The 70993-nt window shown below is 38.1% G+C and overlaps 6 protein-coding genes and 1 non-coding gene across 7 annotated transcripts; 4 read left to right on the top strand and 3 right to left on the bottom strand.

Moving 5' to 3' along the window:
• Positions 1–20937: 20937 nt before the first annotated feature.
• Positions 20938–21498, top strand: LOC131008403 (glutathione S-transferase T3-like). Its single transcript, XM_057935285.1, has one exon. The coding sequence runs from the start codon at positions 20938–20940 to the stop codon at positions 21496–21498; it is 561 nt and encodes a 186-aa protein (XP_057791268.1).
• A 14912-nt stretch (positions 21499–36410) lies between these two features.
• LOC131012263 (protein trichome birefringence-like 41) lies at positions 36411–38074 on the bottom strand. Its single transcript, XM_057940171.1, has 5 exons — positions 37719–38074; positions 37404–37578; positions 37157–37335; positions 36926–37084; positions 36411–36776 (listed from the first exon to the last, which is right to left on the bottom strand). The coding sequence occupies exons 1-5, from the start codon at positions 37970–37972 to the stop codon at positions 36473–36475; spliced, it is 1071 nt and encodes a 356-aa protein (XP_057796154.1). The 5' UTR covers positions 37973–38074; the 3' UTR covers positions 36411–36472.
• Positions 38075–44103: 6029 nt separating this feature from the next.
• Positions 44104–44210, top strand: LOC131013812 (small nucleolar RNA R71). Its single transcript, XR_009097891.1, has one exon. It is a non-coding gene; the product is annotated as a small nucleolar RNA R71 (small nucleolar RNA).
• A 4484-nt stretch (positions 44211–48694) lies between these two features.
• LOC131008402 (uncharacterized) lies at positions 48695–50168 on the bottom strand. The gene is made up of 4 exons (XM_057935284.1): positions 49713–50168; positions 49430–49552; positions 49086–49279; positions 48695–48962 (listed from the first exon to the last, which is right to left on the bottom strand). Exons 1-4 carry the CDS (start codon positions 50166–50168, stop codon positions 48695–48697), a joined length of 1041 nt encoding a protein of 346 aa, XP_057791267.1.
• Positions 50169–56766: 6598 nt separating this feature from the next.
• On the top strand, positions 56767–60930 carry LOC131012262 (glutamyl-tRNA(Gln) amidotransferase subunit A, chloroplastic/mitochondrial). The gene is made up of 10 exons (XM_057940170.1): positions 56767–57356; positions 57957–58268; positions 58478–58657; positions 58780–58874; positions 59179–59254; positions 59370–59447; positions 59672–59765; positions 59876–59925; positions 60024–60134; positions 60530–60930. Exons 1-10 carry the CDS (start codon positions 56820–56822, stop codon positions 60620–60622), a joined length of 1626 nt encoding a protein of 541 aa, XP_057796153.1. The 5' UTR covers positions 56767–56819; the 3' UTR covers positions 60623–60930.
• Positions 60931–62885: 1955 nt separating this feature from the next.
• LOC131012261 (uncharacterized) lies at positions 62886–65538 on the top strand. The gene is made up of 8 exons (XM_057940169.1): positions 62886–63036; positions 63685–63865; positions 63963–64100; positions 64190–64268; positions 64648–64719; positions 64821–64893; positions 65148–65222; positions 65308–65538. The coding sequence occupies exons 2-8, from the start codon at positions 63704–63706 to the stop codon at positions 65405–65407; spliced, it is 699 nt and encodes a 232-aa protein (XP_057796152.1). The 5' UTR covers positions 62886–63036; positions 63685–63703; the 3' UTR covers positions 65408–65538.
• Positions 65539–65671: 133 nt separating this feature from the next.
• On the bottom strand, positions 65672–70590 carry LOC131012260 (citrate synthase, glyoxysomal-like). The gene is made up of 13 exons (XM_057940168.1): positions 70111–70590; positions 69659–69839; positions 69225–69310; positions 68967–69071; positions 68535–68597; positions 68262–68371; positions 67978–68097; positions 67825–67900; positions 67605–67678; positions 67389–67509; positions 66715–66812; positions 66254–66377; positions 65672–65990 (listed from the first exon to the last, which is right to left on the bottom strand). Exons 1-13 carry the CDS (start codon positions 70357–70359, stop codon positions 65859–65861), a joined length of 1539 nt encoding a protein of 512 aa, XP_057796151.1. The 5' UTR covers positions 70360–70590; the 3' UTR covers positions 65672–65858.
• Positions 70591–70993: the final 403 nt, after the last annotated feature.

The raw sequence follows: 70993 nt of genomic DNA, 5'->3' as shown, positions 1-70993 counted from the left end.
TAATGAAATTGTAATTAAATGCTAAAATAATTATATACCCTGTTTGGGTATTAATAAAACCTACTAATTGATAAGTATAAAATTAAAAAAAAAAATGAAATTGAAGACAGAAAAATAATAATAAAAAATGATACATAATGAAGTACCAAAAAGTGGTATGCTGAAATTTTAAGTGTGATTCTTTAAAAAGAAACATTAGTTATTTGTTCGAATACAGGTCGAGAAACCAAACGCGTTATCATTATAAGAATTGACCAAAGAACAATACAAACGATAGGTGTCGATTATTGTCTCCATTCAATTTTGACATCGACATGCATCCATTCTTTAAATAAATGAACAAAATACTTTCTCAAAGATTTTTTTTTTTTTTGAGAAGACACATTCTCAAAGATAAAAATGTTGAAATATTTTTTTTCTCAAAAAAAAAATGTTAAAGTATTTGTGGACCCGTGCACCAGACTTAGCTAAATTACGACATCCCACAAAATAAAAATGTGTTGAAAATTCAACACGAGCCCATTTGTATAAATTGAAATTTTTTTAACCAAAAGAAAGACTTCATTGAACAGCTCCCATGGAAGGGACCAAAACAAAGTCTGGCACAGCGGAAACAGAATTAACAAGAGCAAAGTTATGTTCCTGTGTGGTCAAATGGGTTAATGTATAAAATCAAAGGTATTGGTTCGAGTCCACTGTAACGCAAGAGACGCACTAGCCCATTCTTACTCCTCGCATTATGTCCAAAGCAAACGAGGAGGTTAGTTCTTCACTAAATTTATATGTCCTAATTGTATCTACATTTATGCGCCTAATTTTATCATTTATGGGCTCGTATGTGTGTTTATGTGGCCGTGAAATTAATTTATGCGCTCAATTGTTTTGCTTATGCCCCAGTTGAAATTGTAATATTATTGCTTATGCCCTTGTTGTAATAGGTTGTATGCGCTCTAAGGAAGTGATTGGTATGATGGAATGGAGGTGGGAATGGAATGGTGATTCCTACCTCCATTCTATTCATATGCTTGGTATAGTTTTATTTTAGGAATCATCATTCTTAAGAGAATCACCATTCCTTTACATATAGGAATCACCATTCCTTCCCTCCCACATGGTATTACCCATTCCATTCCATTCCATTTCTAATTCACCTAAATTTAGGTTTTGACTAAATTATCCTTATATATTTTGCACCCCCACCCCACCCCTACTTACACCCCTTCCACCCCACCCCACCCCACCCCACCCCCTCTACCCAAAAAAAATATTTTTATTTTTTAAAAAATATTTCTCGCCATTCCACCCTCCAATTTTTTTTTTTAAGTTTTCTCGTCACCCCCACACCTCACCCACCTTTCCCTTTCCCCCCAATTTTTTTTTTGTTTTTCTCCCCACCCCAACCCACCCACCCCCCCCCTCCAATTTTTTTTTTTTTTTTTTTTAAATTTCTCCCCACCCCCACAATTTTTTTTTTTAAAATTTTACTCGCCACCCACACCCACACCCACACCCACACCCATCCATCATAATGCAGAAATGACACGAAGACACATGTCTCATTGGTATTGCAACTCAAGATTCAATTCTTAGGGAAAAGTTTGCTGGTGAACCTGAACATGCAATAAAAAAAATGGAGTTCTCAATTTCAAAGTGAACTACCGCTGTGCCGCACACCCATATTCTAGAATCTGAACTTTCAAAGTGAAACCCTAGAGAACTACTCCTTCTCCGCTCCGGCCTCCCCTCCGTCGCCACGCCAGAAGACCGGCGCCATCTCGCCAGGTCCACGCAACAGCAGTAGCCAAGCCCACGACCTGCGTCCTCCCGTCATTTGCCAGCCGCCGTCTTACAGCAGGAGCAAGCAGCACCCTATCGGCGAGTCGGCGACGATGACTGCTCCCCGGCCTCTCCTCCGCAACAGCAGCAGCACGCGATCTGCGTCGTCACGTCCACGCAGTAGCATTCTTGTTTTAAGAATGAATTGTTAATATATGTTTTTCTTGTTTTATGAATTGACTGATATGTGTGAAATTGAATCGCTGATGTTTATGGATTTTTTTCTCTTCAGATTTCGAGATGTGAGGCAGCAACATGTTTTTCTTGTTATTTTCGCTTTTTTGTAATTATTTGAAATGAGTCAAATGACAGTAGCATGTGTTTTATGATTTGAAAAATAGAAAATTCAGTTTTTATAAATCGGGTCGGTTCGGTTCGGTTTTGAACCGATGTTCAGCCATATTTGTGGGAAAAACCAAAATTTGAAAATTTATTATTGTTTTAAACCAAATTTACCCTAAAAAAATTGGGAAGGGGGGAAGGAGGTGTGGGGGTGGCGAGTAAAATATACAAAAATTTGGGGGAAGGGGGTTGGGGGTGGCAAGAAAAATTTAATAAAAAGATGGGGGGGGTGGGGGGGGGGGGGTTGTGGGTGGCAAGAAAAACTTAATTTTTTGGGGGGGTGCATGTTTTTGTGTAATATGCATGGAAAATACGTCAATTTTTTTTAAAATATAATTTTATTAATATTCAATTTTTTTTTCTTTCCGATTTTACCCCAGTGCAAATTTTGGTTTGTCCCTACAAATATAACACAAAATAGAGATGAGAGATGCAAAATAATGCCAATTTGATAAATCTATACTATATTAAAAATGGAGTTCTCAATTTCAAATTGATTTCAAACAAAATTGAGCGGCAAATTTGTGATTATAATAAAATTATTAACGTGAATTATTCTTTATTTTTTCATATTAAACTAAAATATTTATCTTAAATTACAATATTTTTATTATATTTAGAATTTTTTATATAAAAATCAAATTAATATAAATTTTATATATAATAAAATATATAAAAAAAATTCGTGCGTTGCACGAGTGCAAATGCTAGTTATGCTGTAAATGTTAATTTAGTAAAACAAAATAATTTCATTCCATTCCTAGAATTTATTTTTAGATACCAATCATAGGAATGGAATCAAACAAGGAATTACAATTCCATTCCTCTTGTATTCCTTATATATGCATACCAAGCAAAGGAATCATCAAGGTTTGCCATTCCTTTCCCCCCTTCATTCCATTCCTAACCTCATTCCATTCCACCCTCATTCCATTCCATCATACCAATCATCTCCTAAGTGTAGTGTAAGTTATTATACGCTCGAGCTTAGTTTTATGCACTCGTTAGTATACGATTATGCACTCATTTTTGTTGTGTTTTATATTAGTAAATACGCTTTGTATTATTTAGAATGGTGTTTATAAGAGCATCTCCAACGCTATGTGCATAGCGCCGGACCGAGCTAGCGAAAGCCAAGGTGGTGGCGGTGGCGCTCAGATCTATGCATCCCATTGTGGGGGCACGTGCCCCCACAATTTTTTTATTCTTTTTATTAAGTATATACATATTTATAGTATATATATAGAGTGGATTTTGAAAATAGCCACTTTTATATAGTAAAAATAAATTTTACCCACTAATATAAAAACTTAAAAAAATACCCACAGTTACCATTTTACCCTTACATATAAATTTTTTACAAATACCCACGAATTCACAACCAGTGAATTTACAACCAAAATAAATTTTGGTTGTGAATTCAAGCTTTAAAACTCGAATTCACAACTGAATAACAAGTATTGGTTGTGAATTCAAGTTTTAAAGTTTGAATTCACAACTTGAAATAGTGTTAGTTGTGAATTCACAACCCACGACTATTTCAAGTTGTGAATTCACAACCGATAAAACTTGAATTCACAACCAACATTTTTTCAAGTTGTGAATTCACAACCAATTAAACTTGAATTCACAATCAACACTAATCTAACACTATTTCAATTGTGAATTCACAACCAACGCCGATAATTCAGTTGTGAATTCATAAACTTGGTTGTGAATTCAAGAACATCTGCACAAAATTCAGGGATTCTCATTAATTTCTTCAATCTGTGATCCAATATACTTAGTATTCAATCAAAACAAAACTTATACAGAAAATTTATTACATTTCCTTTATTGAAACGAAATACATCGCTTGTAAACATAAAAAATCCCCAAAATAAGAAAAATTTTAAAAAGCCCTAAAACACATCAATAGAGAAATTTAAGTGTGCACTCTTCCTCTGGTTCCGCCTCTTCGTCCCTCATCCACCGCCTCGAGCTCGTCATCATCCACCGCCTCCTCTCCGGCGAACCTGGCTAGGCAGCTCCAGATCGGCCGAACAGATGCTCATTCCTCGACTGGAATCCGGAGCTGGAGTACTGATCCAGCGACAGAGAGAGGCCACAGCCGCCGTCGAGTAGAAATCGGCAACGACGAAGCAGGCTAGGGCGAGGCAGCGCCGCCACCGCCAGCATCTTCCTCACCATCGCATTATTGGGCGGCGGAACCCTAGGATCGTACACGGCGAAGAATTTCCCCTTCCTTATCAACGGAATCGCCCAATCCACCGTGCTCTACGTGCGAGATCCGCCTGGGGCGGAGGAAGGATCGCGCCGAGCGAAGAAGAGAGAGAAAGGAGAGATACGCCGGAGCAGCGGAGAAGCGATCGCCGCAGCAGTCCTCGGCCCTCAGCAGCGTAGATCGAGAAGAGAGAGAGAGATGAGCGCAGGAGAGAGAGAGCGTGCGTGCAGAGAGAGAAGAGAAAGAGAAAAAAATGGAGAGCGAGAGAGAAGAGAGCGTGCCTGCAGAGAGAGAAGAGAGAGAAAAAAATGAGAGGTTTTGCCCATTTATATAGAAGGGCAATTTAGTCTTTTTTACACAAAAAGTGGGTAAAATTTTAAGTTTTAATTTGAGTGGGTAAAATTTATTTTTGTTATAAGAAAGTGGGTACTTTGATATATTAACACATATATATATATATATATATATATATATAATTAAAGGGGTAATTGCCTGTAAATCCCTAACGTTTACACGGAATTGGTTTTTGCACCTATTTTATTTTTCTTCTTTTAAATACCTAACCTTTAGTTTTTGTCTCAAATTTGTCCGGCGACCGGTTTTTTCTTACGTCGGCGTCGAAAATGCCACTGTGGCAGCCGGAATTGATGAGGTGGCAGCCGGAATTGACACCTAAACATATTTTTTAAATGTGGCAAAAAAATAAAAATAAAAAAATAAAAAAAATTTCAAATCATCATCATCTTCCTCAAACCCTTATCCCCCCTCCCCCAACAAGCCACCGCCTCCCCCCTTCCAGCACCACCGGTGCCGCCCCTTCGCCGCCCCCTTTCCTCCCCCAACCTGCCGTCGCCGCGACACACAGAGAGGTTCTCGGCACCTCCGTCTCCCTCAGAACTACGCCGCCACCTCCGTCGCCGTGACACACAGAGAGCTTCTCGGCACCTCCGTCGCCCTCAAAACTACGCCGCCATCTCCGTCTCCCTCTGAAAACTTGGCACACCCACCTCTTCTTCTTCGGCGACTCAGGGCAGCGGCGACATTCTAGCCCCCATTCCCTCCAATTTCCGACGCCAAAAACCCTAGATCCCCAAATTCTAGCCCCTATTCCCTCCGATTTCTTACGACAAAAATGACTCCCTTTCCTCTGTTTCAACATTGGCCGACAGTAGCAACTCTCTCGATTTGGAGAAGAGTCGGCGGAGATGGGCCTCTCAAATTGGAGAGGGGCCGACGGAGAGAGGCCAGCAGAGGAAGACAGGAGAGGGGCCTCTCGATTTGGTCAGGTAGCGGCGACGGAGGGTGGGGGAAGGGGAGGTGGTGGTGGCGTGGCCGATTTGCAAAGATCGGCGCCCGGTGGCAGATGGTGGGGGAAGGAGAGGAGGGAGGGCGGCGGGTGGGGGAACGAGGGAGAGGGGGAAGAAGACGGGGGGGAGGGATCGACGGAGTATGGGGGAAGGGGAGACGGTGGTGGCGTGGACGATTTGCAAAGATCGGCGTCCGGTGGCAGATGGTGGGGGAAGGAGAGGAGGGAGGGCGGCGGGTGGGGGAACGAGGGAGAGGGGGAAGAAGACGGGGGAGGGGAGGGGTTATTCCACATGTGAATTTTTTTTCCTTTTTTTATTTAATTTTATTCCACATGTCAAATATATACTTAGGTGTCAATTCCGGCTGCCACCTCGTCGATTCCGGCTGCCACAGTGGCATTTCCGGCGCCGGCGTAAGAAAAAATCGGTCGCCGAATAAATTTGAGACAAAAACTAAAGGTTAGGTATTTAAAAGAAGAAAAATAAAAATAGGTGCAAAAACCAATTCCGTGTAAACGTTAGGAATTTACAGGCAATTACCCCATAATTAAAATATATAATAAATAATTAATTTTTTAAACTCTCAATTTTCAATACATTATGTAGTAAGAGTTTTATTTAAATTCACCTCACTTTATGAACTACTCCCTCCGTCCACGAAAGAACTTCCTATTTTTCTATTTCGAGACGTCCACGAAAGAACTTCCTACTTTTTCCTATTTTGGGACAATACCCCACCACTTAAAAAATACTCCCCTTTTAAGACAATTCCCACCACTCAAATAACATTAATTAAAACAACACAATAAATTATTAATACTTTTTCACAATTCCCAATACACTTTACAACTTTTTCTCCATTCTCAATACACTATAGTACAACATTTTATTAAAACCCGTGTCACTCCCTCCTAGGAAGTTCTTTCATGGACGGAGGGAGTATATATTATTTACCTATAAATTGTACTTTTATTCCAATTAACTAGTAATATATATGTATTTCATTTTTTATTAACACTATCCTTACAAATTGTACATTCATTTTACATTTTTTACTTACAATAACTTTAACAATTTAATTAAAATTTGTGTCCAGCATACAATGAAACTCTTTTTCATGGACAAATGGAGTAATTTTTTTTTATAGTTATTTTGTGCCCCCACAATAAAAAGATTCTGGATCCGTCCATAATCGCGCTGGAGTGTCGAGGTGACACGAGCTGGGCGCTAACGATGGCGCCGAGCACGAAGGTTGCTTGTGGTGGGCGCGTGATTCTCACGCTGCCAAAAAAAAATTAAAGAGAGAGAGAGAGAGAGAGGGTTTGATAGAAAAGAAGAAGAAAAGAAAAAAGAGAGAAGAAAGGGGGCGGCAGGTTCTAGGGTAGTTTTTATTTTTGGGTTAAGTATCAATTTGGCCCCTAACGTAGAGGCCCCTGTAGCTATTAACACCCTATGGGCAAGGGTCAACTAAGCCTCTGAAATACCTAATTTCCGCCAATTAACCCCTCCGACTTAACGGACGGTTAACACCGTTAACTATTTTAATTTTTTAATTTTTTTATTTTATTGGTGGTGGGACCCACACCATCTTTGAGGCCTCCCGGCAAAAGGCAGACGACTCCTCAGCGGCTACCCTCGTCGATTTCTGGAATAGCAGCAGCGGTGCGGCGATTCTCTACCAAGAAGACCGTGGCAACGTCGATCCAGAGCAGCGGCTGCTTCGTCGGGAGAGATGAGGACGAATTGCAGCGGTGCGATGATCTGCAGCCAAGGAAGATGCGATAGCGTCGAACCAGGGTGGTGACCCGCAATTTCAGGCAAGAGGGCTAGGGCTCAGCTTTTGCTTCGAAGTGTGAGTGGCATCGGAGGCGAGGCGCGGCCTCACCAGGAATCCAAGGACTAATTGAACGACGATCTCGCCGGAGTTCGTAATGGAAGGGCCATCAGTCTCGCTGGAAGATCGAGCCGAAGCGGCGAATTTGAGGATGAAACGAGATGGGGAGAGTGACCGAAAAGGAAGAAAAGAAATGAGTATGGGCTAGCTGCTATTGGGCCGCAACTCCGGCATCGCAGTTGGGTTACAAGATGGGTTTTGCTGCTGCCGCTTTTACGCCGTGGAGGAACGACAACTGGTGGTGGTGGCGAGGAGCGACGACTGTTGCCTTTGCGCAAGAGAGGGAGTAGGCCGAGAGAGAGAGTTGAGCGTGAGAGATGAGATATACGAGAGAGAGCAGAGCGTGAGAGAGAGATAGACGTGAGAGAGAGAGATGCGAGCTTATCGCTGTTGAGACGCCGGAGTTTCGGGGAAGGGGTGGATTAGGTTTCCGACGAGCTTGGTGAAGAAGATGGTGTGGGTCCCACCACCAATAAAATAAAATAAAATTAAAAAATTAAAATAGTTAACGGTGTTAACCGTCCGTTAAGTCGGAGGGGTTAATTGGCCGAAATTAGGTACTTCAGGGGCTTAGTTGACACACTCCTGCCCATAGGGTGTTAATAGCTACAGGGGCCTCTACGTTAGGGGCCAAATTGATACTTAACCCTTTATTTTTTATTATTATTTTCAATACTTTTTATTTTAATTTTGATTTTTGTATGTCAAATTTTAAAATCTCAAACTTTTGAATTCTTTTAATTTATATTACCTTTTTTAATTATTATAATATTTTTATATATTTGATGGACGTCGCCAACCACCAAAATAATTCCTGCAGAATTATCAAAAACTAATTAGTATAATGACAAGCAGGGTCGATCCCACAGAGAGCAGGTAAATCATTCAATTCCCTAAAATCTATAATTTTGGTGATGCCACCACGCCTTAATTTGAGAAAATAATTATCAACTAAAAAGCAAATTAAATTAATTAAAATAACTCTAGAAAAATATCAATAGAAAGGTAATTCGGCTCAAATAAATCCACACTAATTCAAAGCTCTGATCATCGACGCAATAATTAATTAATCCCTATCAACCAACCAGTTATAGGATACCGTGAAACGCAACGGACGTACCCCAATTCCTACTTACTGTGTCGATAAACAGCTGGAGACGCCAGACCTGCTTATTTCCCTTATTAAAATATAACCTAGCTGGAGACGCCAGACCTAGATTTAATATTCTAATAGCATTACGATGAAGGAACCCAGTTTATATCAATTATCCTAGATACGCTAGTAATAATTAATATACCAATTAATTCCTACTACGAACATGGTAGCTTTATCACTAATCAGTCCTATTCCAACAATTACGGATTGGAGGTGCTAATTGACTGTAATCCAATTAAACCTAAGTTGATCAGGCTTAAATAAAATCGGAATTATCTTTAAACCCTAGGAATTAATCAAAATCAATAGGAACCAATTTTAAAACAAATTAGGTTTCACAGATTAATAAATTAGTGTTTCATTATTCTCGCCGAATTAAAAAGCTTAGCTACTCATAATCAAACTAAACACAATAAAATAAATAAAGATGAACATAGAACGATAAAATAAATTGCAAGAAAATAAAAGAAGTCACCACAATTGGAATTAAAAGGAAATCGTCTACTGCCACAAAGTTGAAGATCCAGCCGCCGCTCTCAATTCACAAAACAAAGAATAATCAAACTAAAATCCTAAAACTGAACTTAAGGAAACGAAAGCAATAATTCTCAAACTAATCAAATTGTCTTTTTGTTTTTAAAAGTCAACCCCTACTCCTAATCAATTTAAACTTGCGGCTGAATCAATTAAAAGCAAATAAACCTAGTGCTAATTTACTAATCAAAAACTCCCCGCTTCCTAACCTAACAACTAATATATATATCTAGCAAAAACTACGGGAATTAGGATTCCCAAAGTAGTCGTGCCTCTCCCAATAAAATGGGCTTCGGCCCTTACAAAAAAAAAGGCTCCAAAAGATTAAAAATTAACATAAGAATATTTGGCTTAATTAATTATAAAATAATTAGCTCCAAAGCCAAATCTCTAAACTCCTCCAAAAATCATCAACTTCTTCATCAAATTTCTCGACTTTCATTATTTCTTGATATCTACTAGCATCCATCTCCATTCCATCAAATTCCTGCGCCAAAATGTAACAAACCATGTAAAATCATATAAAATAATGACGAAACACACACCAAACTAAGTAGCTAAAATACACACATCAAATCCCCTCACACTTAGATCATACTTGTCCTCAAGTATGACATGAAAGAAGAATTTAATGGTGAAATAAGCTACTCGTGACAACCTCCTTCCTCGACACGACACTAAAGACTCTAAAAGCAAAGAACGAAACAACGGACACAACAACTAACGGAAAGAAAACATAAAAGAACAAGGACACTAAACAACGACAAACTTAACTAAAAACAACAACCAAGTAATCATCAAAACACTAGTAATGTAACATACTGCCAAATCGAACCATGCAACTCACAATCGATTCTCAACTCTCCAATCAAGAAGAGGAAATATCAAACAAGTGTTTTCATTGTCTATCCAGTCCAAATCAATCAACAACAAATTCCTCTCCACATTCACTCTTCTCTCAAAGATGTATTTGGAAATTCACACTCAAGAAGAAAGATCCAATCGGTCGTGATATGTCATGGTCACATAGTAACTCAAGGAGGTCTTTTCTCATTGGTTGTATTGGGGCTAAGGACCATTCATGATGTTGGCAAGATCCTAGGGGTCCTAAGCTCAAGCATTGAAACTCAAAGTGTGCACATCCAATCCAAACCATCATCCACAATTTCAAGTTTATAGAGAAAGAAGAAAGCAACTAAACTTGGGGAAAAACTCAACAATAACAATGATACTACATGCTCAAATCAAACTGGTGCAACATCTTTTTTTTCTTTTCTTTTCTTTTCTTCTTTTTTTTTGATTTTTTTTTTCTCTTTTTCTTTTTTTTTTTTTTTTTTTTTTTTGCAACACCTTTCCTTTTTTATATCCTCAATCAACATGCAATCATCATCTACAAAAGATCCCCATAAATCGTCTCCCAAAACTGCTCCCATCCCAGAAAACTGAACTGATCAATGCCACTGTTTGGCCAAACGGATCACAGATTCTTATCATTTTACACAAGACAGCAGTTTGGGCAAACGGCACATAAGAACACAGCTTAACTTTCTCTAGTAATTAATGGAATGAAGTTCAGAATTAGACATGCATCACTGGGCCAAAGAGAAAGTCCAAAACAGGCCTTGGCTTAATTATTTAGTGACTAATAAGAAAGAACATGGTCAAGGCTTCAAACACGGCTCACTAGGGGTTAATGTTCGGTAGGAATTCAAAAGCAGGCCAAAAGGCTACCCTAGTGCCTTCTATCATGCATCACCAATCACTCACAACATATCACAACTTCATGAATAACAAACCACTCAAAAAGAAATTAGTAGAGAGTGCTCTACTCTAGTAAGCTCAATTCTCACTTATATGTGGCTTTTTACTCATTGTTACTCTTATTTGTCATTCCAAATTTCATCCAACAAAAACACAAAATTCTCAATCTCAAAATCCCAAATCTCAAGTATCAAACCTCAAGTTCATCACACAACTCAACCGGGCAGCATGCTTATCACTAATACTTCAACAATCACAAGGCTCACAACACACAAAACGGCATAAACACGGACTCAACAGAAAACAAGCTCAAAGACGCCCCCTCACACTTAGATTTTGCTTGCCCTCAAGCAAACAAAACAAAGCATAAGCAAGGAGCAGACAAACGCACAACTAAACAAAAAACACAAAGACAACACAAAAAAATGCGAAACAAAACAAGAAAAGGAAGGAAGTCACCGTGTGCGCTGCCGCCTCATCTCCTGTCGAATGGTGGCGCTCAAGTTCGCAATGCTCTCTTGTAGGGCTGCCAAGTTCCCATCGATCTTTTTTTTTTTTTTTTTTTAAACTGAAATTAAAATTAAATCTAAAGAAAGGGAATTAAAACTGAACGAAGCAGAAATAAAGAAAAAGAAAAACAAAACGGGAGAAACAAAGGGAAAGAAAATCGGGTTGCCTCCCGATAAGCGCCATTATTTAACGTCGTCGGCTCGACTGTTGATGCAATCAGAATCTCGTCTGAGGTGACAATGGAATTTCTTCCACTGTTGTCATATGAGATGCATCGCAATATGGCTCCAACTTGTGATAGTTGACTACAAACGTCTTTGCCGTAGCCAAACTCTTAATCTCCACTGGTCCGTCTGGCCAAACAGACTGTATCTCAAAAGGACCTATCCATTGCCTTCCAAGCATGAATCGAACCTTTTCACCGACTTCAAATGTTCTCCAGAATCGATGCTTGTGATAAGCTATCGCTATTAGATCTGCATACCCCATGTTGGTATTATAGGCTTCCAAACGGAGTTCCTCCTCACACTTATCTTTTAAGTCGGGTGGTTCCACATTAAAATGCAGAGTTCTATAACGTGGCTTCCGTCTGGGCAAACGAACCGTATGTCCAGAACCTGTGAATTTCGGGTCATCATGAAGAATTTTGTCCTGTTTGGGCAAACAGAACGTATTTCCAGAATCTGCCAATTTCGAGTGAGCATGAAGAGACTTGGTAGATTCTTTGACTTCTTCATTGTTCATCCCACGAGCATCAAGACCAGTTGCTCTTTTGATCAAGGTCGGTTCCAACTTGTCCTGCACAGATTTAGTCTCAAGATGTTCTTGGACAGAAGGGTCAGTAATGTTAGTGGCACAAACAGTTTTAACAACAAGAGGATTTTTCATGGTATCATCAATATTGAAAGTGAACTTCTCTCCATGATAATCCAAACAAATAGTACCACTATAAACATCAATGAGTGCCCTAGTGGTCCTTAAGAAAGGACGGCCTAACAGAACACCAGCTGACTCTTTCGATTGCATACCACTCATCTTCACCACATAAAAGTCAGCAGGATAAACAAAATCATGCACCTTTACAAGAACATTCTCTAGAAGACCCTCAGGATGAACACGTGACCCATCAGCCAACTCAATCACCACCTTAGTAGCCACCAACTTCACACCAATTAGGTTATTATAAACAGCTAAGGGCATGACATTAATAGAAGCTCCTAGATCACACATAGCATGCTCAATCTTAGTATCACCGATGAAACATGGCAGAGAAAACATACCTGGATCTTTGCATTTGGGCGGCAACTCTTTTCGTATCACTGCTGACACGTTCTCGCCCATCACAATCTTTCCAGATTTCTTAGACTTTCCATCGATGAAGTCCTTCAAAAACTTGCTCAGATGAGGGAGTTTGAGTGCTTGGAGGAAAGGAAGATTAATCTCCAACTTTCCAAATATCTTCATGAAGTCATTGATCTCTTCCTCATGCTTCTTCCTTGCTAACCTTCTTGGGAATGGTACTGGTGGCACAAACTTAGGATCGCGGAGGCTCAGTATTGGTTCCTCCTGGTCGAATCATCTTCAACACTTTCTCGTTCTGCCTCCCTTCCTTTCTGCACAGCTTCGGACTCACTGTCCTGTTTGGGCAAACGAGACGTATTTCCAGATTGACCTCCAGTGAGCACTAGTTCTTCAGAATCGTTCTGTTTGGGCAAACAGTTGCTCTCGCCAGATTCGCCTTCTCGAGCGTTTTCCACTTTCTTGATTGGTGGTTCATCCAATTCTTTGCCACTTCTCAAGGTGATCAAGTTCACACTTTCCTGAGGATTCACTTGGACTTGCGATGGCAATTTGCCTTGATGGCCCTTGAGTTGATTCACGGAAGTTGCGAGTTGAGACACTTGACGAGCCAACCCCTCAATCTGCACCTTCTGCTCGGCTTGAGATTGTTGAAGCTGTTGCACATTATTTTGCAGAAATTGCTGGTTGCCTATCAAATCCGCCATCATCTCCTCAAGTGACTTGCCTTGCTTCTCGGGAGGATGTTGCTGAGCTTGTGGAGCTTGATACCCCGTCCTTTGATGTGGAGGACGGTAGTTTTGCTGCTGTGGCTGCTGCATCGTTGGTGGTTGCTTCGGCTCAGGATCTCTCCATCGGAAATTGGGATGATTCCTCCATGGAGCATTGTGATTGTTCGCGTACTGGTCCCGTTTGGGCAAATGGGGTAGTGGCGCGTCACAGCTATAAAAATTATGGGAAGAATTCGCTTGAGCTTGATATTCTTCCTCACCCCCTGTGCACTGCAAGCTCGTATGGCCAAAGTTTCCACACGCTCCACATGGTTTTTCCGTCGGTTGTCCAGCGCTCGCCACTTTCTCCACCACAGTGCTTAGCATTCTCTCCATCCTTCCCAATCTCTCTTCTAACTTGTCATCCAAATTTGAGGAGCTTGCTTGCGCAGCTTTCTTGAGCATTTGAATGCGTGGCTCATCATATTCCCTCGTAGCTTCCACCAAGTGTTGAATTAATTTTTTGGCTTCACTCACCGTGTTTTGGGAAAACCCTCCTCCACTTGATGAATTCACAAGGTTTTTAGTATCCACGGTCATCCCCTGATAGAAGTACTGCAGCAAATCCCCATCCGAAAACTTATGGTTGGGGCAACTGTCCACCAATCTCCTGAATCGAGTCCAGTATATGCTCAATGACTCGTCGTACTCCTGCTTCACTCCACTAATTTCTTTCTTCAGCGCATTCGTCTTGGTGGGCGGAAAAAAATGTTCCAAGAATAGCTTTTTCATCTCTGCCCACGTAGTGATAGAATTGGGAGGAAGACTCGCGAACCAAGAGTTCGCCTCTGCTGTCATGGTGAAGGGGAATGCCGCCAATCTAAAGTGCTCCTCCGTAATCCCCGTGGGGCGTTTCTGGATTTTGCAAATCTTGATGAATTCGCTCAAAAAATTGTACGGATCTTCTCCCTTCTTGCCATAGTATTTCGGGAGAACATTAAGCAGTCCAAGCTTGATCTCAATACCGGTAGCAGCTGCCGGCATCTGAATGGGAGTGGGTGGGTCATCGGCCTCGTGGCTGGAGAGATCGCACAGTCTCGGATCGTCAGCCATGTCACTCTCAGTACTTGCAACCGAAATCGAGTCGGTTTCTTCTTCAAAGTCTGTGTCTGCCTCTGAATCGGGGTCTGTTTGGGCAAACGGATCCTCTGCAGCAGCGACAGCAACGGACTTCTCCTCGACGAACTGTTCTGGTCGAACGGGAAGGTCAGCCTGCGAATCCAGCAGATCCAGTAGCTTCCTCGCCTTCGCCTCCTTCCTTAGCTTCTTCGCGGTCTTCTCAATTTCACTATCAAAGAGGAGGTTTGGCTTGGACGATCTGCTCATAAACAAAGAAAATAAAAAAAAGAAAAATAGACAAAGGGAAAAGAATTAATTAACACCGCTCCCCGGCAACGGCGCCAATTTGATGGACGTCGCCAACCACCAAAATAATTCCTGCAGAATTATCAAAAACTAATTAGTATAATGACAAGCAGGGTCGATCCCACAGAGAGCAGGTAAATCATTCAATTCCCTAAAATCTATAATTTTGGTGATGCCACCACGCCTTAATTTGAGAAAATAATTATCAACTAAAAAGCAAATTAAATTAATTAAAATAACTCTAGAAAAATATCAATAGAAAGGTAATTCGGCTCAAATAAATCCACACTAATTCAAAGCTCTGATCATCGACACAATAATTAATTAATCCCTATCAACCAACCAGTTATAGGATACCGTGAAACGCAACGGACGTACCCCAATTCCTACTTACTGTGTCGATAAACAGCTGGAGACGCCAGACCTGCTTATTTCCCTTATTAAAATATAACCTAGCTGGAGACGCCAGACCTAGATTTAATATTCTAATAGCATTACGATGAAGGAACCCAGTTTATATCAATTATCCTAGATACGCTAGTAATAATTAATATACCAATTAATTCCTACTACGAACATGGTAGCTTTATCACTAATCAGTCCTATTCCAACAATTACGGATTGGAGGTGCTAATTGACTGTAATCCAATTAAACCTAAGTTGATCAGGCTTAAATAAAATCGGAATTATCTTTAAACCCTAGGAATTAATCAAAATCAATAGGAACCAATTTTAAAACAAATTAGGTTTCACAGATTAATAAATTAGTGTTTCATTATTCTCGCCGAATTAAAAAGCTTAGCTACTCATAATCAAACTAAACACAATAAAATAAATAAAGATGAACATAGAACGATAAAATAAATTGCAAGAAAATAAAAGAAGTCACCACAATTGGAATTAAAAGGAAATCGTCTACTGCCACAAAGTTGAAGATCCAGCCGCCGCTCTCAATTCACAAAACAAAGAATAATCAAACTAAAATCCTAAAACTGAACTTAAGGAAACGAAAGCAATAATTCTCAAACTAATCAAATTGTCTTTTTGTTTTTAAAAGTCAACCCCTACTCCTAATCAATTTAAACTTGCGGCTGAATCAATTAAAAGCAAATAAACCTAGTGCTAATTTACTAATCAAAAACTCCCCGCTTCCTAACCTAACAACTAATATATATATCTAGCAAAAACTACGGGAATTAGGATTCCCAAAGTAGTCGTGCCTCTCCCAATAAAATGGGCTTCGGCCCTTACAAAAAAAAAGGCTCCAAAAGATTAAAAATTAACATAAGAATATTTGGCTTAATTAATTATAAAATAATTAGCTCCAAAGCCAAATCTCTAAACTCCTCCAAAAATCATCAACTTCTTCATCAAATTTCTCGACTTTCATTATTTCTTGATATCTACTAGCATCCATCTCCATTCCATCAAATTCCTGCGCCAAAATGTAACAAACCATGTAAAATCATATAAAATAATGACGAAACACACACCAAACTAAGTAGCTAAAATACACACATCAATATTATAGTATTTTATTTTAATTGATGTAATGTTTTATTTTAATTTTAATGAAATTTTAAATTTTAAAATAGATAAGTAAAAATAGGATTAAATAGAAATGAAATTACAGCTCCACTTATAGCATCAATCCACTAGAGAGGGGTGGCGCTAAGGTGGGGGCCACCAATTAGCGTCATCCCTTAGCGCCATGCACTGGAGATGCTCTAATGGATACTAGTATAATTTTGCTCGATCAAATTTTGTGCTTAATAAGATAAATGTGCTAGGTTTTAGAGGGTGTTTGACTGAGCTTATTTTAAAAAAAAAAAAATTGACTTTGGGGAAGGGGGAGTGGTGGGGTTTGATCTCTGAAACTCACTGTTCGTAGACAGGAGTTCGCACCGCTTGGTGTCTCCTTGAAGACTGTTTGGCTAAGCTTATAAGTTATTTAAAACAGCTTATAAGTTCCTTCAAAGTGTTCGGCAAAATAAGCTTATAAATAGCTTATAATTAAGCTCTAAGAGCTTATAAACGAACTCCCCAAAAAAATAAGTCATCTACCCCAATTTATTTTCACATTATGTTATAAGCAACATTCATTTCACAAAAATAATTCAACTATGATTTTTTATTTTCATCATATATCATTCTAATTTCATTTTTTTTTCTCTCTCTAACAAAGGTTTTCTCTCACTAACTAAAAATTCTCTGTCTACCTTATAAGTTTAATTATACAAACACTTTGACAACATATAAGTTCTTAAGAAACTACATTTTATAAGCTTTTGAAACATCTTATAAGCTCTTAGAACTTATAAGCTCTTTAAAATAACCTTAGCCAAACACCCTCTTAATTGTGTTTCTCTCTCACCTCCAAATAAAGGTTTGGTGGGTTGGCAGAAAATGTTATTGCACACGTATTTTTTTCTAATATTTGGACATAGCATTTAAAGAAATATTTAGAAAAATTAGATGGATATATAAAAAATACAATCACAATTTACACCAACAAAATAAATTCAAATATAGTCATCTTGCACACATAAATCAAATTAGTAAGAAGAGTAGCATAAAGAAATTGATTCCATGCATCAGGAACTCCTGGAAGGCACCAATGAGTGCAATCCATGCCGATATGTCTAAGGTTTCCATAAATAGAAGGGTGTCCGTCAACTCTAAATTGCGACAATCGATTGATGTCTATTAAGTTTACTCATTTTTTTATGCTTCTTAACACCTCTTTCAATACAACATCAGCCTTGTTGGTGTCATCACCTTCCTCCATTTCTTGGTTTAGGGGCCTTCGTGCTCCTCCACACCGCTGAAGTTCTGGCCTGCCCCAATACGTGGCACTGAATTGTAGCACATTCCTTTGTCTCTCCTTGCAGCCATTTCTGCCTTTGTCAAAGGTTTGAAGGGTATTTTAGGATTAACTGAAATGACTTGTTGCTGCGGAGAATAGCTAGATTCGACTTTCTTAAAATTAGTGTTCATGGGATAGTTAATCTTATTACTTCTCTTCACCTTCCGAGATATAGCTTCCAGTGTAACCAACTGATTCCTGCCCAACTCTATAGTCTGGTCCAGTGTAGCAGGGTTGAACATGCGAATAATAGATTGGAGCTCCTCAGATATCCCACTAATGAAACTACCAATGAAATATTCCTCAGAAAACTCCCTACTATTCAGCAAGTACATACAAGCTTTAAGCTCCTCAAATTTTTCTACATATTCATTGTAATTTCCCCCAAACTTCAATTTGTTAAATTCTACAATGATTTTCGCCTCTCTTAGATCCTTAAACCTTGCAGAAATCAATTCAAGAAACTAACCCTAACTAAGATCAGTGTATTTGGCACACAAATTCTGAGCCCACTGAGCTGCCTTGCCCTCAAAATGCATCATTGCTAGCGTAACCCTCTGGTAGTCACTCACATTGGAGATTAAATTGAAATAACCTCGACATTTTAACATCCAAACACGTGGATTTGATCCATCAAAATGAGAAAAGTTTATCTTAGGTAATGGGTTTATGATATTACCACCTGAGTTGTCACCTGAAAACTTGGTTCCAGTTGTGTGTGGGTTCTTGGTGTGGCTCCTGTTTACTCCATTTCTGGGCATCATTTGTGGATATTTTGGTGCACTTTCGAGCATGCTCTATGCTTTTTAGTATCATTTTATACTTGCTCGATTGCTTTTTGTGCGCTTGTGTTGTCCTTACAGGTTGTCGGTGTTCTCGGACATTTCGGGAAGTGTTTGACGCCATTTTTGAGAAATTTGGAGCAGCCACCGCTGCCTCGGTGCCGCTCGTCGCCTCGCATCGTCCGCCTACTTTCATTTGGTGACAAATCACGAATAGGGTAGGCGGCGGCGCCGTGGAGCGGCGACTGCCGCCCACGCGAATCCGGTAGTTACATTTTTTGGGATTTAAAACCCCCATTTTCTAGGGTTTCAGCCCCCACATCCAACCCTGCAGCCTCCTTAGGCGATTTTCCTGATTTTTCCTTCATTTTTGAGAGCTTTAAACTCATTGAAAACATTAGTTGATTCCGCAGATGAAGATCATCTTGAAGAATTATTTTGGATCACAATATTTGAATTTACTCTTTGGATTTATTGTAAGCACTCTTTTAGATTTCTATCTCCTGGATTGTAGATTGTTCTTGGTTTGATGATGACTTGTTAGTGGATGACTGAGATTTATTTATGCTTTAGTTGCTTGATGTTCTTGGTTGTTCTTTCTATCATTTATTTGCCTAGTTAATTACATTTACAAGTTTTTGTTCTTGATCAAGTTATTTGATTTGGTTGGTTGAGTTATTGAGTTTGCAATTGTGGTTTATGTTCATGCTCTTGTTGTTTATAATTGTTGTGATTCGTTCATCGATTTTTTTTCCCGCGATTAGGTTAGATCAATGTCATCTAGGAAATCGTTCATTTATGCCCTAGTTATTTTCCGTTGGTTACTTATCGTTGGTTGTTTATCACATTCATGATTGCATAAGTTTGATGATGTCTTTTTGTTAGTTGAGTTAATTTCTTGTTAGTTATTTTATGTTTAGAAGGATAGAGAGTTTTGTCCGACCCAAACTTCCGATTAGAGTGTTTAGGTTATTTTCCGCTTTTTGTGAATAGCACGATTGAAGTCCTGCTTAGCCTTCCTTGAGAGACGACTTGGGTCAACTTATCATGCTAGGATGTCCTTGTACTATTGCAAGTCAATCTAGAAGTGTTTTAAGTTGAGTCAGCTCCCTTCCCCCAAAATAGAGTGTTCTATGTGTGGTGTTTTGTTGCTGTCCGTTTTCATAAATTGTAGCTGCATAGATGCTAGAATTGTTGCCAAATGATCAAATTTCCCTGCGATCCCATTAAGCTGAGTGTGCATATCTATACTGATTTGTGTAATCTGATCCTGCAGCTTAACTTCAGCAGCATCCCTCTTTGAAGATTCCAACTGGAGCACCTGATTCAATCGCTTCTGAGCTTCCTGAAGATCTTTAAATCGAGTGCTGTCTGCCATAGTTCCAAGGATCTATGGCTCTGGATACCAATTGTAAAGATTTGTATTAAATTGTTATAGTGGAACAATAGGAAAAGTCAAGAATTGCGGCTTAAGAAGTAATATTAGATGGCACAGAAATGGAGGAAAAATAGAGAAAGAAAAGGTAGGTGAGAGAATTGAGATAACTTTTTATTCCTTTCTTTCGTTCAAGTAAAACCCTAAATACTTGGCTCAAGTTCCAATTGTAACTTCAAATAAAAGTGCAAAATTGAAAGTAGCAACTATTAAATAAAAACAGATAAAAGTTTGTTGCATCTGGGTCATCCGATAAGGGTGCCTCCAATGGGCAGTTTTTCTAGTTTCTTATTTTAAAAACTATCATTGGGCAATGAAGAAACTAGTTTCCAAATTTTTTTTTAGAAACTAGTTGCCAACTCCAAACTAGTTTCTGCTGACATCTCATGGGGCCCATTTATTGCTTTTTGTCTTGGGAGCCGCTATTTTCCTTCAAAAATATATTATTTTGCTTTTTTTTTTAAGTTCTACTCTTTCATTTATTTTGCATTGCTTTAATTTCCCAATTCTAATTCTATAACCACAAATACATGCAGATATATGGAACGACTATTTTCTATATTCTCAACGGCTAATTTTGACCATTTGTAACGGAAAAAAAAATTTATGACGGATAAATTTTTAAAAATTTCTATATATACTCATTTCATTCTTTCATTTTCATACAACTCTACAATACTTCTTTTTTTTTTCTTCTCTTGTTCACTTCATTTTCACAAGTAAAATAGCGGATTCTAGCTCCCAAAATTCCGATTCTAGTAATTCAAGCTCTCAAAATATTCAAGGTTCCTATTTTCCAAGTTCACAATACCATCACATGTCCTACCCTCAACAACAATTTCCATACAACTACCAAATGTCTTCGAATTTTCCCCAACAATTTCCATTCAACTCTCCTGGTGGTTTAAATTTTTCTCAACAATTTCCATTCAACTCTCCTACAGGATCAAGCTTTCATCCACAATTTTCATCCAATTTTCCTTCTACCTATTTCATGCCTCCACCAAATCAATTTCAGGAAAATAACTCACAATTTCCTCAGCATTCTTCACAAATTCCAATTGTTGATGATGACGTCGAGGAAGTTGGAAAATCCACTGCAAAAACCAAGGAGACAAAGGCGGCTTGGAGTCCTGATGAAGACATCCTTCTTATTAAAGATTGGTACAACACCAGCACCGACTCCATTATTGGCAATCAACAGAAAAGAAAGGATTTTTGGGAGAAAATTACTGCTTACTACAACGAGTGGAAGCCAGAGGGCACCGCCGCGCGAAGTTTATCACAGGTGAAAAATCATTACTATAGATTGAATCCAGATCTTAATAAGTGGGCAGGTATCTATAACAATTTCTGGAGCAATCGAGTGAGCGGACAAGGAGATGATGATGTGCTGGAGGCGGCAAAAAGAGCATGAAGAAATGATGATCCAAAAAATAAGGACTTCAAGTTCTCGCACGTATGGAAGATGATCCAAACTTGTGAGAAATGGACTCCTCAACAAATGCCACAGAATCCTCAGAAAAAGGCCAAAAATTCTGAAACAGACAGTCCATCTTCTACGGACACTGGAGCTCAAATGCGACCGATGGGACAACAGAGAGCTAAACGACAAGCAAAACTGATGCAGCCCGAACAGAGTCAAGCTCGCGTCAGAGCAAAGATGAATCCCGTGCCAGACCAGAGCCAAGGATGCCAGAACTGAAGCCGAACTGCCAGAGCAGAGAAGTCAAGTCTGCCCGAGCAGCGAAGTCGAAGCTGCCAGAGCAGAGAAGCCGAACTGCCAGAGCAGTGGTATCAGTTTTCCAGGTTTCGTAAGGGCTGCAATTTTAGGGTTTTGTTATCCATCGTCTTTTACATTCCATATTCTATATTTACATATTTCATATATATCGCATATACCATATTCCATCCTTCATACCATCGTGAGTTTTTCGAAAATACATATCTTCAACTATGAATTTCACAATGGAGGCTTTCCAATCGGTGATGGAGAAGCTCCTGGATTCCAAGCTCGAGTCCAAACTGGACTCCAAACTGGAGGGAATGACTGCAAGGTTGAATGAGAAGCTGGACCAGCATATGGATCAGTTTGAGCAATCTCATTCCATGTCGACTCGATAATTTTATGGCAGCAAGAGTTGGCGAGGTGGAGCAAGGGATCATGAGGATGATTGGATCTATGAGAATCGGGGCACTTGGAGGCAGTATCAGCCATTTTCTAGCGGTTCCTCGTTCAAAGGGAATCAATGGAAAAGTGAGGCGCCGCCACGTGATGACAAGAAGCATTGAACAGAGGGTGTGAGTTCAACACATCAGGGCACTCCGACAATTTTTTATGGTTGCAATCGAGATAAGAAGTGTCGTACGTGTCAAGGGTTCGGATCCAATGAAAGCGAGCAGTGGGAGAATTTCTTTCACACGAGATGTCTTGTCCACGATAAGTTGTGCAGTGTGATCATTGATGGAGAAAGTTGCACGAATGTAGCGAGTAGGTACATGGTGGAGAAATCGGGCCTGACCGAGGTGCAACACCCCAAGCCGTATCGTTTGCAATGGTCGAATGAGACCGGAGTCGTCGAGGTTACCACACAAGTGAAAGTGCCTTTTCGCATTGGGAAGTATGAAGATGAGGTTGTGTGCGATGTTATTCCTATGCAGGCGACCCACATTTTGTTAGGTAGACCGTGGCAGGTTGATAGACGAGCTACTCATGATGAAGTCACCAACAAGTACTCCTTCGCGTATAAGCAAAGGAAGGTGGCACTTGTTTCCCTTAGTCCTAAACAAATTTATGATGATCACGTGCAACTGCAGCAACGGCACAAGGAGGCGTATAAGGTGAAGTCTACGGAGCAACCGGTCGAGCATACAGAGATGAAGGTTGCAGTGGAAATCGATCAAGAGGTTGTTGCTATCAAAGATGAGGCATGTATGAATCCAACGGAGACGAAGGTTACAGTGGAAGTTGTGGTGGATATCAAGGATGAGGATTCACGTGAGGAAGTGCTTGAGAAGTCTACTTCATCTATTTTGGAAGCAAAGGCTTTGCCGCAAGCTACGGGTATTGAACAGGAGCAGCGCTATGATGGTGCAAATAAGTTCGAACTGACCTTATTCACGCAACACCAGCTGCAATGGCAGAATGATATTGGAGATACCAAGCTGCTGAAGTTGGAGAAGGTTCCGCTTCAATTAGACAAGTATAACAGTGCGGTCTTTTGTGATGCAGCGCTGAGGGTTGAAGCACCCATGGCTGAAGCAATCATGGCTGTTCGGAAACAACCATGGCTGTTCGGAAGCTCCCACGCTACATATAAAAGGTTGAAGCCACCATGGCTGTTTGGACAAGAAGTGAAGCATGGCGGCCTTTACAACAACAACTTCGTCATGTTCAAGGTCCAAGAACAATTAGTGTTAACGCCGAAGCATTTGGTTTTTTATCCCGGCAAGATGAATGATGGACAAGAGAGAACGGCTAGGGTCCATCAATCGTTTCTTGTAATAAATGAAGATCTGATTTTTGATCCCGGCATTGGCATTCACGACTTGGATTTGAGGACAAATCCTCTTCAAGAAGAGGAGAATGATGCAACCCGAACAGAGCCAAGCTCGCGCCAGAGCAAAGATGAATCCCGCGCCAGACCAGAGCCAAGGATGCCAGAACTGAAGCCGAACTACCAGAGCAGCGAAGTCAAGTCTGCCCGAGCAGCGAAGTCGAAGCTGCCAGAGCAGAGAAGCCGAACTGCCAGAGCAGAGAAGTCGACTGTGCCCGAGCAGAGAAGTCAAGTCTGCCCGAGCAGCGAAGTCGAAACTGCCAGAGCAGAGAAGTCGACTGTGCCCCAGCAGAGAAGTCAAGTATGCCCGAGCAGCGAAGTCGAAGCTGCCAGAGCAGAGAAGCCGACTTTCCAGAGCAGAGGAGCGGAATTGCCAGAGCAGAGCGGAATTCCCAGAGTAGAGGAGCGGGCGTTTACAGAGCTGGCGTTTCCAGAGGGGCGTTTTCCAGTGCTGGCGTTCTCGCCCGAGTTGTCAAAACTTGCTGATCAAGTTTCTTTTGTTTCCTTGTTTTTAAGTTTCCTTGTTTTTACGATATTTTCTTCTTTAAATTAGGGTTTTATTTTGTCTATATATATGGCTGCTGTATGGAACGAAAAGGAATTGAATTTTGATAATATTACAGTGAGTTTATTCTCTCTCAAGTTTCGAATTCTTCTTGATTTTTCCAAACAAGAATTCAACCTATCGACGAATCGACGAGTTCATCATCCCTCGCCGTGTGTCATTCAACGTCTCCGAGTTGCTGCACCGATCACATCGTTGGGGTCTAGAGATTCGTTCTCTAGGAAACTACGTAGATTAGATCAGGGGTTTTGGGATATTCACACTCTATCTTTATGTCAGTTCTCGTTTAAGTCTTCCGAATGTGTTTGTGAGATCAGTCCTACAGGATTCAGTTCTCTCTCATATCAGAAACAAAAGGCTAAAATGACATCTACAACCAACGAAGATAAGTGGAAGCATCTCCAAGAGACTATAAATAAAAAAATGAGCCTGCAAGAGGTACAACTCAAGTTTCAAGAGGAACAACTCAAGCTTCAACATATTGAGTTTTGTAGATAAGATACTAGTGGCATGTCGGAGGATGAACTCTACAACCATTTCAAGCTTGTAGCTGAAATCAAGGCAAAATATGGGTGGAAGTAATACGTTTATGTATCGTTTAGCTATTGTAAGTGTGCTTTAGTTATATCTATTTTGTACTTGTAAGTGTGCTATGTCTAATTCTGTAGTTTGAAGATAATGTATTTGTAATATTAATTATGTATAATTTGAATTATGTTACTTTTGTATCAATCAACTACCATTCATCAACTACCATTCAACGGTCAAACTTAATCACAACAACCATCTATTCCTACAACTACCACAACACCTACCATTCAACGGTGTTAAATATTTTAGCTATATATACAAGTGATTCATTCTTCACTTAATCACAACAATCTCATTCTTCCAAATATCTCATTCAACTCTACTCACTCCCAAACACAATAGAAAAAATGTCTGATACTCCTAGTCCACATGAAGTTGATGAAATGTGGAAGCAATACCTTCGAAATTCGGCAACCAATCTGATTATGCGAGAGATGATTGCTATGCTTGATGCAGATGAAGCAACAACGCAAAGCTCACGAAGGAGAAGCGGTCCTAGAAAATATAGGGATCGAGAACGTTAAAGAGGCCATGATCGTCTTGTTCGTGATTATTTCTGTGACGAACCCATCTTTGATGGCGATCTTTTTCACCGTCGGTTCCAAATGCGAAGAGACTTATTTGTCAAGATCGTTGATGCGATGAGCAACTACTCACCTTTTTTTCACATTGAGGCGAGATGCAACTGGAAGGAATGGTCTACCACCACTCCAAAAGTGCACCGCAACTATTCGACAGTTGGCATATGCGGCTCTCGGTGATTCACTTGATGAGTACGTGCGGATGGGTGATTTATGCTTAATTGTTCTAATTTTAAGGGTTTGCATGAGCATGGTTTGAGTTAAATCTTCTAGAAATTGGTGCGTTTTATGGTTTATTTTATGCTTTGCAGGTGATATAGGTTTTATTGAGGGAAGAGTGCAATTTTGGAGAATTTGGATGAATTTGGCATTTTTTGGGTGTTCTGGTGTGCAGAACTGAGCTGCGAGCCCAGCACTGTAATGCAGAGCTGAGCTGCGAGCCTAGCACCGTATCGCCAGAGCTGAGCTGCGAGCGTAGCTCTGTCTTCAGAGCTGAGCTGCGAGCGTAGCTCTGTCGCCAGAGCTTAGCTGACTTGGAAAGCCCGCGCTGCAGAGCAGAGCAGAGACGCTCGACAGAGCAGAGCTGTGAAGATAGCTCTGTCGCCAGAGCAGAGCTGACATCTCCAGAGCAGAGCTAAATTACGCACCAGAGTAAACCCGGAAAAGCAGAGTCAACTCGCCAGAGCTGACTTTTCAGGTCTGCCCATCTCGCCAGAGCTGACTTTTCATCTCTGCCCATCTCGCCAGAGCTGACTACCTTTATCGAGCATAAACAGCAGAGTTCGCCTTCCAGTGCAGAGTTACTTTCGCCAGAGCTAAATTTCCAGAGCTGACTTCCAGCTCTGCCTTGACTGCCAGAGCTAACTTTCAGCTCTGCACTGCTCTTTTCAGAGCTGAACGTGCAGAATTGATTATTCTCGCTAGGAGGGGATTTCTTGAAGAACACGCCAACTGGAGTTACCTTATCGTGCATAATTCTATTGCCTTTAGGAGTCCAGCTTTGGATGGCAACTTTGAGGAGAAGTCTATAAATAGGGCTTTGTTTTGCATTGAAAAACTAACGTCTTTTGCCCTAATTTTGAGTTCACGCCTAGTTAGCCAAAGTTAGGTTTTTATTGCTTTCTTAGTTAGTTTCGATTTATGTTCTTTCAATTCATGTTTTAGATTAGTTTTCGTTTAGAGTTGTGATTACGTGACAGATTACTTCTCGAGACGAATTTACGGTATTTCTTTAATCAAGTTTATTTATTTGCTTTTACTTATGCTTTCTCTAAATTCTGCAAATTTAGTTTATGTGTTTTTATGATGCTTTCTTTAAATTATGCAATTTAGTTTCTGCCTAGTTAGATTAGATTAGAAGATTTTAATTAAAGTTATTTAAATTCGATTGCCTAGTTAATTCCTTTACTTTAAGTTGGTTAATTCTTGCCCAGGGTTTCATAATTTAATTCGCCTAGATAATTTTAAGATTAAGTTTTTAGTTAAGTTTAATTTACAAGCATTAGTTAATAATTCCTTTTCGCCTAGTTAAGTTTAATTCACGTAAATTTACTTTCCAAGTTTTAGTTAATAATCCAACGTTTACTGCTTTTTAGTGACATAATTAAAAGCCCTTAAAAATCTTCCTTGAGAGATGACACTGGGTCAACTTACCATCGCTAGGATGTCCTTGTTCTATTGCAAGTCAATCTAGAGTAGTGTTTAGGTTGAGTCAAATTTTGGCGCCGTTGCCGGGGAAGGTTTTAGGCGTTTTAGTTGTGTCACTTTTCTTTCTGCTTTTACCTGCTTTATTTTCCTTTTTCTTGTTTTTGGTTACTGTCTCCCTCCGGTGCGTTTAATCCGTGTGTTGAGTGCTGTGTATATAGAGCAGCCCGGAGACAAGAAAGAAGAAGAGCGCTGCCAGCCCTGCAGATTCCTGCCCAGTTCAGCACTGACAAGTCCAGTTCAGACAAGTCTGTGGAAGAAGAGCCAGCCATCCGCCATCATGCTTCGAGCTTAAGATAGGAATTCTACGGCAGAATATTTTGATATTTGTGTGTACATGAGCCGTTTGGAGGAAGCAATTCCCAAGTATGGAGTTACGCAGATCCAATACCATGAAGTCATACGAACGTCTTTTGCCCTAAATTTTGGCGTTCTGCCGTGAAGAAGCATTCCAGCGCTGCACTGCTCCGAAACTTAGGATTTACTTGCTTTCTTAGTGCTACACGTTCAAGACGTTTTGGTATTTCGTAATTCAATTCTATTTATTTTGTTTAATCATGTTTATGTTTTTCGTTCATGTTTATGCTTTCTTTTCCATTATGCAATTTAGATTATGCACTTTAGTTTCACGCCTAGATTAGTTGGTTTTTAATTCACAAGTATTTAATTTTCTTAAGTTAGATTTAATTTAAGTTGCTTTAATCTTGCCTAGGGTTAATAATTTATTTCGCCTAGTAATTCTAAAATTTGGTTTTTAATTCAGTTTTTAATTCTAAGTTTTAGTTTAATAATCGAACTCTTTACTGCTTTCTTTTATTGCTTTCTCCTACGATACTATTAGAAGCCCTTAAAGACTTTCCTTGTGAGACGACTTGGGTTAACTTACACGTTACAATAGATCTCGTACTATTGCAAGTCAATCTAGAGTAGTGTTTAGGTTGGAGAAAGATGAGGTTCCTGTGTCTTTGTTGGATGGTGATGATTTAATCGAGTTGGTGGATGAGGATATGATAGAGTTTGAATGCTTGGCAAATTTAGAGGAAGATTCTACCGAGATGTTGGAAGAGCCTGAATTGGCCTTTGCCAAGACACTAAGCGATGCCAAGCAAAACAAAATTTCTACACCCTCTATTTCTTTGGTTGTTCATTATTGTTATATCATTGCATCTGACACATTTTTTTCCAATAATTTTATGCAGGGACGTGACGATGGTGCAAAAGAGGTGAACTCCACATGTCTAAAAGGGACGAGCATGACTCCATCAATTTTATCTTTGGGATAGGTAGATGTTGTGGCTGATGAAGATGAAATAGTCCAAATAATGGAGTGGTTCAAGCTTGAGTCTGATTACGGATAACACTAGCAAAGTCGGGCTGGCGACTTTAAAACTAGCGCTTGGTGGGAGGCAACCCACCGTTGGTTTAGTTTTGTGTTTTTGTTTTTCTTGTTCTTTGTTTTTCGTTTTTGTTTTTTTTTTTTCCTAAGTTTTGGTTGATATGCGGATACTTTGATGCTTGGTATTCATGTCTTGTTTTCAGCGCTGCCCAGCTTCAGCGCTGCAGAACGCCAGCGCTGTCCAGTTTCAGCGCTGCAGAATGCCAGCGCTGCCCAGTTCAGCACTGCCCAGTTCAGCGCTGCCTTCTCTATTCTGCAAAAGGCCGCAAACCTCACTTTTCGCCGCCTCTCACGATGGTTTAGCTTTTCAATGCCGATAATCAGGGATGTTTTCTAACTCTTTTTCTTTTGCCCTGAGGACATGGCATGCTTTAAGTGTGGGAGGGTGTTTTGTTGTGCTTATGCTATCAAATGGGCGAGATTAGTCTTTCTATGCATAGTTTTTGGTCTCGAATCTTGCTAATTTTTATGAATTTGTGGAAGAGAAGATGGTTTTCGATGTGCATTTCGGGTTTGTGTTTGTTTGGTGGTTATTCTTGTTTTACCTTTGATATATGTTTCTTGATTGGGCAAAGAATTAAGAGTTCTGTTGCAACACAATTGTAAGTAAGTAAAACGTGATTTGTCCAGTAGATGCTAGAAGGAGTATTGTCATTGTGATTGCCTACGATCGTATCTTATCTGAGAAAATGTTGGACGAATTGCCAACTCTGAAACATCTGGCCTGTTCTGAAACGTGACAGCTCTGAGTCTCTGCTCCTCTAGTCTAACTATGAGCATGGGTAACCATGTGAAAAGACTTTGGATTACATCCAAATGGTTTTATTTCATGAATTATGGCTCAACTGTCGAAAAATCTAAGTGATTAAGCACACAAGTGTGAAAAATGGTGATATTGATTATAAAGGCGATCACATTATGGAATTCACTTCTAGCGGAGAATTGGGTCTGATCGAATTGCTTACATTACTCTTTTGTTGCTTCTTAAACTCTGTGTTACTTGCATGATCGAGAGATGTGTGTTGTTGGTAAAATTTTGAATTGACTTTGAGAAAGTTTGGATTGGAAATAAGCATCGTTGAAATCAATCTCTTCCTAGGATTCCTACGGATTTTGCTTGAGGACAAGCAAAAGGCTAAGTGTGGGGGGGGTTGATTTATGCTTAATTGTTCTAATTTTAAGGGTTTGCATGAGCATGTTTTGAGTTAAATCTTCTAGAAATTGGTGCGTTTTATGGTTTATTTTATGCTTTGCAGGAGATTTAGGTTTTATTGAGGGAAGAGTGCAATTTTGGAGAATTTGGATGAATTTGGCATTTTTTGGGTGTTCTGGTGTGCAGAGCTGAGCTGCGAGCCAACACTGTAATGCAGAGCTGATCTGCGAGCCCAGCACCGTACCACAAAGCTGAGCTGCGAGCCCAGCACTGTAATGCAGAGCTGAGCTACGAGCCCAACACCATATCGCCAGAGCTGAGCTACGAGCGTAGCTCTGTCTTCAGAGCTGAGTTGTGAGCGTAGCTCTGTCGCCAGAGCTGAGCTGACTTGGAAAGCCAGCGCGCTGCAGAGCAGAGCAGAGACGCTCGACAAAGCAGAGCTGTGAAGATAGCTCTGTCACCAGAGCAGAGCTGACATCTCCAGAGCAGAGCTAAATTACGCACCAGAGTAAACCCGGAAGAGCAGAGTCAACTCGCCAGAGCTGACTTTTCAGCTCTGCCCATCTCGCCAGAGCTGACTACCTTTACCGAGCATAAACAGCAGAGTTGGCCTTCCAGTGCAGAGTTACTTTCGGCAGAGCTAAATTTCCAGAGCTGACTTCCAGCTCTGCCTTGACTGCCAGAGCTAACTTTCAGCTCTGCACTGCTCTTTTCAGAGCTGAACGTGCAGAATTGATTATTCTCGCTAGGAGGGGATTTCTTGAAGAACACGCCAGCTGGAGTTACCTTATCGTGCATAATTCTATTGCCTTTAGGAGTCCAGCTTTGGATGGCAACTTTGAGGAGAAGTCTATAAATAGGGCTTTATTTTGCATTGAAAAACTAACGTCTTTTGCCCTAATTTTGAGTTCACGCCTAGTTAGCCAAAGTTAGGTTTTTATTGCTTTCTTAGTTAGTTTCGATTTATGTTCTTTCAATTCATGTTTTAGATTAGTTTTCGTTTAGAGTTGTGATTACGTGACAGATTACTTCTCGAGACGAATTTACGGTATTTCTTTAATCAAGTTTATTTATTTGCTTTTACTTATGCTTTCTCTAAATTCTGCAAATTTAGTTTATGTGTTTTTATGATGCTTTCTTTAAATTATGCAATTTAGTTTCTGCCTAGTTAGATTAGATTAGATGATTTTAATTAAAGTTATTTAAATTCGATTGCCTAGTTAATTCCTTTACTTTAAGTTGGTTAATTCTTGCCCAGGGTTTCATAGTTTAATTCGCCTAGATAATTTTAAGATTAAGTTTTTAGTTAAGTTTAATTTACAAGCATTAGTTAATAATTCCTTTTCGCCTAGTTAAGTTTAATTCACGTAAATTTACTTTCCAAGTTTTAGTTAATAATCCAACGTTTACTGCTTTTTAGTGACATAATTAAAAGCCCTTAAAAATCTTCCTTGAGAGATGACACTGGGTCAACTTACCATCGCTAAGATGTCCTTGTTCTATTGCAAGTCAATCTAGAGTAGTGTTTAGGTTGAGTCAATGGGTGAGAGTACTGCACTGGAATGTCTACATGAATTTTGCAGGAGTATGATTACCATTTATGGTGATCGATATTTGAGGACTCCAAATGCCGCAGATACTGAACGATTGCTACAGATGCATGAAGAAAGACATGGCTTCCTGGGAATGCTGGGAAGCCTTGATTGCATGCATTGGGAGTGAAGGAATTGTCCAGTCGCATACAAAGGATACTACACACGAGGCGATCACGGAGTTCCTACAATAGTTCTTGAAGCGGTGGCATCGATAGATTTGTGGATATGGCATGCTTTCTTTGGCGTCGCCGGAGCAAGCAATGATATCAATGTTCTTCATGGATCTCCATTATTTAATCAATTCCTTCAGGAAAATACGCCACCAGTTCAATTCACGGTGAATGGTCGGACGTATAACAAAGGATACTATCTGACAGATGGAATTTATCCGACATGGGCTTCATTCGTAAAGAGTTATCCATCACCAGGAGATTCGATGAGACAAAAATTTGCGCAGAGACAAGAGGCTGCAAGAAAAGACATCGAACGCGCGTTTGGAGTGCTACAAGCTCGTTGGGCAGTAGTTCGAAGTCCCGCACGATCTTATTTCAAGGAAGATCTCCGGAATATAATGCTAACATGTATTATTTTGTACAACATGATCATTGAGGATGAGGGCGAAGAAGCGGTCAACTGGTCTGAAGAAGATGCAACTCCTCAACAACCAATACCAATGGGTACTAATAATTGGGAAGCTTTTGAAAATTATCTCAAAAATCACAACGATTTAACAAATAAACAAGCTCATCTCCAACTTCAACATGATTTGACGCAACATATTTGGACACAATTTGATGCGAATGATGCTTACAATTAAGTATGATTAGTTTGAATAATTATGTTTATGTACTTTCAATTAATGTAATTTTTAACTTTGCAATGTAATTTTAATTTTAGTAATGTAATTCGAATTTATTTATATAATTTTATTTTTTCTATGGAATTAAAAAGTTATTTTATTATATTAGATAATTTAAATATAAAATTAAAAATTAAAATTAAATTTAAATATATAATTAAAATATGTAAATAATGTACAAATTATAATTGAAATAAAATTAATGTTTATATAGATATAACAATGGAGTATGTATTATAGTGAGACCTTTAAAAAGTAAGAAACTGGCTTATTATTGGAGGAGATGTAAGAGAAAAAGTAGGTGAGTTTCTAAAACTGATGTGGCACTTTCAAAACTGGAAATCTAGTTTATGACTGGAGGCACCCTAAGAAGCTGTAAAGGACGGCTCAGATCACCTTGACTTCTCTTTTGTCCTTTGCTGAAGAATCCTCCCCAATTTCACATTCCTTCAAGATCGAAACTTTATCTTTTCCTCTCTGCATCCTGATTTCTTCTCTTTGAACTTCAAATTCTTTGTGGCTCATCATCTTGTTCATCACATTTGTCAGATTAGGATTATTTACCTGATGTCCTAGATCCCATAGTCTCTACGCTTGTGACATTGCCGGTATGCTGATTTTACGAAGAAAGACCAGATAATATTGTTTGTAAAGGATTGGCATAGCTAATTGAGTAGTTTGCAACTTTGCATAATTTTTATGCTACTGGCATGATTCTATCAGTTCTTCTTCAAATAATATTTATTACTAACTAATGATATTGATTTGATATTGTTTTTGAAAGAAAAAAAAATTGGATTTATGAAAAAAAAAATATTACATTCCATTACCATTACCCGCCATAAGAATGGAATCAATTAAGGATTTCTCATTCCATTCCTTAAAACGCAAAAACTCATGTGAAATCGGTTTTATAGTGAAACCGGCTTCACAATGACACTACTTTAACATACAAATGACACTTTATCATCATAAAGTATCATTTATATGTTAAAGTAGTGTCATTGTGAAGCTGGTTTCACCATGAAACCGGTTTTACAGGAGACCACATGTCCTTAAAAATACCAGCCATAGGAATTCCATTACTTAGTTCATTCGATTCCTATTCTGATTTCATTACTAAAGTTAGTCCATTCCTTTTCAATTCTATTCCTACATACCAGTCGTCCCCTAAACAAAGCGACCGAATTATTGCATTGAGTGCATTATAGTTTTGAGGTATGGCAAGCGCAAAAATTGGTCATCTATACTCAGATTCTTTAAAATTAAAAATCAAATACGTTAGCTTACAAATGTGGTTACAAAAACAAAGCAGTTGTGGAATGATTTTGCAACATTAGAATAAAAATAGAATAATGTTCGAATTTCATTTTAATGAAATATTGAATTTTAAAAAAACTGAAGAGCTAAAATGAGATTGTAGTAGATTAGTAGGATTTTATGTTTCTATTTTGTTGATAATTATTATTTAGATTTATTTTAATGGGGTAAATATCACATTAAACCTTGAACTATTCCCGCTTTATCAAAAATACCCTGAAAGTTTCAAAATGCTCTCTAAACCCTCAAAATATAAGAATTTTATCAAATATATCCAGCATCTATTTTCCTATCATCAGAAACGTGACGTGGCTCGCCGGATGATACAAGGTAATTTAAATTCTATTTTTTTTAATCCATGTCATTTTATATTCTATTTTTTAATCCATGTCATTTTATATTCTATTTTTTTAATCTGTGTCATCCATACCTTTCCCCCTCTCTCTACCATCTCTCTCTCTCTCTCTCTCTCTCTCTCTCTCTCTCTCTCTTTTTTCTCCGGTGAGTATCGCCGGTTTTTGCCGCCTCCGGTGCGGCGAGGCCAGCTCCTCTTCTTCCCTTCTTCTTTCTTTCCTCCCTTTTCTACATCTAATTCCCCAAATTCTAAAATCCAATTCCTAGGTTTTCTGCACTCCTTACTCTTCTATCCATCTTCGGCCGACGTAGCTTCGCCCCAGCGCATCAGTCTTTTGGAACTCGCAGTCACCGCCGTCGACTCCAACTTCGTCGCGCGCCTCTCCTGAAGATTCTCCATCGCTGGCGGCTCTTTTGCCTCTATGTACTCTCTTAGTCTCTTCTCGCAGAAAAAGGGGAAACTTTGTCCCAACTAGCCAAGATGTGTGCTATCAGATATGACAAAGCTCAAATCTGATAGACCAAAGGCTATATCAGTTATATCTTTACTCTATTTCGAGCTTTATTCCGCCTTTGGTCTATGCATTGATGGTGAACTCAAGAGACGTAGACATAGGGCCAGTTGCTATTGTATCCCTCCTGCTACGAAATGAAATTGATCCTATAAAATGACGAATTGTTATTAATAAACTTTGTTGTTCTTAAAATGATGAACTTTGTTGTTGTATTTCTCATTCTTTGGCTGCGACACTCACCGGAGAAAAGAGAAAGAGAGATAGAGAGACGGTAGAGAGAGGGGCCAGAGGAAACGCAGAGAGATAGAGAGTATAGATGACATGTATTAAAAAAATAGAATATAAAATGACATCGATTAAAAAAAATTAAATTACACTGTGTCATCCAGCGAGCTACATCACGTTTCTGATGACCGAAAAATAGACGTTGGATATAATTGATAAAACTCTGATACTTTGAGGGTTTAGAGAGCATTTTGAAACTTCCAGGGTATTTTTGATAAAGCGAGAATAGTTCAAGGTTTAATATGATATTTACCTATTTTAATTTATTTAATTTTGATGTGTAGATTATGTATTGATTTTTTTCAACGGTTAATAACAAACATCTATGATATAAAAGTCAATGAAAGATAGTCATTTATGTTAAATTTATATACAATTTTTATCGAAAACGAAGTTAAAGTAAGATATTATGTAAATTTATGTTAAAATAACAGTAATTTTTGTATCTAAAACAAGGGGAAATATATTGATTTAAAAAACACTATATATTTTTATTACAAGAGTATGATTATCGATAAAAAATTAAATATATAAAAAAAATCGTAAACTTGCGTGCCCGAATGGGCTAGCCCGAAACCGAGTGGGTTAGGGTTAGCGTCAAAAAGTTTTAGTCCGAAAAATAAAAAAACCGACTAGCCCGAACCGAAAAGAATCCGAAACCGAATGGGTCGGCTCGAAACCGAGTGGGCTGGCCTGATTGACATCCCTACTATTTGACAAAATAAGCTCGTAAACAGCTTATAAGCTCTAAAAATAAGCTCTAAGAGTATAAACTCCCCAAAAAATAAGTTCACCTCAATTTATTTTCTCATTATCTTATAATCAATATTCATTTCACAAAATAATTCAACTATGATTTTTTATTTTCATCATATATCATTTTAATTTCTTTTTTTTTTTCGATTTTCTCTGTCTAATAAAGGTTTTCTCTCACTAACTAAAAATTCTATGTCTACTTATAAGTTTAATTATCCAAACACTTTGGCAATTTATAAGCTCTTAAGGTAGTTTTATAAACTCTTGAAACATCTTATAAGTTCCTAGAGCTTATATATAGCTCTTTAAAATAACCTTAGCCAAACACCCTCTTAATTGTGTATTTCTCTATCACCTCCAAATAAAGGTTTGGTGGGTTGGGCAGAAAATGTTATTGCACACGTATTTTTTTCTAATACTAGTGCCGCACCCGTGCTATGCACGGGTTATGAATCACAAATTTTTATTAGATAAAGTACTTAATTCATCTGTCTTGTGAAAATAGTCCTAGAAAAGAGTGGTACGAATTTTAATAAAAGTGGTTAAGTATGTTATGAGTTTAGAAAGAGCGCCTCCATAAAGATATTATTAATAATAATTAATTATATTGTGGGTGGAGAGATGGTCCTAACATGTGGTAGAATAGGTAAATAAATTAATATATAAATGATAATCTATTGTGGGATAGTGTCCATAAATGGATTCAGACTATTTTTTTATGGGCACCCCAAAAAGAAAAATTATGACTATTTTTACAGGACGGATGGTGTATTATAACTATTTAATTTAATAAATTAAATCTATTTACAATCAACTACGAATTTATCAATACTTCATCAAATAATATAACTCACGTACATACTCACTTAACACATTAGGTTTATATTTTCTTTATATTATTATTTATTCGAAAGCATTCATTAACTTCCCGTACTGGTCGATATTCAAAATAGCTACTTCAAAAAAGCGGGAATGTGCGTTGCATTTTTGCACTGATTCAGTGTGTATTTTTGCCAAAACTCTTTTGGCTTTAGATATTAAATAGATTTTTTCATAGCATTTAAAGAAATATTTAGAAAAATTTGATGGATATATAAAAAATACAATCACAATTTACACCAATAAAATAAATTCAAATATAGTCATTTTGCACACATAAATCAAATAGTAAGAAGAGTAGCATAAAGAAATTGATTCCATGCATCAGGAACTCCTGGAAGGCACCAATGAGTGCAATCCATGCCGATATGTCTAGGGTTTCCATAAATAGAAGGGTGTCCGTCAACTCTAAATTGCGACAATCGATTGATGTCTAGTAAGTTTACTCGTTTCTTTATGCTTCCTAACACCTCTTTCAATACAACACCAGCCTTGTTGGTGTCGTCACCTTCTTCCATTTCTTGGTTTAGGGGCCTTCGTGCTCCTCCACATCGCTGCAATTCTGGCATCCCCCAATACGTCGCACTGTTTATATATATATATAACATGAATTGATTTTATTATAAAAATCAACATTAAAAATAATTCAATAACCATTAGGGACTATCAAATACACTTCATAATATGCTAGCTAAAATTATTGGACTAGCTAATTTAAAAAAAATGTTACTTACTTCCAATGATCAGGAGAAACGCCCTGAAAAAATATCTTGAGTTTCTTGGGATTTACGTATTTGTCCACCCATTTTCCCCACGTCCTCAAAGCTTTCTCATACGCCTCTAACCTATCCATATCTGGTTTCATAATCTCCCCATCTTGAATAAAATCCCATCTGAATTTAGAAAAAAGTAGGAATAAATTTAAACATAACATATATAAATGAAAAAAGTTGAATTAGCTTTACGGTTGTTTATTTCCCCCATGAAGCCACCAGTGCCACGTGTCGAAGATCAATAGGTTGCTTTGCAGCCACTGTTTGGAACTGCCTGCGACGGAGTCGAGTTTCAGCACTCTTTTCCCGTTTTGGATTAGCAAGTCCACGATGAATGCGTTTCGAAGGTACATCAACGTAATGTTCAATTTCTGGAAGATTATTACACATAAATAAAAGATTTATCAAGTATATATATTGAATAATTAATTAAACTAACCGGGAATATAATGGTGGATAATAAGGCCGTGGTTTTGATGGGCTGATAGGGAGTAGTTGGATACGCAGCATTAATCATGCATGCCAAAGATTGCCACTGATTCATGCTTAGTGAGTCCCCCACGAACATTATGCGCTTCCCTCTCACTTTTCTCGCAAAATATGCCCCATTCCACCTTCCAATTTACATCACATACTAAACATCAACAAGATTGCTAGGCTCATAAATATTTATATAACTATAATCTTACAAGATGTTTAATTCATCACAAGATAAATATGAATTCGTAAGATTTCGATGAGGGTGTATTTTTACCTTGGTAAGTTGCAGTTAGTGGGCTGCCATCTATACTTCTGATATTGAAGATCCGACCGCCCATTTCCGGTGCAGTTAAACTGCTGCAAAACAAACGGGCATGTCTCGGAGCGGTAGAGCGGGTACGATTTATCAGAAACCCATCTCCCTTGGTAAAAATCGCATTCTTCAACCTCAATAACTGCGGCTGAATGACTGAGAAGAAGCAATGTAACTGCAGCAACTGCACCGACTGATACCGCACCACAAACCATATCGGCACACTCAGAGAGAGGTGGGATCGATTTAGCTAATTAATTAAACTTTTGATTAGGATGGTTTATTTATAATTAGAGCTCATGCAATGCAGCGCTGCGATATTCCATGTCACCACTCAGAAATGGTTGGTATCCATTTGCTGTTTCATTTGAGTACAAATATAATAATAATTTCTTTGAAAAAATTAGTTTGACATAATTACTACTAATTATAGATATTAACATGGGTTGCTAATTAAATAATGCGTATAGTGAGAAGTTCAACGCCTTAATTGAATTAGGATTGGAATTATTGTTAATTGACGGTACGAGAAAAAAAATGACAGGTACAAGGATCAAGTGGAAAACGTGGGTCGTGCATGGAACATGATTTAATGAAAAAGTAAACAAAAATAAGGTTTTGAACTTTTGAATTAATTAATTAATTTTAGAACGTGAGCTAGAGATTATCTCGCTACAAATAATGATTAAGGGAGATTAATTGTTGTACCTACGAAATTACATTCTTTCTTCTTCAATTATGAAACAAGAGCTACAAAACAAAGGGATGAAAATGTATAAGGCAGAGAAGGCATAAAATATTAGGTCAAAAAATTAAAGAAATCAAACTTCACAAGTTTTTAATAATATATATATATATAGACAATTTTTCAAATTTAATAATTTGGTCATATTTTTCATGGATTGAGCAAAATTAATTATGCCCGAGTTATTTATTAGCTTGTTTTCTTGTTAAGAAAACACGAATTTTCAGCCAAGTTGGATTGACTTGATGAGACCGCCAGACATTTAGGAGTTGATTGGTATGATGGAATGGAATGAGAGTGGAATGGAATGAAGATGAAAAATGAATGACAAACTATATATGGTGATTATTATACTTTGTATGTACAAAGAATATCAAAAGAATGGAATTGTGGGTTCTAAAAAAAAGGAATGGAATTGTGATTCTTTGTTTGATTCCATTCTTATGATTGACAGCTAGAAATAAAGTATATGAATTGAATGAAATTATTTTATTTTACTAATTTACTTTTTACATCATTTTAAAAGTATATAAATTATAAATATAAACGGGTAGATAAATATTTATTGATAGAATTTACGAATAACATTTACAAAAGTTTAAATTAAAATGGTAATTTTGTTGATGTAATATATAGTTCTATAGGATATACACTTTTTTCCTAAAAATTTAAAAAATCGATTGTCGATAGAGATATTTAAGTATTTGTAATTCTATTTTTTTTCTTTAACTTTATAGAACTTACGTTTGAATTAATTACTCCATCCATCCCATTACAAATGTCACATTACTTTTGGGCACAGAGATTAAGAAATGTGTAGAAAGTAGATAAAATGAGTTGGTGAAAATTATTTAAATATTAGGTATAAAGTGATAATATATTGCCAAAAATAGAAAGAGACATTTGTAATGAGACATCCCATTATGGAAAGTGTGACATTTGTAATACAACGAAGGGACTAATACTTAATTATGTTGAGACTAAATATTATTTAAGAGCCCATAAAATTTAACATAAACTTCACATAATATTATTGTTATATACATAGGTAAACGGTAAGCATATCAATTCTAATTTAAAAATAAAATTATTTAAGTCAAAAAATATATATCTATAAATTTCACAAATTATATTTTTTATTGTATTCGTTATGCTGCAAATAGTCGCTTTAGTTAAATACATTTTTTAAAGATCCGGACCCAATGTTTTTAATACATATAAGTTAAAAAAAAAATCAATTAGCGAATTTAATTGTTGATGTACAATAAATAAGAAAAAAATATATAAAACAGAAACGTAAAAAAAAAGAAGGAGAACAAATTATATAAAATAAATATATAGAATCTTATTATATATGATTATGTAATGTGTTGATCAATTTCAATTCAATCTATATATTAGACTATTGCTTATATAAAGTTGATAATATTTTACTCCCTCCGTCCCTGAAATAAGTTCATCTTTTTCCATTTTGGGACGTCCCCCAAATAAGTTCATCTTTCTTTCTTTCTATTTTTGGACAACTACCCCACCACTAGTAATACTTTATTTATTCTTACTTTTCACTTTTTCACCACTCCCAATACTAATTATAACATATTTTTCTCCATTATCAATACACTTTACAATTTTCCTTAAAACCCGTGCCGTCCCCAAAGAGGAACTTATTTTGGGGACGGAGGGAGTATTTTTTTTTTTAAATATTTTTTTATTCAAAAAAATACTTTTTATATATTGAGTTTAATAATAATAATAATAATAATAATAATAATAATAATAATAATAATAATAATAATAATAATAATAATGTTTCATACAAACATACATGTCAAAACTTAAATTTAGAAGGATAAGAATGGAATAGAATGACTAATATCATGGTAGGTGGAAGGAATGCTGATTCTCATGAATGTAGGAATGGTGATTACAAATAGAATGGTGATTCCTACAAAGAAAATATATCAAGCAAATGAATGAAATCAAAGGTAGGAATCACCATTCCATTACCACCTCCATTCCGACGTCATACTAATCACCTCCTTAATGCTCATTAATTTGGTTCAAGTAGATGAATGGAAAGGGAATAAAATCAAATAAAGAAGAGTAATGATAACAATAACTATTAATTTTATTGAGTGTTTGGTTTAACAATAGAAAAGGAAAAAACAGCAATTTAACCCCTATCAGTGACAACTAGGGATGTCAATCCAACCGAACCTGTGGGCTAACCCGATTAACCCGTCAATCTGAGAGGGTTAGGGTTGAAAATTTTCAACCCGATAAAAATTACAACTCGACTAGCCCGTAACCGATTAACCCGACATCCAATAGGGTCGTCGGCCGGACTAACCCGATGGGCTAGCCCGAAACCCGAAAACTTAACACAAAATATTTAGATATAAAATTAAAAAAAAATGACAAAATATTATAAAGTCCCATCATTACACTTTTCTATATTTTTAAGATGTTTTGATTCTATGAGTTCAAATTATTGTTGGATATTTTATTGTTTTTTCTTTAATAAAGTTGAACATTTTATTGTTACCAACTTATTTTATATGTTAATATTGATTTTTGTTCTTTTATATCTTATATTTTTCTTTTCATGCTTGCTATATAATTTATATCTTTGATTTCTATGTATATTTTATACATTAGATCATTAAAATAACAAAATACAAAGGATTATTTTATTTTTACACCTGTAACCTTATTAGCCCGAAACCCGAACGTTTAGGGTTAGGGTTGAAAATTTATAACCTGACAAAATCCTCAAATTAGCCCGCACCCAATTAACCCGAAACCCGATAAGGCTAACCCGAAATTCGATGGGCTGACCCGATTGACATACTGACACCCCTATGGTGTATGACACCCTATATTCAAGATTCAACCAATCAGACCCCGATGTTCCAATTTTGGTGCAATCATATCCCTCCATCTAATGGCGACCTGACGCCGTTAACGGAGGGGCTTAATTGCACCCCTCCCGAGTTGACATGATTTGAAGAAGCTCAACGCGGTTGGGACTCCGGCAAGTTCTGCCGCTACCTCTCGTATGTATTCTACCCCGATTCTCCTCTTCCAAATCATTTTCAATCCATTTCCCCTAAAAAAATCATTGTGAAATTTTGAATTAACGACACAATCTCCAACTTCTCGGTGAGATTCTCAATAATCTTGGTCATCACGGACATAGCCATGATGTACAATCAAGGGCTGAGCTACGACGCGTCGGTGGTGATGGTTTACGGGTGGCCGATTGTGGGTGCGATGTTCAACCTAAAGTGTACCGCTAGATTGCTTGCAAGAGAACGAGGTCAATCGTAGAGTAGTAAGTTGCCCAAGTCGTATCCACGTAGAAGGCTTAACAGGGCTAGTAATCAATATCTCACACACGGAAAATAAATAAATACATCCTAAACAGCCTAACCAGGTAGTTCAATATTTCTTCTAGAAAATTAAAAGTAAATTCAACGCAAAAGATAAAAATGACTTTAAATATTGCAAGGGAAAAACGAGTCTAGGGTTAAGGGATATTGGCCTTGAGAGTTTAACACGTTAGCAAAAGATAAGCACACTCTATCAATTCAAACAATGCAATCACGTAGGAGCTCAAGCAATAACTTTCGTATTAAAGCTTGAGACTATGCAAAATAATTAATTAGAACTAACAAATCAATTAGATTACACGTTTCCGATAAAATCGAACATTGATTAAACCATGATTCAACAATAAATTCATCTCTCGATCTCATTCATTGTTTACAAAGATAAATCAATGGCCAATTGATCATCACAACAAGAACAATTTAATCAACTAGCACAAATCAATCACAAACAATTAAAACTCATCAATTTGAATATCCCAAACCCTAGAAGGGGAATTTAGTTCATAATGCTGGAGAAATCAAAGTAGGAGAAAAAGTAAACCATGAAATTAAAGCAAAGAAGAAAGATAAAAAAAAGTAATTGCGAAATTGAAAGTGCAAATCCATTCCAATGCGTAAATAAAGTGAAATTAAATGATAATATAATATTTTCCTATTGTTCTTGCTTCAAAAGAGAGAAAATATGGAAGTTCTAAGTGAATAAGATGTGTTTGAATATCTAAAAACCGCCTTTCATATGAAAAATCCCGTCAGAAAACTGTCAGGGTCAGCCCGGTTGACTAGTGCGCCCCGGCTCACTTCATATTCTGCCTATATTTCTTCTAACAGCCAGCATGGTTGACTGTGAGCCGGGGCACGCTACATTTTTTGCCCAATTTTCTTCAGCTAGTCACCCCGGTTCATAGTACGCCACGGCTAGAAAGACTTGCACACCCTCTTTTACATCGTTGTGAGCTTATTTCACGATCTTCAAAGGCTTTAACATCAACATTCCACATTTAATACCTAAAGCATCACAATTAACCACTAAGCTCAATTTAACACAAAATCATCACTACTCCACACAACTTTTGCATTAAAATACGACTAAACTAATAATAGACAATGACACAAACACGCGATATTTTCGTGATGCACGTCTCAGGCTACTCCATCAAATTCAACTCATTTTACATGAACCAGGTCGCAGTCGCTACCGCCCAGAATTTTGACATACTCAGCAACGTCCGGGTCCTCGTGCTCTAGCTAGGACCCGCTATTAAGAGTGTACTGCCTTCAACACAACCTACGGAGTCTATGTTGTATGCTGGTCGAAATCACATGGTCCCTCATCGTCGCCGCCGTGGCCGATGGCTTGCTTATCCCGGCAGTTTGTTTTCACTCGCTCACGTCTCGCAGCATCTTCTAGTCCTCGACGCAGAGAGAGTGGAGGTGCAGTTGCTCATTTCCCATCTCCTTACAGCTCGCCAGAAAAAATTCGATCGCTTCCTCATCTTCTGGGGTCAGAGTGCCATCAAAAATCGCATTGCATTGGCTATTCTGCTTGACTTCGGCATGTTCAGGTTTGTGTTGAGCAACTGCTTGCTTAGCCATTTGACCAACTTGAGTCTCCAATATCTTCACCTGTTTAGATAGGGCAGAAACAATGGTTCCCATGGTACTCATACCATTCTCAAGACTAGCCATCTTGATACCCACAATCGTCTCCATATAGGACACCTTCACCAATACCTACTGCATCATCTCTTCAAGTGTCGCCTTCTTAGGCTCATTGGCGTAGGAAAAATTTGAATGGCTCCTAATGCTAGGCTGGAAATTCTGATTTTCCCCATGTTGTCCCAGATAGCTTGGCCTGTACTGATATTGGCTCTGATGCACAGAATTGACCCCCTCAACTCTCGGTGGCTCAGGCTGATATAGCTGATGAGAAATCTGAGCAATCAGTGCTTTTATCTCCATTTCATACTACTTTTGGAGGAGTGTGAATTTTTCTTCAAATCACCATATCTCTCCTCTTGAACAACCACTATCCTTTTTGTGGAGCTCCTATCATTCGACCATTGATAGTTATTGGAGGCCATCTCATTTATCACTCGGTAAGATTTTTTGGTGTCCTTATGGAGAAGACACCCACCAGAAGTAGCATCTACCATGCTCTTAGTTAGACCAGTTAGACCATTGTAGAAGTGGATGATGCTGCTCCTCCGTGAAACCATATTGGGGACAATTTCTGAGCAATTCCAGGAATCTCTCCTAGGCATCGTGAATAGTCTCATCCCCCATCTGAGCAAAGTGTGAAATTTTTGCTATGATCTTCTGAGCTTTAGAAGGTGGAAAATATTTGGCAAAGAAAAGCCCTGCACAAATCTTTCCAATCTGAGATAGCTGATCGATCTAGATTCTTGAACCAGTCCTTTGCTCGATATCTGAGAGAAAACCCAAACATCCTCATTTTGATGGCATCGGGATGCACTCCAAAAACTGAGTCAGATGCGCATGTGGATTTTCAGTTGCAGCTCCGCTAAACTGCTCAACCTGCACCATATTGATCAACCTCGGCTTCAACTCAAAAGTATTAGCCTGAACAGCTGGCCCCTATCCACCTCCATGGAATTGATCAACTCGAGGTTGGTGCATTTGATTGAGTGGTGGAGATGGTAGGGGAGGTCGGTTATGTCTTTTGGCCCCTCTATCTTTCTCAAGCTATTTTTGAAGGTCTGCCACTATACGCATCAGTGCTGTAGGATCAAAATCTGCTGACATGGCTTGCTTCCTCTTCTCACGGTTGTCTCTCTTGTGTTGTTTTCAATCTCCAAATTCAAATGAACAAGCCATCATTTCCTTTGGATTTTGTGATCATGCACACCTAAGACAACAGATGAAAATCAGAAACAAGAAACTAAAAATAAAAATAAAATAAAGCATTAAACGACTAAAGTACCGCCTAAGTTCTATCAGACATATCAGAGTAAAATCTACACAATCCCTGACAATGGCGCCAAAAAGTTAATCACTAATTTATTAGCAACAAAAACTGCAATTATAACAGTGTAATTGTAGCAATAAACAGAAAGTCGAGTATCGTATCCATAGAGACTGATAATCAAAATCACTCTAAGTAATCCTAATAAAACTCTAACAATATTCGGACAAACATAAATAAGATGAATAAATGAAAACTAAGCTCAAGACAAAACGAATAAAAATCAAAGAGAAATTTAAATAATAAAACGACTGATCCTAGGGATGTAAATTCATTAATCAAATTCACATAATCAACCTATTAATCCTAATTACCAGTTTAATCGAGTTATGATGAGAGATCACAAATATATATAATCAAACACTCTCGTTAGAGCAGCATATGGCAGTAGATTAGTAAATTCTCTACCTCCGCTAGGCCTCAAGAAAATCTACTAACTCCCAAGAACTCACAAGAATAGCTCCCTATGATCCACCTATCTCCGCCAGGTCTCAAGGTTAAAATCATATCATACTTGAAATTTAGTTTATTTATTCAATAATTGTAATTTCAATTTTTGAAGATTGTATTTATTTGTACATGTAAGTTGTAATTAAAAAAAAACTTTGATTTAAATAAAAAGACGTATTTTCTTATACTTTTGTGGTAAATGTATTATAATTTTATTTCGTTTATAGTTACATTATAATTTATTGTAATACTTCGTTTTGACTTTATTCAATAATAAATAATTTCATTACATGTAATGTATTTCATAATTTCATAAGAAAAAATATATACAATACATAAAAAATATTAAAAAAAAATTATAAAAGAAATTTGAAAACCACCCATTTGGACCTTAAACCACCGATTTTTGGCTCGACCCGGAACCAATCCTTTCAGAATTCCTCGCAGGTCGTGAACCGTCGATTCAACCTCGAAACTGACAGTTTTCGGCCCATGGACACTAGAATGACAATATGACAAAACAAAAGGTCTCCTGAGGCATTGCTAGAACGGTGAATGGTATTATCATTAGCACGTGGAGATCGCTCAAGGCTTTTTATCCTAGTTTGTTTTGCTATTCGTCCCACGAGTGGTTTTTCGATCCTTTTAGTTGTCTTCCTTCGAAGATGTCTTAAGTTTTTCTTTTGATGTTGGTTGATTGTTTTGTGTGCTTCATGATGTAAGGGTTTGAGTACTCTTTATACACCTCTTATTCTCTATTTATACCCCCTCCGTCACAATATTCAAGTCCCCTATTCTTTTTTGAGCCGTCCCATGTAACTAGTCCCATTTCTTTTTTAGCTATAATTAAGATCCAATTAACACATTTAATAAGGATTAATAGCTGCTAAATCCATGGGATATTTCTATTTTCTGATTTATTTCATGACCCTAAAATTTGACTTTAAAATACATTAATTTTTAATTTAATCGCTTTTTTCCCACGACGAGAACCTCTGGCCAAATTAAAGCTGACGTGACTCATATGTGGCAAAATCAAAACCGACATGTCAATTTCTTAGACGAAACGACGTCGTTTCTGCTAAAAATTAAAAACAAATTATATTTAATTTAGAATAATTAAAAGTTAAAAACAAATTAACAACCATAATCTCACACGTCACTACCACCAACCTTCTTCCCTCACCCCCCGCCATCGACGCCGCCCCCAGACATGTTCTTCCCCAACCTCCGCTGCCGCTTCCCCGCCACCGCCAACCATGCCTTTCACCGCCACCAGGCATCCCCTTCCCAAACCTCCCAGCGTCCCCCTCTCTCTTTTCACCGTAGATCATCCCCCAATCTTCCCAGTAGCCACTGCCAAACATTATCCCCCCATCTTCCCAACAGCCACCACCACCACAACAAAAGAAATCGAACCCCAATTCAGAAAGAGGTCGAGAAATCGAGAAATAGCCAAAAGAAAAGTAATGTTAAAAATCAAAGAGAAAATTCAAAGGGAGGTCCAGAAATTGAGAATCGAACCCCAATTTTTGGAGCGTCAGTTGGTGCAGCGGAGGCTCAGAGTCTGGAGGGGGATGACGGCGGAGGGGGAGAATGGATTGCTGGGGGTAGGCGACAGAGGCCGTGGAGGAAGGCGGCAGATCTGTGATGGTGGTGGGGAAAAGCGGTGGAGGAAGAGGTGTGGTGGTGGGCGAGGGCAGCGGAGGGAGCTGGAGAAGACTCGGGGGAGGGCGGTGGAGGAAAGATGGTGGATCTGTGATGGTGGTCGGGGAAGGCGGTGAAAGAAGAAGTGTGGGGGAGGGCCGATGGGGGAGGGTAGGTGGAGGAAGCTAGAAGGTATCTCTACTGCGTATGTGTGTGCATGTGAGAGAGAGAGAGAGATAGAGAGAGAGAGAGAGAGAGAAAAGTGTGTCTGTGTGTGATTTGGCAATTTTAATTCCCACATCGAAATTCCAATGACGTTGTTGGCAATTCCGGCTGCCACCTCAGATTTAATTTGGGGAAAATTGTGAATTGTGGAAAATTAAGAACAAATTAAAAATTGATGTATTTGAAAGTCAAATTTTAGAGTCATGATATAAATCAGAAAATAAAAATTTCCCATGGATTTAGCGTCTATTAACCTTTTAATTAACTTTTATATTTAAATATTAGAAACCCTAAACCTACCCACCGATTCAGCCACTCTCTCTCTCTCTCATCTCTTCACTCTCAAATTGCACCGCCCTCCTCAGGGGTGAAAGCCCTAACTCTGATTCTTCCATCCGTCATTCTTCTCCGATCTTAAGTTCGCCGTGATGTAGTCTTCCTTCGGTTGTAAGGAGTACCTGAGCGACGAAGTTATTCCCGACACCGAAGGTTATAGCTCGTTGTGGGGTGATCCGTCGCCGGTGTATTTCCCCTTCTCCCTGTCGGAGACATTGCCGGCGTTGCCGAGGAGTGTGGTGGTGGCGCGTCAGAGAGCGAGGAGCTCCGAGAGTATGTGGTAGATCGGAGTTCGACTCCTCCGTTCCGACCTCCGATTATCGGACGCCCTTGCCCCGCAAGGATGAAAAAGTATGTTTCTCCCCATTCGTCTCTGTGTTCGCTAATTCCTTTGAAATTAAGAGAGATATTGACCTTCTCTGCTATGAATCTTGGGGAAATGAATTTCTGAGCGAGCAAAACCCTAGATTTGGGGCAAAATCGGACGAATCGGAGGTTTTGGAGTCGAAATTTGAGGAATCAAACGAATGGTGGCACACTGCATCGGAAGCCCACCTTAAACTGCTAGCCATTTTTTGCCCAATGATGTTTCAGGTGAGATCTTCCATTTTGCCTTTGTTATGTGACCGGTATCTTTGTGTTAATTGATTGCATGCAAGAGTACTAGGGCTGTGTTGGTCAAGTTTATGCTGAAATGATGAAATAATGCACATACATCTATTATTTGGCCATCTATGATTTATTAAATTCTATGAGATGTTGGTGTATGGTTGTTGTTGCTCTGTATTGTTGGTGGTGGTTGTTGTATGCACTGTATTTACGGAGGAATTGGCTGTAGTTGCTCTGTGTTGGTGTATGGCTGTTGTTGCTCTATTTTTGGTTGGTGGTGGCTGTTGTATGCACTGTGTTGGTGTATGGCTGTTGTTGCTCTGTTTTTGGTTGGTGGTGGCTGTTGTGCAACTTGTTTAGTTGCCCACTACTTGAATTGTAGTGTTGGTAGCTACACAAGAGGACAAAATGAAATCCTTGATCCTTAGTAGAGTACTTGTGTACATATTTTGTTTACATATTCTCCAAAAAAAAAAAAAAAAAAAAAAAAGAGCAGCCTGATGTGCACATTTACAAAATCATCAAAAAGTATAACCTTCCATCCTTGTCATTAGTCAAGCAACATTAGGGCATTGAACTGTGATTCAATGCCATCTATTATTGCTTCATGAACACCCAACCTCTGCATTAGGTCTTCAATGCCTTCCACTTCACCTTTTTCTTTCAAATATGCTATGCTTCCACTCACAAGCTGTTGTGGAACTTCCAAACATAGTGGCATCATCTCTTGTCTAATCAATGAGCCTTTCTTCATATGGGGTAGTTTGTAGTAATTCTGCCCCTTCACCTTCAAAATCTCTAGCATGCAACCTTGTAAGCTTAAAAAAATACAATTTAAGGTCATAGGGGATAGGTCTTCATATGAAGATACCACTGTTTTTACTAAATCATCCACATTGAAGCATGCACTCTCGATTTGTAGGCTTTAAATTGCCCTAAACCATCCAAGGTCATTGATATTGGTGTTGGGCGAGTTTGGAGGTTGATGAACAATGTTGATATTGAAACCATCACTTGATGCAACCTCTCTAAAATCTATGTCCTCATTTTTTATGTGTGGTCTTGCATTATCTTGTTGTATGTAGATATCCTTGCTGTAAAATGAGGGCCACTTGGCTTTGATGGCAGGTATAAGCTGCCACAATCATTCATACATGCATCAAAACCTCTTTCAATCAATAAACTGAACTAGAGTGAACTAAAACAGTGGCTGCCACTATCTAACACATTACATACTTGATGAAGCCATCTCTAATCACTTCTTTTTTGCGATGCTTTCTATTGCCTTCTGCTCTAGAGTTCCCGCCACTCTGTTTTTACTTGATCTCTTGGCTGCCACCATCTCTGTAAATGGGAAGATGCCTATCTTCCCATCAAATAGCACACTACCATCTTGAGCAACAATGGCCTGCACATTGCGCACGAAAACATCACCTTTTGGATGAACTTCTTGCTTTTGCAAGTTCTATGTGGTTCAGCCTCTGCTGGAGTTAAGTAAAACTTTTGTTTATGTAGAACCATTTCTCATCGATATGAATAGTGTTTTGCATGGTCTTGAACCTCAATACATGTTGCAGCCTATCATACTCCATTGCCTCTAAGCAAAACCTCATCCTTAACAGCTTATTTGGGGCTGCAAGGTCAGGTTTTATAGCATTAGTACGTGATTTGATCAACCGTTGATCTATCCATCGCCCTACAGTACTCTTGCTGCAGTTTATGCCATTTGCTAGTCTTCTAATTGTTGATCGCTTTATCTCTAAACTTGCAATTAGTTCTAGGTCTATGTGCACTCTTTTTCTCCTTGGCCTACATATCTTCTTACCTGTTGAACTTATACACTGACCTTGATCTTGTTGCTGTTTTGCTTCAAACCAAATGTGAGAAATGGTCCGCCGGCAGACATGGAACTTCTCCTCCATAGCTTTCATCTTGCCGCTTGGTGACTTCCCATTCTTGCACTCTAAAAGCAGGAATTGAAGGATTGAAGACCTCTCCTCCGTTGCCAAGTCCTTTCTTCTCATTCTCTTTTTTTTTTTTGGTCATTTAGTGCAAGAATGAATGTGGTGCAATAAATGAAACCATGACTCTCTATTTATTGCATTCTGCCATGTGTGGGCATTTTGAATTTTCAGATTTGATTGTAAGCAAACTGCCGCCAATTTTTTTTTATGAATGATGGAATGGAATTTTTTTTTCTTTTCATTTCTGGCGCCATTTTGCTTAATCTGCCTATTGCCGCCTTTTTGCATTAATTGAGATTAAAGTCATTTAATTAATTAAGTTAATTAAAGAATAAATAAGATTAAAAATTGCTCCAATTTTTAATTTAATTTTTAAAGGCATTTGATTAAACAAGTTAGTTAATGTATAAATAATATTAAATAATACACTAAACATGTAGGGTCATCTACTTTTACATCCACTTTAACTCTCCTAAATACTCGTGTTCAAAAGAAAGAAGCCTTGAATATTGGGACAGAGGTAGTATTAATTATACCTTTCAAGAAAGAAAAAAAAAAGATATCCTGGGGTAATTTCATAATGATATGTAACATAAAGGACTTGTGAAGTATGTGGCTTCAACTTATATAATTTCTTCATACAAGAGGGATCTGACTGCAAATAGCTAACACTTTGAGGAGTTAGTTGTAGTGTTAGTTATCACCCTCGGTGTGTGTATGTGTGTGAAGTATATATGTTGAGAGTCAGCTCATTATCACGTATTAATTCTTCTTCTTTGTTGAGCTGTGAGTCTTGTTAGTTACAGAGAGCTAGAGAGTGGTTGTTGACAGCATGGTGTGGCTGTAACACTCAATCTTGAGTCTGTGAATTGTGAGTGATTGTTCTTGATCAATAAAATCTTCATCTCTTCTGCCGTGGACGTAGGATATTCATATCCGAACCACGTAAGCCCTAGTGTCATTTCTGTTCTTGTTTTTAGTTTGTTTTCTTGCTCGATACTCTACTGTTTCATCGCCTTGATCCGATCTTGTGGATTCATCTCTTGAATCTAACATTTGGCGCCGTCTGTGGGAACCGACACATTGGGATCGGATCCACGCTGGCTGTTCTTGATTACTGACCGCCGGAGAACTGCTCATCTTAGTCGTGAAGCAGAGTTTTGGAGGAGATGTCGACAGCCAAATTCGATGCAGAGAAATTCAATGGAAAGAACGATTTCACACTATGGAAAATAAAGATGCGGGCCATTCTGATACAGCAAGGACTCGCAATTGCTCTTGATGAGGGAAAGATGAAAGAAAAGCCGAAGGAAGAGAGCGGAGTTAAGATCAATCTTGATGAAATTGATCAGAAAGCTCACAGCACCATAATCCTGTGCCTCAGTGACAAGGTGTTGCGTGAGGTAGCTAAGGAAGATTCTGCACTGAAGGTATGGAATAAGCTCCACTCATTGTACATGACGAAATCTGTTGCGAATCGGCTATACATGAAACAACTCTTATACTCGTATAAGTTCACTGAAGAGAAAAGCCTATCAGATCAATTAGATGAGTTTAATAAATCTTTGGATGATCTGGAAAGTGTGGATGCTAAAGTAGAGGATGAAGATAAGGCAATTTTGTTGCTTAATGCTTTGCCAAAAAGTTATGAACATCTCAAAGATGCCATGCTTTTTGGTAAAGAAAATACCATCACTTTTAATGAAGTGATGAGTGCTTTAAAGGCCAAAGAATTGCAGAAGAGTGTGGAGGGTAGGCAAGATTCTCAATCTGAGAGCCTACATGTAAACAAGCACAAGTCTGAAAAGCCTAAGAAGGGAAAGAATCCACCCAAGAAGGGAAGTCAGCCGAAGCAGAAGGACAAGGAGGACAGTGATGACAAGAAATGCTATCACTGTAAGAAGCCAGGACATTTGAGGAAAGATTGTTATGCCTGGAAAAGAAAACAAGGCAAGCAAGGGCAGAATAAGGAGCAAACTGATACAGCTGATCAAATTGAGGAAGCAGAAATGCTGAATGTCACAAATCATCCCATAGGAAATCAGTGGGTACTGGATTCTGCATGCTCTTTTCATATGTGCCCACATCAAGATTGGTTCACTAACTTGCAGTTGAGAGCAGGAGGTTCAGTCATTCTTGGAAACAATCATGTCTGCCCAGTTAAAGGAATAGGGAGCATCAAGCTGCGGATGCATGATGGTCTCATCAGAGTTCTGCAGGATGTTAGATACATCCCAGATTTGAAAAGGAACCTTGTGTCTTTGGGGTTGCTCGAGTCAAAGGGGTTTTCTTATTTCTCTGACAATGGTGTGTTACAAGTTATGAAAGGAACTAAATGTGTTATGAGAGGTAATAGGCACAAGAGCCTTTACTATCTAGAAGCTGCTACTGTGGTTGGTGAATCTGAGATAAACATTGAGGACAAGAGTATGTTGTGGCATGGCAGAATGGGACATTTGGGCGAAAAAGGATTGAATGAGCTACTCAAACAGGGACTAATTCATCATCACCAGAAGTTTGGAGTTCATGCTTGTGATGAGTGCATTCTAGGGAAGAGCAAGAAGCTGCCATTCCCAAAGAGTGAAATGCAGGTCAACAGCCCATTGGAATACGTCCATGCTGACCTATGGGGACCCTCAAAGACTGAGACCATTGGTGGAGGCAGATGGTATCTATCCTTGATCGACCATTACTCAAGAAAGCTCTGGCTCTATGTTTTAAAGCATAAATCAGATACATTCCAGAAGTTCAGAGATTGGTATGTTGAAGTACAGACTGAAACTGGGATAAAGCTCAAGTATCTCAGAACAGACAATGGTCTGGAATTTTTATCTGAGGAGTTTCAAAGATTTTGCTCTAGCAAAGGAATTAAGAGGCACAAGACTGTACCAGCAAATCCACAACAGAATGGCATGATAGAGAGGATGAACAGGACAATTCTTGAGAGAATAAGGTCCATGTTTGCATCCAGTGGGGTTCCTAAAACGTTTTGGGGAGATGCAGCTGTTACTGCATGCTATCTTATCAACAGAAGTCCATCTTCAGTCATTGGATTTAAGACACCAGAAGAGATGTGGTCTGGCAGAGCTCCTGAATACAATCATTTGAGAACCTTCGGATGTCTTGCTTATGCCCACATAAGACAAGACAAGTTGGATCCAAGAGCCCAGAAATGTGTGTTTATAGGATATCCTAAGGGAGTTAAAGGCTACAAACTTTGGTGTATTGAGCCTGGGAAACAAAGGGCTATAATAAGCAGAGATGTAATCTTCAGAGAAGATAAAATGCCTTTTCTGAAATTAACAGATCAGAGTACTAGTAAAGACATGGATACATCAGTGGAGGTGGAGCTTCACCAAAATTCAGCTGCTGATTCACATCAAGAAAGAGCAGATGGAGATGAGTCAGAAACTGAGGCTGACACAGGTGAAGAAGAAGCAGAAAATTTAAATGATTATCTGCTAGCTAGAGATAGGAGCAGGAGACTTATCAAACCTCCTACAAGATTTGGTGAAGCAGACCTGGCATCTTTTGCTTTCAATGTAGCAGAAGATGTTGAATACAGTGAGCCAAGAAACTATAAGGAAGCAATGAATGGAGCAGAGAGAGAACAATGGATTAAAGCCATGGATGAAGAGATCCAGTCACTGGTGAAGAATGCAACATGGGAATTGGTTGAAAAACCAGCAAAACAAAAATGTATAGGCTGTAAATGGATCTTCAAGAAGAAGATTGAAGTAGATGGCTCTGTTAGATTTAAAGCCAGGCTTGTTGCAAAGGGATTCACACAGAAAGAAGGCATTGATTTCAACGAGGTGTTCTCTCCAGTTGTCAAGCACACTTCCATAAGAGTTCTATTGGCTATTGCAGTTCAAGAGAGAATGCATCTTCATCAACTTGATGTTAAGACAGCATTTTTACATGGAGATCTAGAGGAAAAGATCTACATGGTACAACCCGAAGGATACATGACAGCAAACAACAGTGAGAAAGTATGCTTATTGAGAAAATCTCTTTATGGATTGAAACAATCCTCAAGGCAATGGTATCTGAGGTTTGATCAGTATATGCAAAGGATTGGTTTTCAGAGGTCAAAGTATGATGGATGTGTGTACCTCAGGAGAAATAAGAAATCAGAAGTAACATATCTACTCCTTTATGTGGATGATATGTTGGTTGCCAGCAAAGATGAAGCAGAGATTAAAAGGCTGAAATCAGAATTGTAGCAGGAATTTGAGATGAAGGACCTTGGGGAGGCAAGAAGGATACTTGGTATGGATTTGTTCAGAAACAAATCAAGAGATAATCTTTGGTTAGTGCAGCAGGATTATGTTATGAAAGTATTGAAGAAATTTCAAATGATTGATACAAAAGAAGTGAAAGTCCCTCTTGCTCAACATTTTAACTTTTCAGTTGCACAGAGGCCTGGAAATGATGAGGAGAAGAAGTACATGGATAACATTCCATATTCAAATATTGTGGGCTCAATAATGTACAAGGCCTGATCTTGCTCAAGCAATTAGTGTTATGAGTAGGTTCATGGCACAACCAGGAAAGGAGCACTGGAAAGGTTTGAAATGGATGCTAAGATATCTAAAAGGCACTGCTAAGCATGGGATTTTGTTCCAGAAAACAGAAACAGCTAATGAAGACTCTTTACTGGGGTATGTGGATTCTGATTACGCTGCTAATGTTGATTCTAGAAAGTCTCAAACTGGTTATGTTTTCACTCTATATGGAGCAGCTATCAGCTGGAAGTCAATGCAACAATCAGTGGTTGCATTATCTACCACTGAAGCAGAGTACTTAGCCATTACAGAAGCTGTCAAAAAGGCTATTTGGTTGAAGGGACTGCTGGCAGAATTTGGTGTAAACCAAGTCACAGTGGAGATCAAATGTGACAGTCAAAGTGCCATACATTTGGTAAAGCACCAAGTTTTTCATGAAAGATCAAAGCACATTGATGTGCGTCATCACTTTGTTAGAGATATTGCAAACAAGGGGATTGTAAAGATTGTGAAGGTGTCTACTGAGGAGAATGCAGCAGACATGCTGACAAAGCCACTGCCATCATCAAAATTCAACCATTGTTTGAAGTTAATCAGATTGCTCGAAAAGCAATCTGGTGGTTCGTTCTAACTGGCAACATTGACAAGTGGAGGAGAGAAGGTTACAGTTTCAGCCAAGGTGGAGATATGTGAAGTATGTGGCTTCAACTTATATAATTTCTTCATACAAGAGGGATCTGACTGCAAATAGCTAACACTTTGAGGAGTTAGTTGTAGTGTTAGTTATCACCCTCGGTGTGTGTATGTGTGTGAAGTATATATGTTGAGAGTCAGCTCATTATCACGTATTAATTCTTCTTCTTTGTTGAGCTGTGAGTCTTGTTAGTTACAGAGAGCTAGAGAGTGGTTGTTGACAGCATGGTGTGGCTGTAACACTCAATCTTGAGTCTGTGAATTGTGAGTGATTGTTCTTGATCAATAAAATCTTCATCTCTTCTGCCGTGGACGTAGGATATTCATATCCGAACCACGTAAGCCCTAGTGTCATTTCTGTTCTTGTTTTTAGTTTGTTTTCTTGCTCGATACTCTACTGTTTCATCGCCTTGATCCGATCTTGTGGATTCATCTCTTGAATCCAACAGGACTAACACGAAAAATCTGATAATTTATCATCATTAGGGTTGTCTAATTGGTTATCGAGTTTTGGATAATCCGTTAATCGAACCGAAATTTGCGGGTTTGGGTATCCAATAACCGAATTTTTTGGTTATCGGTTCGATTTCAGGTATCATTTTTAGAAAAATTTTGGGTATCGATTAACCCAATAACTGAAACAGGTTAACCATAATAACCGAAAATTATTTAATATACTATATATATTTTAATTATTAATTCATTAATTAATTTATTTTTTTAAAAAAATCGAGTCTTAGCTAAAATAAAATTATGATATATTTAAAGTATAAGAATAAGTTTTAGTCTAGTGGATAAGTTGCTTTGTGTATTTTCTAGTAGGGGTGAGCATTCGGATTTCGGATCGGATTTTTGCCTGATCCGATCCGATCCGAAAATCCGAAATTTTCCTAACATTCAATCCGATCCGAACCGTATTATCCGAAAATCCGAATCCGAAAATCCGAAAAATTTCGGATAAAATCCGATCCGAACCGAAAAACCCGAAATGTGAAAAAAAAAATTCGAAATGTAAAAAAAAATCCGAAAACCGAAAAAATCCGAAAAATCCGAAATAGATGTCAATCTAACATATTAGATAATTACAATCAAATTAAGGTCATAATTAACAAGCCATTAATTATAATCAACCAAAATGGGAGTATAGGGTTAGAATTTAGAAATATTTAACTATTTAAAAACTAATAATTATATATATTTATTTATAATATTATAATATTAATTATATTATAAATATAATTCGGATTTCGGATTTTTTCGGATTTTTAAGGTGTCAATCCGATCCGATCCGAAAATCCGAAATTTGCTTAAAATTCAATCCGATCCGATCCGAAAATCCGAAAAATCCGAACCAAATTTTAAATTTCGGTTTGGTTCGGATCGGATATTCGGATTTCGGATATTTTGCTCACCCCTATTTTCTAGAGACTAAAGTTCAAATCCGCAAATGTCATCATGGTTCATGAACCTCTGCTAAGCCCCTCAATTATCCACTGCGCTCCGTCAAAAAATGCTATCTTCAGCCCAAACCCCTCGCCTCCTCCGCTCCCCCGCCGCCGCCACCATCACCGCCGCTTCCCTCACCTTCAAATGCCTCCACACCTCCCCCATCCTCACCCCCGCCTCCACTTCGCCGTCTCCCTCCCAAATCCTCACGAACCGCAAAGCCCTACTCTCGCGCCAGACCTCCGCCGTCGACCTCGCCAAGTCGTTTCTGCAGCGCCTCCGCCGCCACGAACCCGAACTAAGCAGCTTCCTCTACGTCTCCCCTGAAGACATCGTTTTGAAGCAGGCCGAGGAGCTGGATAACAAGATTAAGAACAATGAGGAAGTCGGCCCCCTGGCTGGGGTTTTCGTCGGAGTTAAGGATAATATTTGCACGTACGATATGCCGTCGACGGCGGGGTCGCGGATTCTGGAAAATTATCGGCCGCCTTTCGACGCCACGGCGGTGAGGAAGCTGAGGGAAAGGGGAGCTATTGTTATTGGGAAGACTAATTTGGATGAGTTTGGGATGGGGAGTACGACTGAAGGCTCTGCATATCAAGTTAGTATATTTCAGCTGTTAAGTTTGATCGATGTTTGTTAGTGGAAAATAGTTAATTCATTGCATTTCTTTTCTAATTTGCACAATTTTCGGTATCGTATTACTATTGGATTTGCATTATTGTTTACTGCAATGCATGTATTTTGATTTTCGAGATGATCGTTCACGGCATTAACAAATGTTAGATGTGATCAGTGATTCTTGAGTGTTGGAAAATTTACATACCGTAGCTGATGTATTAGAGTGGAAACTTGTATTTTCCCCCAAATATAGCATGTGACAAATTACTAACAAAGATCTTGTGATCAACTGATCATTCAAAGGTATTATGGGGGGAGACAAAGATGAGAGAAGGATTATACATTGTGCTTATTGAATTAATGAGGAATTATACGAACAATCACTATAGGTAATTGTAGTCCTAGCCATTTTAAAGGAGGCGATGATTGTGGTGATGGTATTTTTATGACATGAGCCTATAATTCATATGCCATTACTTTGGTTCCTGGAGATGATAAACTAAAAAAGTGACAATAAACCCAATTTACAATATGTAACCATATATGGTTTACTCAGGTGACGCATCTTCATATTCGTTAGGTGACGGCTAATCCCTGGGATTTGTCACGAGTACCAGGAGGGTCTTCAGGGGGCTCGGCAGCAGCTGTTTCTGCTAGACAATGCATGGTGGCATTGGGAAGTGATACTGGTGGAAGTGTCAGGCAACCGGCATCTTTCTGTGGTGTTGTGGGACTGAAGCCAACATATGGGCGTGTCTCGAGATACGGTCTTGTTGCTTATGCATCCTCCTTGGATGTTATTGGATGCTTTGGTTCATCCGTTGCTGATGCCGGAATTCTCCTAAATACTATCTCAGGTTTCGATAACTTTGATGCTACAAGTAGCAAACAAGTATGTTCCCAAATCTTAATGCTTCATATTCAATTTTACTATTATATTTCAGTGTCTAAAGTGAAGGAGTAACTGAATACCATCCACTCCAGAAATTTCGATTCCAATTTAGTGATCAAGCTCACTTCTCCTAATTAGAGTGTTGAGATCATTGAACTGAAAGAAAACCCATATGTTAGGCACTTACTTTGATCTTATATATGTTTTAGGAAGTCCCAGACTATGCATCTCAGTTTGTTCCTCTAGATTACTTGGAATCCAAACCCTTGAAAGGACTGAGAGTTGGTGTTATTCATGAAACACTTGAAAACGGAGTTGATTCAGAAGTAGTCTCTTCAGTCCGCGGTGCTGTGTCACATCTGGAAGAACTTGGATGCACGGTATCGGAGGTATGTTTTTTCTTCTTTGAGTTCTTATTCTCTCCAGTTTGTTATGTTAGTATAATATTTCTGTCTTTATCACTATTAAACTGCCAGAATTCTTATTTTCTATTTCATTTTTGCATATCTAGGTATCATTGCCATCATTTTCACTTGGATTGCCGGCATACTACATTCTTGCTTCGTCTGAATCATCTTCAAATTTGTCTCGCTATGACGGTGTCAGGTTATATTGTAGCCTTGGTCTGTTTCAACAAATATTACATATATTTGCTGTATGGTCATTTATAAAAATACACACTCTCACACACATGTGGAGAGAGGGAGGAAACTGCTATTGGATTTTGTGGCATTGTTTCTTGTTATCATGGATTATAGAGTGTTGTGTGTGTGTGTGTGGGGGGGGGGGTAGGAGACTTGGAATAGCTTTAGACTGCAGTAGATAGTCTTTTTCATAGAGCCTGCTGATAATTTTACTTCCAATTTAAATTCAATTCCCATTTACTCCATATATTCTATTCTGTTTGTAGATATGGAAACCAAGTTTTTGGTGAGGAGCTAAAATCTCTCTATGGGGACTCCCGCGCTGAAGGTCTTGGTTCTGAGGTGCGACTTTGAAATGTTTGTGCAGAAATTCTCTTTTGGCGTTCTCCTACTTATTTGTGGCCAATAGAGAAGCCCTCCTATATTTAACTTGACAGTGAATACTTCATTGTTACAGGTTAAAATGAGAATTTTGATGGGTACATATGCTCTTTCTGCTGGTTACTATGATGCATATTACAAGCGTGCTCAGCAGGTTTGGCAATGGTTACTGTCAATTTATATTATTTGCTTCAATGATGGAACATTTGGACACTGAATTTTGTGTTTGGTAATAAAAAGCTATGGCTCTAAAACGCAATTTGATGCAGTTGATTCCTGAATTTTTATCTGAAGACTGTTAACTGGTCTTATTTCTCTGGACTAAATAAGTTTTTATTTTTGTATAAAGAAAATTGATCAATATGCTGGTATTTTCAGGTTAGGACTATAATAAGAAATAGCTTCAAGGATGCTTTGGTCAAAAATGATATATTGATATCTCCGGCTGCTCCCTCGGTTGCTTATAAGATTGGTACGGCAGTAATGTTATCATAATGCCCGCTTCTTTCTTTATAATCCATTGTTATGGCTTTTTACTTAGTCAACATGGAAATGATACTAATGTACTTGGTATTGTTCTAGGTGAGAAGAAAAATGACCCATTAGCCATGTATGCAGGAGACATAATGACGGTGAATTTCTACACTTCATTTATTTTGTAAAATTCTTGGTCATATGATTCATATATCCTTTGAATTCGTGTCTTGTTTCATGATTTTATGTGATGCAGGTTAATGTAAATTTGGCTGGTCTGCCTGCGTTGGTTTTACCATGTGGATTTGATGGAGGGTCAGCTGGAATGCCTATTGGAATTCAAATGATTGGAGCAGCATTTGATGAGGTAAAGCAAAATTTTTACTTTTTTACGGAGAATCTTCAATTCAATGTAGTTACTTGTTCCTCATTTATTTGAATTATGATTTCATTGTGCTTGACGTGTGAATCTTCATTAAAACTCTATTCTACATTTCAAATATTATGGACGGAAATTGGGTGGGGTATAAGGAATTACATAACGAACATCTTTGCCTGAAATTACAAAGGATGTATTCATAATCAATATCTCATTCATGTTTAAGATGCCTACAACATGGGCGTAAAATGTAGTTAGTAATATGAAGACACTTCATGAGTTCATGTAACAGGATGATATATAAATCGGTCTAGAAGTCACATCCGTGAAACTTTGGTTGTTTAATGCTAAATCAAGAGTTGTGATAGTTGAACTATTTGCAGGAAAAGTTATTAAAAATAGGCCACATCTTCGAGCAAACTCTCGAGGGATATTCGTTCATCCCCCCACTCATAGCTGATGAACAAACTTGTTAGTAAACAAAATCAGTATCATCAGAGAAACATAAACTGTGGATGGCTTCAAGCAAGAATGAGATCTATCTACTTTCTCCACGCCCTGCTTTATCAACACAATCATCGTCAAAGGATTCGGTAAGATTGATTGTAATTTTGGTGCAAGAAAATGTGAGAAATGCGTATGGCAATCTGGAAGAATTCAACGACTTGGCTAGCCAAATTCTTTTGTTGGTTTTCTCTGCTATTTAAAACTCATGGCATGGAAATTCAATCTTGGGCACAGGCGTTCTTGTTCACATGATATAAGCAATAGTTGCGAGTAAAAATTGAAGCCAGTATCAGTTTACTTTTCTTTCCTACTCATTGTTCACATGGACAGAATAAAGTTAAAAATAATTGGTTTGGCTTTTGTTCATGCGAAGCAAAGTTGGATCTTACGACTTATGGTCTACTAAAGAAATGAAATCTATTATTTTTTTCCTTGAAATTTTAGAAGTTATTATGGGAGGGAAATTGAAATACAACGTTTGATAATATAGGTGCAAAAGTAACTTTGATGAAAATATATACTACAAAGTATAGAAAGTTCGAAGGTCACTTTTAAATGATTATATTTACACTAAAATTTGGTCTTTTGTAAATATTTGCTCTTTATTATGAAAACCGTGTAGTTTTGTGTACTAACTTTTTTTTATTCGTCGTTTACTAACATCATTTGAAATTAAGGATGTCAATTGGCTAATTCACCGGGTTTTAGGCTAGCGCTATCGGGTTATGGGTTATTCGGGTATGGGTTAATTGGGATTTCAGGCTAGCACTATTGGGCTACGGGTTATTCGGGTCCGGGCTAATCGGGTTGAAAAAAAAAATTGAGTTAAAAATTTCTAACCCTAAGTCTAAATGTTTGGGTTTCGGGCTAGCCCATCGGGCTTGTCGGGCTCAAAAATTTATTAAAAGAATTAATTAATATATTTTTTCTTGATAATATTATATTTATAATAAATAAATACACACAAATAAATAATATTTCAACATCAATTTACATAATAACTAATATGCAAGTTTTAGAGATATAAAGATGTAACATTTTTATTAAATAAGTATCATTTTTAATTTTTACATCTAAAGTTTTATATTTCATATTAGAGTAAAATTTTGAAGTAGCCAAAATGAAGCATAAAACACAATTTATGGCCACACATTGAAAAAACACAAATTTTGGCCATTTTTATTGATTTGGACGTTTTTGCCCTTAATGAGGCGGACTGGGTAGGATCAGGCACGCGGGTCGCGTGCCGGGTCGGGTTAGGCACTTATGGCACTATTAGCGCCATCTTGGCACTTATGGCACTAATAGTGCCATCGGAAATCCAAAATAAAACCAAGTAAAATAGTCATTTTGGCACTTATGGCACTAACGAAATTCAAAATAAAACTAAGTAAAATGGTCATCAGCACAAATACAGAAACAACAACATCATTTAAACCCTAAATGGAACATCTAAACCCTAAATGGATAATCTAAACCCTAAACGGAACATCTAAACCCCAAATGAATAATCTAAACCCTAAATGGAATATCTAAATCCTAGGGGGAAGTGTGCACTTATGGCACTAATAGTGCCATAAGTGCCATACGTGCAGCACATATCAGATCAGATCAGATCTGTCGATGGTTGAAATCGAAGGAGGCGGAGATCAGATCTGTCGATGGAGAAGGCGGCGCCTCATCAGATCAGATCCACCGCCGCCTCATCAGATCAGATCTGCCGCCGCCGCTGCCTCATCCTCCGCCACCTGAACAGTCCCTCCTCCACGCCGCCGATTTCAGAGGATCGGATCTCCTCCACCGCCGCCGCCTCATCCTCTGCTCCGAAGAATTCTACCCAAGCCGCGAGAGCTCCGGTGACTTCTACTCGGCGCCGCTGCCGCACAACCGCTGGAGACGATGCTGGAGGTGTCGATCCTGAAGGAGATGTTCGCGGCGCTGGGCAGCAACGGCGCCCAGCGGTGGCAGGCCATGGCCGCCTAGATGAAGGCCCAGACTTCTGACAAGTGGTCTTCCCCTCTCATCGGCTGCAGGTTGTGAAGTGCGATGGGTAAAAAGGGCAAATTGGGCATTCCGCCTAATTAATGGCCAGATTTTGATGTTTTAAGATTATGGGTCAAAATTTGATTTTTGTTCCTCATTATGGCCATTTGGGTTGATTGTTTCTTCATATTAAGTAACATCGAAATACAAAAAATCCGAATCCGAATCCGAATGAGTAGGTTTGGGCATTGCGGCCTAATATAAAGGTGATTCCTGAAAAATAAAAAGGAAAAAGTGAAAAACACTAATATGAGGCGCACATAATTGTAATTGCAATCGTAATAATCTGTTATCGCTGACGTCATCATCTCCTCCGTCTCCAGCTCCGATCCCATCAAAGGTATGCTCCTCAACAACTTATCTCTTTCCTTTCTTTTTGTCCCCTTTTTTTTCTCTAATTTTGGTAATGCAGCTGATGCTTTGCTTCTACTGTTGTTAATTCAAGTTTGATTGCCCGTTTGGCTTATTTATTGATCCTTGGTGATAATTCGACGAATTTTATTATCTCTGGGTTTGTTTTTTTCTTTTTTACTTTTAGCTTTGTTTTTGTTGGAAATTTGAACTAATCGAATTGATCTTTCTTGGATTAGAATATTGGCAATCACGCACGATTTTCTTGAAAATTTGATGTGTGGTTCTTTTTTGTAATTTGCTTTGGCTGGCAATTGTGTAACTGATTATCTGTTGGGATATAGATATCTGAAGTTGATATCTTGGGTGTTTATTTCGTTATATTTCTTGCTAATTTCAATGTGATGAAATTGGTTAGATTGTTTCTTTCTGGTTGCTCTTGGCATAATGGATAGAAAATTTGAAATGCTTTTAAGTTCTAGGCCATGTGATTTTCAACTCTTTTTGCATTATATTGTTTGATCGAGAAGTAATAAACTATTAAATAATAAGATAATAGTAGAGAAGCTACTGGCAGAGTTTTGATATAATAATCTTATTGATTCTTTTTCCTTTTGTTTATCTTGTGAAACTGAAGGTGAAAGAAGTGTTGCAGAATGATGCAAAAAGCACCATCATTGGTCGACTTATGTGTTCATTTGGCAATAGACAATGTTAGGTATCTAGGAGATGTTGGAGAAACAGACCACCATCTCTTAGAACGCATTTTATGCCACTGTACACTTGATCAGTTGATGCACATTGAGAATAGCACAGCAGTAAGACGTTCTGCTCATCAATTTTCCATTCTAAATCATATTTCTTCTGATTTTTAGAGTAAGTTGTGGTCTGTACTGATTCTTGATCTCATTAAAGGATAGAGATCTTAGCCCTGTCACCGATAAATTATGGAAGAGATTTTTCAAGGATAGTTTTGGTGAGGATAGCTTCAATATAGTCGTTGAGAAGATGCGCCAGAAAAAAGTAACCTTCAAATGGAAACAGTTGTATGAGGTACTCAGGCTTAATCCATTGCAATAATAACTAATGCAACCTTTGCCCTTTAGGTGTGTTATTTTTACATTAGTGATACCTTAAAACAGGCTAAGCTAAAAGAGAGGGAAGAGGCTACACAAAAATCTCTTGATCGCATAAAGCAGCGATATCTAGAAGAAGATGCTAGTGAGTACCTTTTTCTGTCTTCTTCCATAGATACTGATATATTGATCGAATCGATGTCCACTACTTGATTACCTACATCATTTTTTCAGAAAAAGAATGTGCTATAAATTATTATTGGTTTTATATAAGGCTACTTCTTTAAATAGAAAGTTATTTCAAAAGCATAGTTCTATAACTCTCATAAGTAATTACCTCTTTCGTTTTCGGTCTTTTACAATTGCAATTTAATCATAAACTCTCGTGCCAGAATTCCAGTCACTCATTTCTGGTTCGAATCATTTTTGTTGGAGATTTTGTTTATAGATACTACGTTGTAAATCTTGCCTTCTTTAGGAATTTCTCATCAGTACCAACTTATACTGACTGCTTCACCTTGTAGAAAAAAGAACCCGACAAGTGCAGCTGTGCTCAAAAGTTCCACCTTCTAGCAAGAAACGAAACTTTTGGGGAGGTACTTTTTTTCCTCGCCTTAACGAATAGTAACATAATGCTGCATACTTCTATATTTTTGGAACATTAACTAGAATAACCCTTTTCCTTGAACATCCTTAGGTGAGACTGCGAGTAATATATACAACACAAAGAGCAGCATAATGAAGAAGTCAAAGATCGATTTCATTAACAGGTGATTTATATGTTAAGGTTTATGTTTATCCGGTTATTTCATAGTGACATAATTTTTCTACTAGCTTGCAGAATCATTGTATATCTACTTTTTAATAGTTGTCATTTCCATCTAAATCTTGTCCTAATGTTTTTCCACCATGTTTCTGCTGAGGATAGAATTAGTTTGTGAAATAGTATTTATTTCTTGTAATTTATCAAGAAATCGCAGATTCTTCTCCTAATGATATTTCTTACACTTCTTTTGTTGTGCAGCCGAGAGGTAAAAAATTTAGCTGCCATGAAAAGTATAGCTACCATGAAAAGCAAGGTGTTGCACAAGAATCATAGGTAATAATTCATTCGATAACAATGCTGAAATTTGTTGTTGATTTCTGTATCTACTGTTAATAACCATGTTTTGCATGTTTCACAGTGTGTTGTCCAAGCCAAAGCTAATCAATACATCTGGATCTGCTTCATCTTCGTCTTCATCATCAAACAAAATGATCAAGCCGTTTCGGAGAAGATTCTGAACGCATCGAGTTTCTTCCTTTCTTATAATTATGGTTGATCGATGTTGTACCATATCCGATTGCAAGACATAAAACCTGATGATGTTTGCCACAATGTTTACTACAAGCTTATATAATTTCTTTCATCTCTATTATTATGTTGATCTTAAATCGATCTGTTAATAGTCAAGTCATTAGACTCCATTCTCCCTCTCTCGCTCTCTCTCTCTCTCTCTGAAGGAGATAAGGTACTACTTCAGATTGAGTTGTCAGTGTTACTCTATATAAAGACCTCATACGTGATACCATTTTTATTACAAAGTTCAATTGTCATGAGGTGACAGTTTTATTACATCTTATAAAAATCAATATAAGATGTTTCTTAGAACAAAACAAACCCAGATTAAAAGACATGTAGAATAAAAGTTCCTAGTACTTTGGTTCTCACAGCATCATAACAATTAGAAGAATACTAGGCCCCGGATCCAGACAAACGCCTCCTTGTTGCGTTGGAGACAGACACCTGACCAAGTTTATCCACTTTTGTCGATAGCATTCGTTCCTTCAGTGGCATGTAATTCCTTAGCCATACACCGGTATAAACCTGGACGTAAAATCAAGATTAATATGGCATAAACAGAAAGTATATAGTTTCATGTATATGAAATTCTAGGGAGAATCAAGATTAATATAGCATTAGAGTAGAACGTGAAAGAATGTGTAGGAAGTGACATCAACAGGTATTAGAGTCATGGATATAAAATCCCTGAGAGTTACACTTAGCCCTCTTTAAGCTAAGAAGGAGAAATATAGTGTGTGTTGAGTTATAGTCAATAACTAAGGAAAATAATGCAAGTAAAAGATAACCTGAGCTGGTCTCATTATCTTAGTATCGGGATCATCCAGAGACTCTCGCCAGTGAGATAAATAGCCCGCCATTCGGGGAATTGCAAACAAAATGGTAAAGAACTCGGGAGGGAAACCCATCGCCCTGATGACAATAATGGAGAAATTACTTGCTTTGCTTGAAATCAAATAATCATAAATGCAATTTAATGTCAATGACATAATGCAATAAGTAAGAAATCAAGACGAAAATATTTAAATAATTTCGACTCATTCCTTCTCCCCAACTAAAAAAAATGAAAGAGGAAAATACGCAAATGAATTGCAATAAAATTTCAGAAACATGATTGCAATGATCAAAAAACATAAATGAATATAAATAAATAAATAAATACAAATTATTCCCTTCTTTCCCCCACAAGGATAACGAAGAAAAAGTAAGAAAAAAACACAAATGCAGTTGATAATCTAGGCACACCTACCTATAAATTAACCCAGAATAGAAGTCAACATTGGGATATAACTTTCTCTTAACAAAATAATCATCTGACAGGGCAGCCTTCTCCAACGCTATTGCCACCTGAAATTACATCATATCCTTGCATGAGAGCATAATAGAAACATTTGCCATTAACATTGATAAAATCTAGCATAGTAGTAATAGTAGCAATTAGTATCTCAAGTGAAGCTAAATCAGGAAAGCCACACTTTGATTGTTTGCATCAGCTACACATAAGCTTTTGCATATATATATACAAGCATACATCATATAGCCAAAGTAAGGTTTCTTGTTCAGCTGTGTCTAAATTGTGACATATCAAGTCCATTATATGAAATCATAGTCTGGAAGACAAGCTTATAAGCATTCACGGAGAACAAAGGACTAGTCGTCAGGCAGTCCAAGCATTTTAGGACAAATGGAATTCAATCCTTTGGAGAAAAAAGGAAACCGGGTTTTGGCCATTAAAATCCACGTTATCTATACTCATTCTAGGATATCTGCTTCAGGTGTAGCATAAGTTTCCTATAATAATGAACTAATAAACATTTCTACTGGTTTCAGAATTGACTTACTAATTTCTACATCCAAGACTTCTTAATTAACTCTTGAGATGAAGAGATGCACCTAAGTTAACTTTAAAATTATGAAACACACCTCGATGAGAGGATCCCTGCCAACAATTGAGAATACTTCTTCAGCAAGTTTCTTGATAACTTTGGCGCGCGGATCATAATTTTTGTAGACACGGTGTCCAAAGCCAGACATCTTTCTTTTCCTACAGATCATGGTATTTCATAGGAAGGTGAGTTGTTGACATTTGCACTGTAAAGGAGCACCTACTAAAAGAAACAATCAGAGGAGGACTCGAACCTGTTTTTAACACCTTCAATGAATTCAGGTATGTTGTCAACACTGCCAATCTCGCTCAACATCTTGAGCACAGCCTACATGGCGTCCATTGAAAAATAAACTCAATGACACAGCTTATTCAAAGCATAATGTATATTTATGTTCAGATAACATCTTAATATGTATTAAAAGACCAAAAGATCTCCTAATAGTAGCTTCAATGGCACTCAGCGCAGATTACCTCGTTTGCTCCACCATGAAGAGGACCATACAGGGCTCCAACAGCTCCAGCAAGGGCCGTATATACGTCGACACCACTGCAAATGCAGATTTATGTAACTTACAAATAGAACATATGAATTTTACCATCTTCAACAAGATAGTCATATCCAACCTTGAAGCAAGGTGTCTTGCAGCTGCAGTAGAGCAATTCATTTCATGTTCTGCATGCAGTATGAAAAGAATGTCAAGAACACGTGCAAGCCTGGGATTTGGTTTATAAGACCTGTCACCCCTGTTTGTTCCATGGCAAAACCCATAGTTAATATAGTAGCTGAAATTTTTAGGGTCAGACGACTTGCTATTTTATCTTAATGCAGCAATGAACAAACAAAGCCGTCCAATCACCTTCGGGAGAATAGAGATAAATATGACTGATATTTTCTACTTATTACTTACAATGAGTCGAGCATATATAAGAAGTTCTCAGAGTATGAGAGATTGTTGGATGGAAGAACTGGTGGCCGGCCTGCCATCCTCAAATAAGCAGCTGCGGCAATTGTTGGAGCCTGCAGTCAAAAGTAGCAGGCCTTTATTTCTGTTATAACAGAACTCGTGATAAGATAAACACTTCTACAAAGGTGAATTTGCGATAACATATGGTAAGAATTGGAAAACATTAATCTGGAGTAGGCGAAAGACACATCAGCAGAATGGAGAAAAGGATATCACCTTTCCAAGAATGCGAACAATTTGTTTGTCTCTCACTTGTTTAGACTTGTATAGATCTTGCCCCTATATGCAAAGTGATAAATGATCAGAAATACAATGTGTCAACTAATGTAACAAAGAAAATGATCTGCTATAGTGGGGACCAAGTATCAGTTCTTCTGAGTTTACACCACAACCAGCATGAAAGATGCCATAAAGACTATCAACACAAATTGCAAAAATATGCATACAACAGATATAGAACAAGCAGTTTATTTCAAAGATCTGTATGCACCAAAGGTTGCATCTTCCTAGTATTTGAATCAAAAGGTCAATAAATGGGGAGTATGATTAACCCCTCATGATCGACCCACAAGCAGAAGCAGGTATGAAAAAAAGACTTAATCAAAAGCAAAAGCACATAAGTTCCGAGAACTATCATGATAGACTTACTCTTAAAGCTGGATTAGCATCTGGATGGAAGACAGAAAGAGCACTCATTATGCTAACAAGAACACCCATCGGGTGAGCATCATGTGGCATTGCCTGTATGATATCCTGCAAAACATAATCAAAAGGCATCCAGAGTTGCTATAAGGAGCTCAACACTTCAAATGTGGATTGCTAAACCAAGATAGCACTTCGCATGTCAGTAGCACTTCATACATTACAAGAACAGAGAAACATTTATAGAAAAATATATAATCATACCAACAGTCCTTGTGGAACAGCTGAATGCTGTGCGACAGCAAACTCCCACTCTGACAACTGACCTTCAGTTGGTAGATTACCATACACTGACATCAGAATCAAAAGCACAAATCAGAGTTGTATTGCTAGAGCTTAAGAAAACTGAGTGAACATCCTTGCTAAGACTGAAATAGTCAAAACTATAAGTTTTCATGCTACTTGAACCAATACGAGGTCAAAAGTGAGATGGTCATATATACACATGCATGTGCCCTCTGTTGATCACAAGAAACTTAAAAAGTATCCTCACAAAACTCAAGCAGTCAACTTTAAATAAAAAGCCAATAGTGTTAGTCCCCAAGGTTCGTAAAAGTTGCAAAGTGGACAGCCTAAACACTAATATTAGTGCAAAAGACACATATAAACACATGGCATCTCAGAGAAATACAACTTACACAAAAGATAAGCCACTTCCAGAAAAGAACTCTTCTCCGCCAGCTCCTCAATGGGATACCCCCTATATCTGAGAATCCCTTCATCACCATCAATGTAGCAAATTGAAGATCGCACAGGAGCTGTGTTAAGATACCCCGGATCATACAGCTTCAGCCCCTTGTCATTCTTTCCTACGGATATCTGTAAGAGCCACCCGTAGTTCAAATCTCAAGCAAATTATCACCAAAAAATATTTACTTGTTCGTTCTTTTATTAATAGTAACTTTCTGGTGCTTGCACTAAAGCACTATATCTACTCAACCAACAGCATCAACCAAACAAAGATCCTGATCTCCATTATTGCAAGTTATTCTATTGCTTCCACAAATTGTAAACAGTGAATTTCCCATACAACTAAAAAACATTTTTCCAATTGAAACAAAATGTTGATCTCTTCAATGGTGAAAGTTACCTTTTTAAGGTCGGTGGCTTTGATAGTGCCTTCTTCGGATACCTGAACCTGGTACCTTTTTCCGGTACGCTCATCAATCAAAGTCAACGAACCTTTGAGATTCGTCGGTGGCGCCACATCGGCGGAGCAGCCGGAGAACTCAACAATTCCGGTCGGAATGGAGCCGGAGTGATCGGCTGAAGCCGAGAGGTGAGCTGAGAGCACCGCCAAGCGGCCTCGGGCCGTAGCTGAAAGATCAAAATTCTCCATTTCTAATTTGATTTATGTGTGTTTAATCTCTTTTCATGAAATAAAAAATCCCCTTTTTGCGGATAAATGAAAGAAGTCAGACTTTCCAATTCATATATATATATCTGCGCGCGTGTGTGAAATTGAGCAACAATTGGACGTGCGATATATGAGGATTGAAGACCGTGATGACTAGAATTACACAATTTTTATTTTTTGTTTTATTTATTTATTATGATTTCTTATATCTGAGTCCCAAATTTTTTGGGGTTCACATGACGCATCATTTTATTTCATTGTTAACGTTACCTGAAAAAAGATGAACTGCAGAACATGAGTAGTATCACTAAAATCAATTTAATTGAACTCGGCTTTTAATTTTACTTCATTAATTTTATTAACAAATTGAACCAAAATTTAATTCTATTCGAAGTTCCAATCCAAATCGAAATTTTGAAAAGAATAAATCTATGTCTACATAATATGTATATACATAATACCCCTATAAATTAAACCAGTTTGGTCCGGTTTGATATACCCCGGTTCGGTTTTTTATATTTTAATGCATTCCTTTTATGCCCTTATTCAAATTTATGGTAACTTAATATTTCCATCCAAAATCAAATTCTATATCCACATTTCAACAATAATCCCA

The sequence above is a fragment of the Salvia miltiorrhiza genome, chromosome 2 (genome assembly GCF_028751815.1).
Source record: "Salvia miltiorrhiza cultivar Shanhuang (shh) chromosome 2, IMPLAD_Smil_shh, whole genome shotgun sequence".
Lineage (NCBI taxonomy): Eukaryota > Viridiplantae > Streptophyta > Magnoliopsida > Lamiales > Lamiaceae > Salvia > Salvia miltiorrhiza.
Note: the sequence above shows the minus strand (reverse complement) of the source record. Positions and strands in the feature narration are given on the sequence as shown.

Bases quoted from the DNA above. Each gene is read 5' to 3' on its own strand.
- LOC131008403 (XM_057935285.1), top strand. From the start codon at position 20,938: ATGTCTTCGAATTTTCCCCAACAATTTCCATTCAACTCTCCTGGTGGT.
- LOC131012263 (XM_057940171.1), bottom strand. From the start codon at position 37,972: ATGGTTTGTGGTGCGGTATCAGTCGGTGCAGTTGCTGCAGTTACATTG. The intron at 37,336-37,403 runs GTTAGTTTAATT...ATAATCTTCCAG, and splicing joins TATCCACCATTATATTCCCG to AAATTGAACATTACGTTGAT. The intron at 36,777-36,925 runs GTAAGTAACATT...ATATATAAACAG, and splicing joins GTTTCTCCTGATCATTGGAA to TGCGACGTATTGGGGGATGC.
- LOC131008402 (XM_057935284.1), bottom strand. From the start codon at position 50,168: ATGAGAAGAAAGGACTTGGCAACGGAGGAGAGGTCTTCAATCCTTCAA. The intron at 49,553-49,712 runs GTATTGAGGTTC...CGCAATGTGCAG, and splicing joins AGTATGATAGGCTGCAACAT to GCCATTGTTGCTCAAGATGG. The intron at 49,280-49,429 runs GCAATAGAAAGC...TGATTGTGGCAG, and splicing joins CGGGAACTCTAGAGCAGAAG to CTTATACCTGCCATCAAAGC.
- LOC131012262 (XM_057940170.1), top strand. From the start codon at position 56,820: ATGCTATCTTCAGCCCAAACCCCTCGCCTCCTCCGCTCCCCCGCCGCC. The intron at 59,766-59,875 runs GTACGGCAGTAA...GTATTGTTCTAG, and splicing joins CTCGGTTGCTTATAAGATTG to GTGAGAAGAAAAATGACCCA. The intron at 59,926-60,023 runs GTGAATTTCTAC...TATGTGATGCAG, and splicing joins ATGCAGGAGACATAATGACG to GTTAATGTAAATTTGGCTGG.
- LOC131012261 (XM_057940169.1), top strand. From the start codon at position 63,704: ATGATGCAAAAAGCACCATCATTGGTCGACTTATGTGTTCATTTGGCA. The intron at 63,866-63,962 runs GTAAGACGTTCT...ATCTCATTAAAG, and splicing joins ACATTGAGAATAGCACAGCA to GATAGAGATCTTAGCCCTGT. The intron at 64,720-64,820 runs GTACTTTTTTTC...GAACATCCTTAG, and splicing joins GAAACGAAACTTTTGGGGAG to GTGAGACTGCGAGTAATATA.
- LOC131012260 (XM_057940168.1), bottom strand. From the start codon at position 70,359: ATGGAGAATTTTGATCTTTCAGCTACGGCCCGAGGCCGCTTGGCGGTG. The intron at 68,098-68,261 runs GTAAGTAATAAG...TGGAACAAACAG, and splicing joins TTATATATGCTCGACTCATT to GGGTGACAGGTCTTATAAAC. The intron at 65,991-66,253 runs GTTATCTTTTAC...TTTTACGTCCAG, and splicing joins AGATAATGAGACCAGCTCAG to GTTTATACCGGTGTATGGCT.